Here is a 72,089-nt window from a genome sequence, read left to right as displayed (position 1 = left end):
TTTTATAAGGTTTGAGTCCTATTTCAAAAAATAAATAGTTTTAGTTTTTAAAAAAAATGAATAAATTATTGTAAATACCTTGAGTCGCAGTTGGAAAAGTTGCCGACGATCGTTTAAATTTTGATTCGGTCGAGATAATTTGCAACTAAATAAAAATATTTATTTTAATTATTGTAATTATTTTTTTAAAATTAGTATTCCTTACTCTAAAGTTGTAACTATTTTAACTTCTTGTCGATCCAAATCATTAATAAAAAATAGAACGATCATGCCTAATTCTAAACGGATGTTATATCGTGTTAGGCGAAAGTCAGTTGTAATAGATAAATGTTTTTTTCGGAAAAAGGAAACTTGTTGTAATTGAAAGAGTATCAAAAGATCACGTTGAAGGCTCCTACGATTTTTGTGTTGATGGAACCATGGGATCTTATTTAAATTTTTATATAGGCGCATATGTTTTCCAATTAGGCGTAAAATTTCGTAAGAAAACCAGCCTTCAAGAGAGGATTGAGTGTGGAACAATAAGCCGTCAAACTCAAAAGCCTCGTGGGGACAGACAAAATTAACAGAATGAACGTCAAATAGACAAGAATTGTTATTGATTCTTCTAGAAAAAACCGAAGCGAAAACAGCTGGCGATAATTTGAAAGAATTTTTTATAAAGGGACAGGCAAAAACAATTTTTTTAAAGGGTTCTATTAATGCTTTACACTCAAGAAAGACAGTTCTCATACAGTAATTTTCAACTCTAATTGAAATATCGTTAATTTTAAAAAGGTTATAATTCCTAACTTTAAGTAAAGCTAAATATTTTAGTGAAAAAGGGTTAATAGCGAGAGGATGAGAAATCTTACCAGAAACAGTCAAAACTTCGCGAGAGCCCATGGTTTATAAAAGGAATACGTTGAAAATTACGCTTTTATAAGAAAGATTTCAGAATATTTAATTTTTCCCCCTGCCGAACACAAAATTCTACTTGTAAAAATTGGCACGCACGTTCATTTAGCTAAAAATCTACATTCCATTTGGGGCGGTGTAGCTTCGTGTTTAGATTGTGAAAAAAATTTTTATTCCACCACACATAGAAACAAACACCACTGTTTTGACACTAGAAATATTAAATGTAAAAGGTGTTTAGGTCGAGAATTTCACGAAATTTTAGAAATTCCTTTAATTCGTTGTAAACTTTGCAATAGATATTTAAAACAAGGGGAATGTTACAGTTTTCACCTAAAAAATGAAACTTGCAAGCTTTTCCACAGATGCGAAAAATGCTGTGTTCAATTTGAAACTTCAAAAACTCACAAATGTGAAACAGCTTGCGAGTCTTGTAAAATTGATCATCCTCCAAACCAACATTATGTTAAACAGTCGACATTTAAAAAGAATCCAAGATCCTATGTATATTTCGATATTGAAACTATAATCGAGAATAATGTGCATAAACCAATTCTCTTAGTGGCCCAAAGTGAAATTTTAAATCAGCCTGTGGAAACCACGGTTTTTGAAGGACAATATTGTGTAAATAACTTTCTCAATTTTTTGTTTCAACATGAAACTATTTTACTTACTGATGGGAAACGAAAGAGAAAAACTATTAGGCCAAAATTTACCAACCTCATCGTAATGGCCCATAATCTAAGATCTTTCGACGGAATGTTTATTATTTCTAAATTAATTAATCATGTCATTCCCGAGGTTATTTACGATGGAGCCAAGATACTCACTATTTATATTAAAGGGGTAGACATTCGTTTTGTAGATTCTTTGAACTATGTTAGTGCTCCTTTAAGACATTTTCCTAAAATGTTTTCTTTGCCTCAATCTAAAGGATATTTTCCCTATATTTTTTGGACGAAAGACACTTTGAACTATTCAGGTAAAATTCCGGACGAAAAATACTTTGAACCCAATAAAATGAAAGAATTTGAATACCGAGAATTTAAAAATTGGTATTCACACAAACAGCTCGAACCGGTCTATTGTATTAAATCAGAATCCAGAGCGTATTGTCTTTTAGATTGTAATTTATTACGCTTAGCTATGCAGAAATTTCGCATCTTATATAAAGAACTAATTGAAATTGATATCAGTAATTATGGGGGTATTTCTCTTTCTGGGGCACTTAATAATGTATTTATCGACAAGTTTTTAGAACCATATACACTATGTACTATACCTGCTATCGGTTTGGCAAGTAGACAGAATCAAAGCGAGATTGCATTAAAATATTTATCTTGGTACGAGAAGGAAAATAATTTAATTTTGCAAACTGTCAGAAGTTCAGGGGGAGAACAGGCTGTAGGTCCGTATTTTGTAGATGGCTACTGTGAAAATCCACCCATAGTAATTGATGTAATGGGTGATTTCTGGCACGGTTGTCCAAAACATTTTTCTGGCTCGAGCTTTAATTCAATTGTCGGAAAATCATTCAAAGAAATTAGAGAAAGAGAATTAGATCGAAAAGAATTTATTGAACAAAATTTACCAATCCACACATATATTCAAATTTTTGAATGTGAAATATTAGAACTGTTGAGAAAAAATGCCGAGGCGAAAGTATTTTTTAATACAATTAAAATCATTCCTAAAATTAACCCTAGAGATTCGCTAGTGGGTGGTCGTGTAGAAACAATTAAGCTGTACCATGAAATTGAACCCTTACTTGGAGAACAAATCCGATATTTTGACTTTTGTAGTCTGTACGCCTATTGTTTACAAAAAATGGAATACGGTTGTAAAAATGTTAAAGTTATCACACACAATTTTGATTATGCCCCAGACGCGTATTTTGTAATAATTAGTTGTCAAATCCTCCCCCCCAGAGACCTCTACTTACCCGTTCTTCCATACCGATTTAATAAAAAACTTTATTATCCTTTATGCAGAAGTTGTGTAATAAATAATGATTACAAATGTACCCACAGTATTGACGAACGCGCTATAACGGTAGTTTTACCCTCGGTGGAAATCTACTACTCAATAAAAGAATGTAACTACAAACTGTTAGAAATTTTCGAAGTATACCACTATAGTATTACAACCAATTTTTTCAAAACATATATTGACATTTTTTTTAGAGCAAAAGTTAAAAATTCAGGATTTCCACCCAATATTAAAACATATCAAGAGCAAAAAGAGTATTTAGACGCGATATACGAAGCTGATGGAGTAAGGTTAGAGCCTGAGGAAATTGTTGATAACCCATCCTTAAGAACTTCCGCGAAATTGGCGCAAAATTCGTTATATGGCAGAATGGCGTTAAGAATGGATAAATCATCAACTAAAATTATACATAGATACTCCCAATTAACTGAGATTATAGCAGACACATCGAATATATTAACAGACTTTCATTTAATCAACAACGATGTTGCCATGGTAAGCTATAAAAAAAAAGTGAGCTAGCCCCAACATTTCGCAAAGGTAATGTTATTGTGGCTTCCTTTGTCACCAGTTACGGTCGTATTCATCTGCATAAGTTAATTAATAAGCTGGGAAAGCGTGTAATTTATTATGACACTGACGGAATAAAATTTACACATAAACCACACGAGTGGTTACCCCCCTCGGTGGTAATTTAAGTGAACTTACGTGCGAGACTCCGAATTCATATATCACAAAATTCGTATCAACTGGACCAAAAAGCTACAGCTATAAACTTGAAAATAATCGGACAATTATAAAACTTAAAGGAATAACTCTTACCAGGGAGAATTCAGACATCATACATTTCGACGCCTTCAAACAAATGATTTTTGTGCCAAATACCGAGTTTAAGGTTAAAATTCCCTTTAACGTAATAAAAGATAAGTACAAAATGCTTTTACGTGTTGGCAACTTAAGTAAAACTTTCAAAAAGACTTTTTGTAAACGTGTGCTACAAGATAATATTTCCAGTGTCCCCTATGGTTATTTAGAATGTGAAAATGATGAATTGTAAAATAAAGTTGTCTTTTAATTATAAATCTAAAAAACATGTAACAAAAAAACTTGCAAAACAGGTGTCATTTAACAACATAGTTATCGTAAATGAAATCTCTTCCGAAAATCGAGTAAATACTTTATTTTTAAATAACCTAAGATTTAAACTTTTAACTTCCAAAATTGAATTTTTACTAAAAAACGGGAATTAATTATTTTTTGGTGAAGGAGATATTATGATTTATTTTTTATTCAAAATGTTATTTTTGTATGTTATTTTGAAACTTTATATAACTGGTGAAGGGATGGTTTTGATAAGAAACATTAAACTTTAATAAAATAATTTTTTAAATTTAAAAATGTGTTTGTTTATTTTTTCATATATTCTATAAAACAGGCAATGTACTAACAAAATACGTAGTATGTTGTCTTTGTTTAAACAGTAATGTCTTATATAAAATTTCTTTCACCGTTTCGAATGATGGTGTCAGGCCCTACTATGTCGGGCAAGTCAGCATGGACGAACTCACTAATTAGATGGAGGAATGAATTAATTGATAAACCTCCTATTAAAATTATTTATTGTTATTCGGTTTGGCAATCAGGTTACCATGATTTATCTCAGTTTTTAACCGATATAGAGTTTATTCAAGGACTTCCTCCAATGGACAGCGAGTTCTGGGAATCAAATAGAAATTCTTTACTTATTATTGACGACTTAGCAGAAGAGCTTTACAAAAATGATCAAATTGCTAAATTAGTTACCGTAGACAGTCATCATTATGAAATTTCAGTCGTATTAATCTCACAAACCCTATTTCCTCGAGGCAAACAATCTCGTTTAATCTCTCTTAATATGTCATATCTAAATCTGTTTAAATCTCCTCGAGATCTAAGTCAAATCCAATATCTGGCCAATCAAATATCTCCAAATAATACAAAAATAATTAAAATGGCCTACGATATGGCTACTAGAGAACCTTACAATTCACTATTTATAGATACATCTGTAACCACTCCAGATATCTTACGATTAAGATCGTACACATTTAATCAAATCGGACCACAAATGGTAGTTTTTTCCAATAATAAATAATTTACTATATTATTTTCAAGTTCATTAAAGAAAATGACACCAAAAAAGACAGTACGTAAAAAAACTACTCCTATTGCAAATCCCTCTGACAGGTTTAAAACACACTATCCATATTTAAATTTATTGTATAAATCTAAAGGAGGGATACGTAAAAATTTATTAGCTAACAGTTCTCCAAAGCAATTAAAAGCCTTACAAACCGTTTGCAAAAACTTGAAAGGGGGTGGAATTATATTATCTAAAGCCAAAAAAAAACAACTTTCTAAATATAAAAAAACAATACGGTTCTTAGCCAGTCCGAAAATTTCGCAAAAAAAGAAGCGTGCTCTAATAATTCAGAAAGGTACGGGATTCTTCATACCGGCTTTATTAGGCTCTATTGTTCCTTTAATTGCCAATTTATTCAATAAAAGATAAAATGAAAAAAATGATTTTAGTTCCCGCCTCGAGTGTCGGACAAATATCTCAAGAAAATAAACAGCTTGTTTCTCCCCAGGAAACGTATTATAACTTATTAGATAATGAGTTGCAAAATATATTAACTTCTAATTTAAACAGCCGCTCTAAATTGCGAGAATTTCTAAAAATACTGAGCGAGGCTCGGGAAATGAGAAAAGCGATACCGGTACCTAAAGTTGAAATTACAAACTTTCAAGCCCCCGGACCTGTTGCTCCATTAAATTCCCCGTTCACCTCGCAAATTTATTCACCTTTCAAAACGCCCGAGGGAGTTAACGCTGGCGACGCTGCGGAGGTGCGTTTAAATACTATGACACGCAAAATGAAAGAATATCTCAGCGAGAGAGAAAACGAGCAGAGTAGAAAATTCCCGAGTCTCTTAAAAAATGTAGAATCTTGGAAGAGGAAAGCATCTACGCCGATTGTTAAGCAACAAAAGACAATTACCGATAATAGAATGCATAAACGATTAAATCGAGAAAATGAAATATTTGAAGAATACTTAGAAAATACCGATATTGGAAGTCAATTAAGCCAGGAAGATGATTGGGATCGAGAGCTGTCTTTGGAGGAGGGTGCTGTCGGTGGTGTTTCAATATCGCCGCAAAGAAAATTAAAATTACCATCCCCCAAAAAATCGCCAAGGCCTAAAAGACAGACCCGCCCTCCTTCTCGTTGGCAAGAATAATAAAAATGTGTAAAAATAATTATGTGTGAAATAAATAAACATTTTTTTTTATTTTAAACAAATTGATTTATTTCGTTTCCACTCTTTCATCAAATGAATACATATATTCAACAACGCTAAACTATCATTTCTTTTTAAATCGAAATTATACAATTCGTTAATTATTTTACTGTAAGAAATCCCCACACATCTCGAGGTTATAAAATAAATTACATGAGGTCCGCAGTTTTGGCTTTTATTTGATTGAAATTTATGAGTATTGTTGCTAGCAAAAATCCATAGTCACGATGTGATCTTCCTAGAGAACAAAAAAAGTCCAGAGTGTCGCCCGATTTGTAAACAGCCGTCCAATGAGACCCTGGAAGCGTATCAGGATCGGTGTTGATTACGAAACAATATGATTTTTTTTAATTGGAACTTTTGGTAATCTATTAGCGGGAAACACTCCGATAAATTTATCTCTCGAGCGGGGGTCACACTTAAGTATAAATTGGATTTGATTAGTGTTCATCTTTCACGTCACTGTCAAAATGCATAATTTCTCATATTGATCTTTTGTTAAGTTGATTCCTCTGATAGATGGTTTCAAACTACCGTCTTCTTTTTTAAAATGTCGCACGTCGAAAGTTTCGTTACATTTTACAAGGTACGTGTCTCTTCCTAAATCGTAGGCTTTGTCGCAAATTCCAATATCTAAGCTGTATTCGGGACTTCTTTTTTTAAATTTCATCGCGGATGAAACTATTGTTGCGCTCACGCCAAATATTACAATCGCGAGACCCAGGAGAATGTGTACTTTACCCATGGATAACAAAATGTTGAATAAAGACTGTAGCGCTCTACACTTGAATTTTAACTATTTCTTGAGCGTAAAAAGCTCCTTTAATTATATTGCCGGTTAAATCTTTCACAATATACATACAGGGATCTCTCGTAATTACTCTATGAATTTCAAATATTTCGGCTGTGAACGTTCCCTTGTATGCTTTATCAAATGTTGTTTTTGCAACGGCTAATCGAACTTTATTCCCAATTTTTAAACTTGCCTTTCCAATCATACTAAGATTGCCATAGTTTTTTTCCCAAATTGCCGATTCATTGTTTTTATTGACATCTTTAGGGGCGATTCCCGTTGTTGAATGTTTTCGAGCGTTATAAGATTTTGCAATTAATGGTAGTTTATTAAGATAGTGTAAATCACCGGTCTTGGTAATTATTTTAAAAATTTTAGATTTTACCGTGCGAACAAATCTCTCAACCATAGAAGCCTTTTTCTCGGAGTACGTGAGGTAATGGTGGATGTTATAACGCTTTAAGAGAGCGCGAAATGGGGCGTTTCGAAATTCTGTCCCTGCGTCGGTACATAAATTAAGGGGTACCCGTTTTTTGAAAATCTCTCTAAAGGCCTTCACAATCTCGCTCGAGGTTTTATTTTTAATTGGTAGAATAAAAGCGAATTTTCTTAATATATCCTGAACTAATAACGTATAGCGGTAATTTTTATTAAAAGTTTGTAAAATAGGGAGGTCTAATAAATCGGCCATAAATGTCTCGTCAATAGTTGTTACATATAATTTGTTACGTTTAAAATTTAACCTCCTAGCTTTGTGTTGTGTGTAGGTTGGTTGTTTACTGAGAAAATTTTTAATTTCTTTTTCCGAAATTTTGGGAAATTTTTTTCTTAAAGTAACACTGTCAGAATAACTGTATGGGTTTTCAACATCGTAATAAACTTTATTTAATTGTTTGTCTGTTTTTGACAACACCATCTTTAAATGTGTGAATAGAAATAATAAAAACAGATTATAGTAAAAGTTTTTATTTTAATAAATTAAATCACATTTTAAGTTTGAAACATTTTGTACAATATCAAAATATAATTGACTTTCTACTATTAAGGGATCAAGACCAAATTCCTTTTGGAATCTTACAACAATATGATCGTAGTTTAATTGGGGGATAGCTATTAATATCATATTTTCCACTCGGTCTTCAAAATTTGTGCTAAATCCTAGTTTACAAGAGACATCGTGAGCAATCGAAGATTTACAATGCGGATTCTCACAATTTTCGGTAATTTCAAACATTTTATCCGTGAGCTCATGTACAATTATGTCACGCATAATATTTTTTGCCGAGAAAATTAAATTAATTTCCTGATCGATTGTATGTTTACAATGTTTTAATCTTTTCCACCCTGCTTGGTTGAGATTAAAACCATAATTTGTTGAATAAAAAAGATGATACAAATGGTTTTTTCCTCTGGCACAAGCTCGTACATCCACGAGTTTTTCCTTTTGTCCCTTGAAACAGTCGATTTTTATCTTTGAACCTTCAAGAGGAAGCCAGGTGTGAAAACTAGCAACTTGGTCTTCAAAAAAATCAGTTATTTCCTTTTCGAATGTGAATAGAGATTGCCAGGCTTCCAAATTCAGTTCAAATTCGGCGCAAGTGTCTAGTCGGTAAATTTTGATGGATGGATTTACATAACCTAGCACCGTTACTTCTTGTTTAGGTGAGAGACTGTGAGTTCGAGACATCTTTACCACTACGATTTCGCGAAACAACTAACCAATCTTTGCCCTCGTTGATTGATTTTATTCCGTAATATACGTAACTTGACGCTCTTGGTTAATGACAAATCGGTTTTCGTATTCTCCAATAATAATTATGTTTTGAATATTAGTTAAGGGGGAAGAAAACTTCATTACCATCCGTAAACTACCATTTCGTTGAATTGAGAGGTTGTTAGAGTTTGCCGAGGAATCGTAAGTTAAATCAAACGCGAATAATGTATTACCGTTTTTATAATTTTCGTAATCAATACAATTACCAGAGTTATTTCCGATTAAATCCATTGCCGAGAATAGTGAATAATACGACCTAGTATAGAGGTTTTTATTAAAATCTGGAGTTAGAGCAGTTTCTGGTATATTCTGGTCGTCTAATGAAAGTTGTAAGAACGAGAGATAATTATGGTTAAATTGAAAGGGATTTTCTCTACTAGATCCATTGTAAGCTGAATTGTTTACCATTCCGATTATTACACGATTTGGAATTTTACCTAAAAAAATATTTGACTTCACGAAATCGCTCGCGCCTGCTGAAATTGTCAGAGTTTTAACAACAGTTTGTGTTAGATCGTACAAAGCCCTCTGTTTGTGCAATATAGCATTATGTGCCAGCTGGAGATCTGGATTTACGAGAATATGTTTAGCAGTAAGAACCGCTTCTTCGATAATCAATCTATATTTGATATTAACATCTTCTTGTGAAATAATTATAAATTCCTCGGAATTTTTCAAGAGTCGAATTCTTAAATTCACTTTGTTTAAAAGAAATTTGTCTATTTTACAAGAGTCTACATGAAGTCTTCCCATATATTCACAAAGTTTCGATCCAGCAATATCTTTACTTCTTTTTAAAATTCCATTGTTTTTTTTATCTTTATGAACATCGTTAAACGCTAGCGTTGGGTCGCAAAACCCGTCTTCGTAATAGCCCTCGGCGGTTTTGTAAGATGGTTTGGCGCCTTTATCAAAATTTAAAACTGTTGCTAAATATGCTAAATATGGGTAGCAGTTGTTGCTAGATTGTACTAAAGTCTCATTCATAAACACGTCTATTTGGCTAAAAATAGAATGCAATGGAAGATTACATATTGATACTTTTTTTTCGGCTGTTGGAATATCTATTAAAACACCGTTTTGTTCTTTTTTAACCCGAATTCGAATTTTAAGCATCAAGTTTGACATGTCAATATAATAATCTCCCCCGGGGATAGAAAAATCAATCTGTGTAGCATTAGATAAGGGAGCTATAGGGAAATAGTCTACAAATTTATTCCCCTCAATATTACCATTAATCAGGGGTTCGTTAAAAAGTTCTAACTCTGAACACATAGATTCAAATTGATGCATAATGCTTTAGTCAAGAAAATCGGTTTTTGTTCTCTTGCGTTTTCTTTGCTTATTGCGTAATTTTGATTTGCGCTTCTTTACTCTTCGAGCTCCAGAGCCTTTCTGTGTATTTAATATGGTATCACCGAGACTATTTAAAAGATTTGTTCCAGCAATTTTACTATTTTTTTTTAACGACTCCTTAAAATTTTGACCCGCAACAACATCGTCCATTATCCTTTTCCCCATAACCAACCCTTGAATACCGAGTGATTTAGCTACGGGTCGAAAAAGAGGTGTTACGAATCTTGCTAAACTTTTAAAAATTGACCCAAATCCACGTCCCGTCTGATATTGGCTTCCTCGAAAGACGTTATATCCGCGTCCTGTTTGAACATAATGATGATAATATCTTTCCATGATGAGCTTGTTTTAAGTGTACTTTAGACTAAGCATCCAGTCTTTTAAATATTAATTTAATAATAGTCTTGCCTGTTTTATATGGTAGGAGTTCACCGTAATCCGACCTTAAAGAAATTTCTATAGTCTGTATTTGATCGTAGAGAACTGGAAAATGGTCTAAAAAATGAAATCTTTCAACCTGTGCTCGATTTTTATTTTCGTTTAATTTGATAATTCTCAGCAGGGGGGTATTAGTGTGTCCTGTTATTATAGGTTGTATAATATTTGTATAGACATAAATTCCGGATATTCCGTGGTTGAGATCTGCGGGGTACATACCTATTTCGTTAAAAAGAGGCCTTTCAATTTGATTGTTTGAAAAACCTAACATTCGCCCGAGTTTGGGGTTATCTATTGGAAAGGTTAAAAAACTGTTTCCACCCAAACCTTTAACTGAAACTGTCGAATCTGAATTAAAATTAAACTCGAATTTAGCCCAACTCTGATGTGGCAATGATTGTTTCATTGCTAATAAAATATCATCAATAGTGTGGTACACACCAGTTGGAATTCGACAATGGAATTTGTCTACAATATTTAGTTTATTATTTTTACCATGTTCGTAATTGTGGAAATCAATATCACGTTTTTGTCGTCGACTATTCTTAACTCTGTTTAAATCGTTTCGAAAAATTATAAAATTAGCCGTATTATCTAATTCTAATCTAATTTGAAGAGGGTCTAATGGTTTGCTTTTATAAACTGAGGATATATAATCTACTTTGTACTCAATTTGTAAGACGTCTGCTAGAGGACCGAATATTTTAATTTCCAACCCACTCATTAACTCAATTTGAAAATAATAATTTCCATTTTCTTTGAAAATAAAAAATCCAGCCTTAAGTGAGATATGCGAATCAAAATATTTTTGAAGTTCATTCAAAATTTTGAAATGAACAGATAACGGTTTAAAATTCCCGCTTAAATCTTTATCAGACTCGTAATAGTTTCGTTCAAACGTATAACTGTCATTTTCCCAGTTAGGGTGTTCGATTGGAATATTTTTATTGTACCTAAAATCTATAACAGATTCCTCATCTGACATAAATTTTTCCTCATAAACTTTTAAAGGATTTTGACTGCTAATTACACCATTTTGAAATTCTGGCGCGTTTATATTAAAAATATTTGCTAATCTCCCAGTGAAGGCAATTTGTAGATCTTTAGGGAATGAAATTCTTAAGTAATGACCTCGATTTATTTCTTCTATTGCGTAACTAATTTCGTACCGATTCAAAGGGGGGAAGTTAGTCGCCTGTTGAATCTCGTTTTTTAATTGCCTATGCAAAGATAATGGGATAATATTTCCAAAATCATCTCTCTGACCTTCAAATAAAAAAGGTTGGATGATTGATACGGAATAGAAAGCCCAATCTTCCTGCTCAAATTGCGGTATTTTTGTAGTCTCAATACGTATGTCTATAAAATTAGTACGCGAATTAAAAGTAATATTATTTAAATTATTTAACGGTCCAAATTTTTGAATACCCGTAAAATAAGTGTCTGGTGGAATTTTAAAAAGATCTGCTAATGGATTTTGAAATTTAATTTCCATTCCTACCGGTATTTCTAAATTAAAATATAAATTATCTTCATCATCGGAAGATATTGCGGTTTTTAATCCATCAAACTGTCTTGGTTTACATCGTTCTAATAAATCACGTATAATTAAGTGTAATGTGAACGGTTGAATTTCATTATTATATTGTCTTTCTCCCTCATATCTGCCCGCTTCAAAAACAATCGCGTAATTATTCCATTGTATTTGTTTAATAACAGGCTGAGATGGTGGATTAATGGGTATTGGGAGAGAACTTGGTAGATTATTTTCTTCGGAAGGATTTAAAACTTTTGGTTGGTTGACGTCTTCATTAATATTTAGAATTAAAGGTTCTGTTGGTAAAATGTTGTTTAGATTTTCTTCTGGTTTCAAATTTGGCTTTTCTTCTAAATTTGTTTTTGGTTCAAGTTTTGGTTTTCCCTCTTGTTTCACTTCTGGTTTTAGTTTCGGTTTCTTGTTAATTTTCTGTTTTTTTCTCCTGGGTTGTGATTGTATTTCTTCCACGGGAATCTGTCGTGGTAAATATTTTTGTTGATATTTATTCACAACTAACGCTTTTTTAATTCGTACTTCGATAAAATTTGTTGCGTAAGTTAAAGAAATAGTTTTGGCGTGATTCGAGAGAGGATAATTAGAAAGATAATCACTGTCGACAAAATCATTTTCTCGAAATTCCAGAACAGACGCTAGGGGCGATGCTTGAGGTATTCTTACTTGCACATCTTTTTGTAACTGTATTTTTAATTTTGAACTGTCTTCGTTTTCATCAACTTTTACCGTATTCATATGTATTTTTCCTTTAAGTGTTTGATTGGCCTCAATAGTTTTAGCAAACTCGTTGAGTATATTATTTTGAAGAGATGTTGGAATATTATTCTTATTTCGATCTAGATCACCCTCGTAACGTTTGGGTGGAATTTCAATTTTAATATAATCCCATTGATTTTCTTCGGGTGAAATAACATCTGACACGTGCCCTACTTGGAAATGCGAATACTCATTTGTTATATTCGAATAAGTTTCAGGAAGAATTATTTCTGCTAATGCGCAAGACCATTTTTCATTGTTAAAATTTAAAGGTTTTGATAACTGTACTTTAAAGTTAGAAGGCGTATTTTCCGGGTAAATATCGGGTGATGCGTTCGAAGGTAGAAATACTACAAAACTTGACATCTTTATAATGACAGTTTCAGTTGGGCGACATCTCGTTTTATACTAATAAAAGATTTAGCGTGATAGATCGAAAGGATTGGGATTTGAACTTGAGACTGTTTGAATAGCGTCCTGCAACGCTACCGATCTACCACGCTAAACCTTAACATGAAAGAGTTAAAATATCTATTTTACGTAGGAAAAATAATCACAATATATTAGAAAATCAGCTTTATTCACATATTTTCAATCATTTGACAAGTTTGTTCAAGATTTTCCAAAACCTCGATGGGTGTTTCAACTTGATTAAGAGTTAAAATTTGATTATTTTTACAATATTCTTGAAAAAAAATAATAGCTTCCATCTGCTCATCAGATGGCATGACAAAGTCCGGTGGAAATACAACATTTGATTTCATTGTTGAATTTAAAGTTTCTTCACTCTTAATACCAGTTGTCTTTTTTTTACGATGAATTTTCTTTGGAGTTCCAGTACCATTAACAAACTCGTTTAACCATTCTTGATGTTTTACGTTAAACTCGTTCAAATAATCAATAATTTGATCGTCTAATATTTCTTCTTTGGTTGTATATTCTGGTTTCTTTGAATGAAGACAATCGCAAACATCAATACGAATTTGATTTTTATAACTACTCGATAAGTGATCCATTAAGTGTTGCTTAAAAATTGTCTTGTCAAGACATTGTTCTTGACAAATCCAGCATTTAACACTAAAGTTTAAATTATCAAAGAAATTAAAAGCGTGTTTGCGACATGGCTCATTATAATAACAAGGATTCTCGTTAGGCGATTTGCATTTAATTTCTGGTTTCCCCATAAATAACTTCATTTTTTTAACCTTTAAAGAGCTCGATTTTTGAGACGTCTTACGCTTACACATATCCTTTGACTTTTAAATGTAAAAACAATTATTATTTATAGAAATAGTTATTATTGCAAGTTTAGACACGTTTATTAGCTGATTAAAGTATTTTGGGTGGGGCCAAAAGTTGCCAAGGGTATAAAACGAAGGTCGCGAATTCGTTTCCCCATCTCGCAAATAACTAATTAGCATTTTAAACGGCGAAAAAACGAAAAAACGAAAAAAACGATATCAAAAGTAATTTAACATAAGTATTTGGTGGGGTCACATATTACCAACCATATCTCGGTTCGACCTTGTCCGATCGTGACCAAACTTGTTGGGGTGATAGACCGAGGCTTAGTGGTTGTGTACAGGTGTCAGGCGTCGAGGTCAAAGATCATCTTCAAGGTGAAATTTGAGATTGAAAATTAAAATTGTTTTTTTAATTTTTCCAAGGACAAAAATTTTTGTTTTTGGAAAATATTTTGGGGGGGGGTGTTTTGGCGGCCATCTTGGCGGCCATCTTGGAAATAAAAGCGCTAAGTTTTAGTTACTCTCTACTAATGTAATTACGAAAATATCAATGTAATTACGAAAATATCAATGTAATTACGAAAATATCAATGTAATTACGAAAATATCAATGTAATTACGAAAATATCAATGTAATTACGAAAATATCAATGTAATTACGAAAATATCAATGTAATTACGAAAATATCAATGTAATTACGAAAATATCAATGTAATTACGAAAATATCAATGTAATTACGAAAATATCAATGTAATTACGAAAATATCAATGTAATTACGAAAATATCAATGTAATTACGAAAATATCAATGTAATTACGAAAATATCAATGTAATTACGAAAATATCAATGTAATTACGAAAATATCAATGTAATTACGAAAATATCAATGTAATTACGAAAATATCAATGTAATTACGAAAATATCAATGTAATTACGAAAATATCAATGTAATTACGAAAATATCAATGTAATTACGAAAATATCAATGTAATTATGAAAATATCAATGTAATTATGAAAATATCAATGTAATTATGAAAATATCAATGTAATTATGAAAATATCAATGTAATTATGAAAATATCAATGTAATTATGAAAATATCAATGTAATTATGAAAATATCAATGTAATTATGAAAATATCAATGTAATTATGAAAATATCAATGTAATTATGAAAATATCAATGTAATTATGAAAATATCAATGTAATTATGAAAATATCAATGAAATTATGAAAATATCAATGTAATTATGAAAATATCAATGTAATTATGAAAATATCAATGTAATTATGAAAATATCAATGTAATTATGAAAATATCAATGTAATTATGAAAATATCAATGTAATTATGAAAATATCAATGTAATTATGAAAATATCAATGTAATTATGAAAATATCAATGTAATTATGAAAATATAACAAATACTTTATCGCTTAAAGCATTTTTGATTGTGAAAATATCACAAAATATTTTATCAGTTAATATATTTTATTTTAAAATATTAAACAAGTGAATAGAGTGAGTAATATCACAATATATCACAGCGCATGTTTGTATAAAATTTTAACTAGGAAATGCTTACTGCAAATACTCTGATTTTCAAGAAAGTTCATTGTCATTAGGAATCTTCTCTAAAATTGTCCGTTCCCATTTCCGTCAAAGTTTTTTATTTTGAGGAAATTGTGAAATCTAACTTTAGTTAAAGCAGCGTCAGTTTGCTTTTTAGTCGACAAGCAATTTTTGATCAAACAATAATGAACCATGTTGGAATTAAATATAAGCAGACAATTCTTTATGTCAATTTCATTACATGCGTAACGTTATCATAGAAAGTAAACAAATAAGCCTTAGCTTGATGAATTAAAACGTTTGAAGATCACACGCGCCACCGTTTAAATGCAGCTGTTGACTAGCAACAGGGAGTAGAAAGGTACGCGATGCGTTGTCTCATGAGATTCCCTAGTGGGAGATGTGGGGGTGGACCTTCCCCGATAGTTAGAACTGACAGTGGCGGAGCTTGGGTTAGTAGCGCCCCCACGCCGCGTAAGATTTTCCGCCCCTTTCTATATATATATATATATATATATATATATATATATATATATTTTGGATGCAACGGTTCCATGTTTTCGGACTATCTCGTTTCCGGTTTTTAAAATTGCGCTTCGTTGGTTCCGGTTCTGGTTCCTAGCATTTTTCATTGTTCAACAAAAATGATGTAGGGTACGTGACGGTACTTAGACAAAACTACATCGAATATCCAGTGGCGGCGCCTGGGGTAGGCTACAGCCTACTTTTATTTCGCTTGTAGGGGCCCCAACAAAATGATTTGCGAAACTAGAAATATCAAAATCCGAATTAAAAGCCTGCTGTTTTTAAGTTGCGAACACTGAACAGTGATTTCTAATATTTTTTCACACGCAGCCTTGATTCGTTGTAGTTGCTAAACTAGCTACTTCAAAAAGTGTTGCATCGTTAGACAGAAGATAAATGGCGCGGTTTTCCGACCGACTCTCCGAGTTCCAATTTCCAAAATAAAGATAAAATAAAGCGTGGCAACGGACGCTTCAATAAAAAATACTTGGTTTCTACTCCCCTCTCCAAATTCATCTGGGAAGGAGCTATTTCCGGTCGGTCGGTTAAACGGTTAGAATGGCTAGCCAAAAAGGCATATATAAGCCAATCGGAGCCGCGTTTTTGCCCTCATGAGAATTTTGCGTCAGATAAGAAACGCGTCGGCTCACGTGTATAAGGAATATACTAATGATAATTTTCGATAATATATTTTAAGGTAAAATATATAATGTTAGTAAAACTAAGTATAAGAAGATAATATTGTTATTATTATCATCCTCTTATGGTATAAATAATTAAAACTATATGTAATATTTTTATAATACCGGGCAATTTTAAAGCTTCTCATGTAGGCAGAGTTAATTCATTTTGTTTAAAATTATCTTTTGGAAAAAGATGAAAACTCATTAATTTAGAACTAAACATATTACTTTTGCAGTACGGTATGCAAAAAGTGTTTCCTTTTAACCAGGTAACGTTTTTGGCATGTTAAGGCTTAGCAAAAAACCGATGTTACGTTCCACAAAGTTTCCAGCATGGAGGAAGCACGTGACTGATACTGCGTTCAGTCAATAGGAGCGGACATCTCCATAGAAGAGGAGGGGTTCAAAAATCAAGTGGCTCTGCCCACGGCCAACTTCGATCGATCACGCGCTGTTCGCGCTATAGCGGCCATATCATTCGCGTATTTTAAGTGAGCAAGGATTTTCCCGCTAGGGAAATTTTTTGCTGCACTCATACACATTTTTTACATTGGCGTCTATATAAAAACTGGTGTCGAAACCACCAAAACAAGATTTAAAAACACGTTTTTAATTATATTTTATTAAAACAAAGTAAATGTTAATTTTTAAATGTCGTTGAAATAGTTTTTATATTCCTGTAATTTTTTTTATTATATTTATAATTTTAAAAAGTAAAACAAATAGTCATGTGTAGTCACGAGATGATGCTCTCAAAGTTTATTGCACAGTAACATCATGGTAACATAAACCATCTTAAGCCACATGTTTCTCGAAATAAATAATGGATACTGAATTATAAATATAAAATAAATAATTAATTCAATTTGAAAGAGGTTTGTATTTAACTTCCTTAACTTTTTCAAATCGTGCTGAAACTGTACGTGTGATGTTATCTAATATGGGTGGAATTAATTTTTTTCAGATTATTTTGGCAATGGTTTTGGCATGGTTTTCGTGAAGGGAAGTTAATATAGGGCATATCTCTAGTTTGGGTAATACATGCGACTCGATTTCAGAGTACATACCTTGAGAATGTTTTATGAATGGAAACGCATGTTCTACAAAAGTAACAATTGTCGATATGACCAACACAAATTGATGACTGGGATAACGAAGGTTTCCTCTGTCTACATCCTTGATTAAGTTAAGAAGAGGAGAGCTACCACATGGTTGTGAAATGTTACCTATGCAAGAGCTACATAAATCCTTCTTCTCCAGTTCTTTCAAAATGTATCCAGCTATGTAAGCTAAACTAGCTAATTTCAAGGTAGAGCGTTGGTTTTCGGGGTACACTAAAAGGGTGTCTAAAATTTTTAGGCAATCTTCAGAAATCTGCCTATTAGAATTTTCAAGTGGTCTTTGGTCAATCCTCGAATCCACGGAGTTATCTCTGTAGGCTTCAATTGCACAAAAACTATCAGCTGCTACATTTGAAGAAATCACTGATGACATAATGGTTCCCTTTTTAAGAATGTTTTCTATGGAGAAAACGACTGCCCTAGCATCTAGCATGTCGTTGGCTCCTGACATTTGTCTCAAAATACTAAAAAACATCTCTTCAGGGTCACTTGTTAGTTTCCGAGTCAACACAAATTCAAATCCATGTTTCAATAAATATTTTGTGCAGGCTACTGTAGACTCGGTTGTCAATTTAATTGCTTGGTAAGTTTTATTAGTTAATATTTGTTGCTGGTGAACACATATAACTTGATTTAAATATTCCAAAAAGGTTGTCTGAAGCCATGAAAGTCTTTCATCATTGAGGGAGAAAAAATGATTTTTGTTGGGGTTCCTAGATTCAATGCCGTGATGCCTATTACAAACGTTGTGGATATCAAACCATTTTTGAATTATTTCCATGTACTCGATGGTAGGTCCTGCGGTTTTGAAATGTGCTGCTTTAGGGTGACTAAAACTGTATTTTTCTAAGTATTTTAGAGCTGCAATGACTTCTGGTGAAAAAATGACAATAGCTCTTTTGACATTCATTTTCTCGAAATTTGTTGGCTCTACACATTTCCTGGTCAAATTCCTCACGGCTTTGATGTTCTCGTGGTTCTGCATTTCATAAAGTTGGTTGACATATTTCCCTGAAATTTCTTTTGATCCTTCTTCTGATTTTGTGTCCATTAATTTGTTTCTGCAGTTCTTAATAATGTGGCTGGGATCAAAGCTAAGGAATAATGTGCGTTGATTGTCCAATGGGTGATGAATTTCTGGTTTTAGATCTCTTGATCCTCCGAGCTTTCTCATCATAGCTACATTTGACTTGTGATTGTCTGTGACAATTCTAATAATATAAAAGCCACAATTTTCTACTTCTCTAATCACAGAAAGAGTTAACAAATACAGGTCATGCCCGGTTAGTTGCTTCGAAAAGAAAAATGCTGCTGGAATAGAGAAAGATGTTGCTAAACCATTTATTAAAAAAAGCAAGAGCTGATTTGCGACAACAGGTTCTTTTTGCTGCTCAGTTTGAAATTCATCAGAGTTTTCAAAAGCAAATTTGTCTTCTATGTGTTTTTTAGTGTCTTTTAATCCGAATATTTGATCCAATTTTTTATCATAGATAATTTGAGACTTTATTGCCATTTCATCTATAATTAGCGATACAAAGAGCTCGTGTAGGTCTAACTTGCTTGCTTCAGATACTAGCCTCTCTTTTATCGCTTTAGTAAAACCAGTTTGACCATCAATTTTACCAACATATCTTTGTAAAGTTGACTTAGAAGGTAGTTTCATAAATCCCAGTTTTCTAGGTGTTTTATAACCTTTCGGAGACCCAATATTCCAGACAGCACATAGTCTCACAGTAGTTGTATTCCATGAAGGACGCTTAGCTTTGTAATTTTTAATTAGATCTAATAAAACTATCGCTTCGTCTTCCCCAGACTGCTCAGCATCTTCTATTATGTCTGATAGTTTCTGGTATGGCTTATTTTGAAATATTATAATTTTCTCTCTTAAGGTGTCAATCTGATCTTGTTGGTCTTGCAACCTTTTATTTTGACGCCATATTTTTGTTTGCAGATTATGGATTGTAATTTTGAGTTTCTGTAGTTGTGAAACTTCCTCAGCATCTAAATTTGGGTCTTTTAAATTTTGTGGAATGTCAGAAGAACTTGGCTCTGAGGAGGCTAAAGAAGGTTTTACTACATAGTCTTGTTTCTGAAGTTGTAAAACTTCCTCAGCATCTAAATTTGGGTCTTTTAAATTTTGGGGAATGTCAGAAGAACTTGGCTCTGAGGAGGCTAAAGAAGGTTTTACTTGTTTCTTTGGTATTGGATTTGAACCACGATGTAACGGTTTTCTCTTTTTTGGAATCTTAGGCTGGAGATAAGAAGGATATCCCGGGAAAATACTTGGAATACTCCCTTTTTTCAGTCTACGTACTTTGAGACCTAAAATAAATATGATATTTATCTAGCTAATGTAAATGTTTATATTAAAATTTTAAAATTATAATGTCTAAATGTTATAATAAAATGGTTCAGGTATAAAGGTTCACGGAGAGAGGTAGGATAAAGCAATATTCACAAACCTTCACAGTAGTCAGAAGGCAAGAAATGCAAGCTGCATACAACATCTGATGCACTTTTATCATTTACTGAGAAGTCTTTTCTTCTAATGTTGTTAAGCCACAATTTGCGAAGATTTTCATCCGTGGGAATATAATGAAATGCTAAATGTTTGCTGTTTCGCGTGTTGGATGTGCATTTTGGCACACAACAAGATGGCATTTTCTCTAATTAGTATGCAAAAAAACCATTAAAACACATTTTTAAAGTTTTTCAATTATTCAGCAATTAATCTTACCTAACTGTGGACCAAAAAACTTTAAGATTTTACATAATTTATATTAATGTTTGGTAAATAAAAAACGCGTCTCCCATATACATGCTTTAAAAATAGCGCCAAGAACACCGCCCAAAAAAAATCCACTTGGCTTATTAACGCGTTTTTCTCACGGTATTTAAAATATTCGGTATATTTTGGCGTTAATATTTCGGTAGAATATGTTAAATATGTTACTTTAGTAATAATAAAATTTTTGTGATTGAAATTTGGGTAAAAACGACGAAAACACAGTTTTGATTCGAAAGGTTCGAATTTCCCCCCTTTATCCAATATAAAAAAAGATATAATTTGTGTATGATTTGAACGCCCTAGCGGGAGTTTTTCTGCTCACTCGATTACATTGGAACTTACGCGAATGATATGGCCGCTATAGCGCGAACAGCGCGCAATCGAAGTTGGCCGTGCTCTGCCGAACGGCGGAGACACGAACTGAGTCTAAGCGGACGAATTTTCGTGAAAATTGTTTTTTCTCCCTAATGCTTTTCCTACGGGAATTTGTTTTCCTAACTGTGTTGCAATTCGGAGACTTTTTAATCATTTTAGTGTTTGTACTCAACTTTGAATTTTTCATATGATTTTTAGTAAGTTTCCAGGTTTTATTTAAGACTACTTTCATAATTTTCCCTTAATTATTTCGCTTGTAATCTACTTTTAAAATCGACGAAAATTTTAAGGCGAGGAAATGAATTCCCCGCCTTTGGGACCTGTATTTGTGCTAGGCCTCGGTATTGCGCAATGATTTTTAAATTCCAAACATTAAAACCGAGGCCTAGCACAAATACAGGTCCCAAAGGCGGGGAATTCATTTCCTCGCCTTAAAATTTTCGTCGATTTTAAAAGTAGATTACAAGCGAAATAATTAAGGGAAAATTATGAAAGTAGTCTTAAATAAAACCTGGAAACTTACTAAAAATCATATGAAAAATTCAAAGTTGAGTACAAACACTAAAATGATTAAAAAGTCTCCGAATTGCAACACAGTTAGGAAAACAAATTCCCGTAGGAAAAGCATAAGGGAGAAAAAACAATTTTCACGAAAATTCGTCCGTTTAGACTCAGTTGGTGTCTCCGCCGTTCGGCAGAGCCACTTGATTTTTGAACCCCTCCTCTTCTATGGAGATGTCCGCTCCTATTGACTGAACGCAGTATCAGTCACGTGCTTCCTCCATGGTTTCCAGCTTTCTAATATTTCAACAAGCACTATATTAGTAATAACTTATGAGTCCTGGCTGTCGGAAATATTACTTCTTGGCAATTTCTGGGAAGATGTTTTATTTAAGCGCCTACTGGCAAGTGTTTTTGCAACAATTGTAATTGAAAATAGAGAATGTTGCCCATATGTGCATCAGAGGTGAGCAAAAATGTTGAGAAAATTTCCAACGTGAACAGCCAGCCTTTTTTTTCTCTGCTTGTTCAAGTGAGCGAGCGCTGACAGTAGGCGATCTTTTTCTCTCTCTCTTAAACTGAGCATGATCTAGTTGAACGCGGAATAGTTTTCTCAGTCGTTGATTGCTCAGCGCTCAGTGAGAACGATCCTCCGGATCGAGTAGCGAGGCTTTTCACCTTTGAGCGCTTCGTTTCGCCGAGAAAGAATAGCATCGAGCGCCGGGATAGTTTCGTTCGACAGAAAGCGATCACGACCCGCTGAGCGAGATAGCGCCTAGAGAGGGAATATTTTTTCACTTTTGAACTCTGTCTGCGCACTGAGCTTGATTACGGTGAGCGACGGCTTAGTTCTCTCTTCAATGTAACGCTTACTGCGCGCCGAGAAAAAAACGCAAATATATATTTTTTCGTCTTCTATTGCTTTGCGTGATTGAGTTTTTAGGTTTAATAAAATTTAAGGTTAAATAGTATTTAACCTTTAATTTTATTAAACCTAAAAAACTCACTGGGGATCGTTCTCACTGCGCGCTGAGCAATCAACGACTGAGAAAACTATTCCGCGTTCAGCTAGAGCATGCTCAGTTTGGTGCTCTCTCTGAACCAGATCAGCTTACGTTCGTATTTACAATGCTCGTTCTTTCCGTACGGATTTTCAAAAATGAGCGCTCACAATTTTGCCCACCTCTGATGTGCATCGTTATGCTCATCGACGAAAAAAAAATAACTTCCGAGTACATTTAAACAGTCATGTACATTTCTTTTGTAAATTATTTAAAAGTAAACCGGTTTTGTCACAGTTTTGGTTAGTTAGTGTATGTAAAGGGGGGGGGCCCAAATTAAAGAATTAAGTAGCCTACCCATAGTAATATCCTGGCGCCGCAACATCACATTACATGTTACTTTTAAATTTAAACAACCCGTCTCCTTATTAAGCTCTCCAACATAGAAATGTAACACAGTAAAAACTTGTCCATCGTGTATCCTGCTTTATGAGCTAATTCTAAGCAGTAAAACTTAAAGTAAAGTAGAGTAAATCTCGTAACGCGACTTGTTAATCTAAAAAGTCTCGGCGTGTACCCTGCGTTATGAACTAATTCTTCGAAGAGTAAGTTCAAATGAAGTAGCGTAAAACTCGTAACGCATTTAAATGAACTACTCGTGTTTAACGACTGAACTACGTCAAATTTTTTAACCAGTCTTTACCTACTTTTGGCGCTAACTATAAAACTTACTCACTTTATAGTCCTCGAAAAAATGCGCCCCCAAACATCTTGCGCCCCCACGCAGTTGCGTACCCTGCGTACCCTATATCGCCGCCCCTGAGAACTGAAGTACAGTTCCCAGGCCATACCTGGTCGAAATCGTGGGTAGGATTTTAAAGCAACTGTCGGCTCTATTATTGCCACCTGCATTATGATTTATGAAAAGGCCCCTGTTATTAGAGATTGCCATGAATCTATCCGATTCTTCGGAAAAAAGCGACTGTAGTGGAGACCGTGGTGCCCAAGAAGTTAAATACAAAATAGCCAAATGATAAAGTCGTCAGAGAGCCATTGTAGAGTATTTTATTTAAACAACTAATACACTATTTAGAGGACTTTAACCTAAATTAAATATCCCATGTAAAAGTATTGTTTATAATTGCTGTGATGTATGTTATTGACCAATTTACCAACTATCCAATCAACGCGCGGGGTAGCTATAGTCAGTGTTTCTTTCATTCATCACCCCCCCCCCAGAAAAAGTCTATTCCCCCCCCCAAACCTTCCCCTTTTTCCGACGCCACTGCCAGGCGTGCATGGAGTGCTACGCTCGCCACTGGATACCGGCACCCCCGGATGTCTGGGAAACCCCCCCGAAGAAAATTTTCTGAAAGAAACACTGGCTATAGTTATCGCATTTTGTGTCAAAATGTATCTTAACTATCTTGTTTTGATGTCGACGATAGCGACATCTGTTGAAAAAAGAGCTACTTGACGTCGAGCCGACACTTGCTTTAAGTGGCGACAAGTGTAACCTGTGTAATATATAAACCGTGGAATTAACTAAAAAATAAAAGATAATAGGAGAAAAATGAAAGATAGTAGAAGAAAAATAAAAGAAAATAGCCAGGAAAACAAAAAGCCAAATAATGTAATATACATGTAAATGATGTAATGTAATGAAATATATGATAGGGCGAAGTACTACCAAAAGCGACATAAGACCCAAAAGTGTGTCAGTACGGCATAATGTTTAATGGGAGCTTGTCGCGAAGTAAATAGAGGGTAAATATTTTACAGGACGCAAAGGTAGAGTTGACATACTTTTGGATCTGATGTCGCTTTTGGTACTACATAGTCCGGAAACCAAGGAAAATTAAGGGAGTTATTTAAGTGTACATTTTCCCGCTGCCAAGTGTCCAACACCTTTTGGTCACGTCAAAGTCCCAATCCTCTTTTGCAAGACCAAAAGCATTTTCGATGGGCACCCAAAATGTTCTTCTCGCAAGCTGTTATACGCTTGGTCAGTTTCCGTTTGTAGGAATTCCAGGTGAACATCCTCATTCACTTGGCTATATAACTTAGAAAGCGGGGATAAGGCATCGGAGCCCAATAATTCCACTTGAGGTTTACTAGTAAGTAGGGCACAAGTTCGAGTTTGAAAGAGTAAACCGCTGCCCCAAGACCCACTATTTCATGCATCTTTCATCTGTTTTTCCTTAACTTTATAATAGCTGAGCCTTGTTTTCTGACGTACTTTGGACCTCCATGATATCTGTGCTCCTTCCTGTACCTCTTTCTCCACACATATGTTACACATTCCTTATAAGAGGTCACCTTAATTGCTTCTCTGTGAGCGCGGACATAATTTCCGGTCCACTCTTTCTATTGCTCGAGACCAGTCCGTTGTATAGTCATTGTCTCGAATGTATGTATATACTTTCTTAGCTAGCCTTCCAGCATTCATAAATTTGAGCCGTCCCAGAAATTTCAATTTGCTGCGAGCTGTGGGGTGTCGGAGTGGTTAGCACTTTCGCCTCGCCGCAAAAGGAGCCGGGTTCTATCCCAACTTGTGGCAATGGGTGAAAACTCGGAACAACTCCTTCCACGTTGAGTTTTGCAAGTTCTCTCCCCACTGCTTTAAGGGGTTTTCCCCCAAGTTCTTCGGTTTCCCCTTCCATAAAAACTTGTGGAGGTTGACGGTAATAGTTAGTGTAGGGAGCTTTTGGCTCGAGTGGCGTGAAGGGCTTGCCACCACCCTCCTACGCATTGTAACCCAACCACCTGAATTAATGGCCTTAAAAGTCGCTTGATGACTTAGGCCTAAGGTGGTGCCTTGGGTATTAGCCTAGCTGATTATTATTATTATTCTCTGGATACCATTGTACTCCCAGGGCCATTCAGAGAAAACATTATGTCATCGCGGGCCCTTTCAACTGAAATTTTTAAAAGGTTGGGTGCTGGTGAAGGGTACAACGATGGGCCTCTATTGTACCGGGCCCCTAAAAGGCATGCTTCCGGGGACTTTTTTCGTCGGGCCCCGGGGTCCCCCCCCCTTTGCATGGCCATGCATAAGACAGCCGTTACCACTGGAGATAGCTATACTTTTTCCGAGAGAAACCCAGGAGAAGTATACCCCGTTTGTTCAAACACGAGCACCTAGCAGTGGCGTAACCAAGGGGGCACAGGGGGCACATGCCACCCCGAATGGTATAGTCGTACGTACAAATATATATATTTTTTTGAATGGCGTGCCCCCCCCCCCCTCCCCGAAACAAAATCCTGGCTACGCCAATGGCCCCTAGATTTCACGGGCCCTGCTAATTCGTATCGGCTTCCCCTTCTCTTTTTGGGCCTGTGGACTCCATCCCATTTCAGCAACTATAGCGGCATTAGCCGCAAACGGGGGATATTTGCATAAAAAAGGCAAGACACACAGTGGTCCTTATACCCACGGCAAACTTCGACCGCGCGTATCGCGCTTTAGCGGCCGCAACAATCGTTTAGAATTCTATGTTAGTATGAAGGAATACTTCATGCAATAAACATAGAAGCAAAAACTAACAGTCGTGAGGTCAATTCTGTAAAAAGCGCCATCTGAAATAACAATTCGAAATTATCAAAACGTATTTCACGACATATACTGATGGCTAAAAACAACATACAAAAAAGAAGCAGCGCGGGATTTGACTTTGGCTTGCCGAAATTATAATTAGGCACAAACGTATCTTTTCATAGGTAGGAGTAGTTTTAAATATTTTATATTATTATTTATAGGCCTATAATTGTTTTTAACTATAGGTTTCCCTTCTCTAAACCCGAAACACTCTCAAAATGGATTATTGCCGTCAACCGTGATAACTGGCTTCCGTCTGAGAACGATTTTGTTTGTTGTGTTAGACGCGAATATCGAAATATTCAATGTAAAACGGAGACTTGTACCCAACGAAATTCCGACTGAGAATTTATTTCATGTTGAAGTAGAATCTTCAAAGTATATCTCTCAAAACTTCTAACACATATTTCGTATAGATTTAAGTATAAATATTAATCTATTACTACCATGCGGAAATTACTGTTACAAGCAGTGCATTTTACATATCTAATATTTCAATGGGGAAAATATAGGGATATTCCACCTTAAAGTTGAAATATCATTTTACTATAACCTAGTAACCTACTTTATAAGGCTCGGTCAAATATTATTTACATTTTAAATTTATTTTTTATATTTATTTTAATTTAATAATAATTTTTTATTTTAAAATAATATAATTTACGATTTGTCTACCTTTCATTTTCAACGAAATAATATATTTATTTGTATGATTAAAATTAAAAAGCACCTTCATCAGATTATAGTCCAAGAGCCCATGACAAAATAAGCATGTGATAAGGTGCACGATGGGTCAAGGTATTTTTTAATTAGGTTAGTGATTTGTAACAAAGAACTGTTTGTCTTACTGGTCAAAGTGGGGGCTTTCCAGAACCACGTGACGTCACTTCCGGTGACCTTGAAAATTGATATAACCTGATATTGGTATCATTCGATTGGTCTCAACGTGCTCTTACCAAATATCGCTAAATTAACCTACAAATCTGAACCAAACGGCGTATAAGACTAAAAAGGTAATTTTGTCTTATACATGTAAATTTGGGAGGGGCCCGAAATTAGTTTTTTAATCTTATAAGCCTCTTCGGTCAGATTTGAAGGTTAATTTAGCGATATTTGGTAAGAGCACGTTGAGACCAATTGAATGATACCAATATCGGGTCATATAAATTTTCAAGGTCACCGGAAGTGACGTCACGTGGTTCGTATTTCCGGAAAGTCCCCACTTTGACCCGTACGACAAACAGTTCTTTGTTACAAATCACTAACCTAATTAAAAAGTACCTTGACCCATCGTGTACCTTATCACATGCTTATTTTGTCATGGGCTCTTGAACTATTTTTCCAATCACGTGGGATTATATAATTTCTTATTTAATCGTGTTACCGATAGAAGGCGCTTTCCGCAGTTTTTACCTCATGACTGCTAGGTCTTGCTGGCCACGCACTCCCTGTTAAATCGGGGATCAATTTTATTTTATATATCTATGGTAGGAAAGTACCATAACAATTTCAAATCATTACCTAGGTACAGCCAACTCCAATCACGATAAACATCGAAGTTGGATGCACATTTATAGCGGCCGATACAGCCAACTTCGATCACGGGCGAAATCGAAGTCGGCTGTACCCAGGTAGCGCCCATATTCTTGTTTAGTTAATAATAATAATACACCACTGTATATACTTAACTGTGCAGTAGCACACCAGTAAAAATAACCTCATTCTCAATAATTACGGTGGGCATATATATAAATCTCACCTACTGACATCATACCATAGTATTTTCTAAACCAACATCAACATCTTTAACAAATCTACTACATTTAATTTAAATATTTTTATATTCACTGAAGTAAGTCCAATTAACTTAATCCTATTTCATGAGTACTACTGTACTAAATAAATGGCCAAAATCCTATACACTCTTTTTTCCCGATATTTCGCAGGGCGCGTCCATCTTTAGTTTCCCTCTTTAACCCCCATTCTCCAATCTCCATACCCTCTGCCCAAAGACCCAAGCCTGGACTCTCCTCTGCGGGTGGAGGACTGGAGGTAATAGCGAACGCGCAGGGGCATACAAGAAGGGGGAAGGCGCGAAAAAGAGTGTTTTGTACAAATACAATTGATATAAATTAAATATTAATCAGCTGGGATAATAACCAAGGCACCATCTTAGGCCTAATATGATTCTTATCGGAAAATTTCAAATACCTTTAATTTTGTTTTCTTTGTTCTGTAAGGGTGAGTAACAATTGGATAATATCACTTCGTAGCTTTAGCCGTGGCTGCCATGTTGTTAGTCAATTATTTATCAATAAGAAAAACCGGGATGACCAGTTCCTTGTTAAAAGACAACACCCCCTAAATTACTTTACTAGTACTCAAACCAAGTACATTAAGATAAACCTAAGAGTTATTGAGTTTCTTTCAAATTTGAGTATTTTTAATTATTGTTGTACCTCTACAAATTTAATCATTTTATTATAAATCGGTAAAACAATGTTAATTAGTCCATGTTCCTTGGCTCTGAAGGCTTTATTTCACCCGTCACGTACTCTACTTCACCGTACAATTTATTTTTGTAACCTTTCAGAATTCTAACGGTTTTGACATTTCTTTCTTAAAATTTCCAGCGGCAGCGTGCGTCAACGGTCGAAGAAGTAACGTTTCAAGAATTCTTGGGATTTTGCGACAATAGGTACTTTAGTTTTTTTGTTTTTCTTTATTTTTATGGATTGTTATTTGTCAGGTATTACAGTAATGCCCAAAGTTTTAACCGCAGTTTATTATTTAGAAAGATATGATAAATGAAAAATATTTACTTGCAAGCAATTTTTAACTCGCAAAATACGACATATTTCGAGATTCTTCTACCTATTGGATGAAGTAGGACTGATGACGAAATAGATTTAACGGCAAGATATTACTAAATATAAAAAATATTGAGCGTTATTTAACGATCGACGATTTTACGCTATTTTGATTCGCAGAATAACCTAAGGGCATAACCACGTTATCGTCTCTAGCAACGTTGGGATATAACCTCCTTAATTTTTCAGTATCTTAAATTCGTAATGCGACAGAATACACGACCATGGATTAAACAACCTCCATGACACGACGAAGATTCAAGAATATGAATGATAAATCCATCGGATAAATCTCTTTTACCTGCAAAAAAGGCAGGGATTTTTAATACTATGTAAATATTTTCCGTTATCGTTCTGAAGCAGTTAGGTTAAAGCATTAGTAACATTATAACAGTAGTATGGAAGATGGGTAAATGTTTTAATTTTTCCTTAACTGATACGTCAAACGGTCAAAGAAAATCAAACCCTTTAAATTTCACGAAAATTTTAGCATGATGTTGTATTTTTAATTGAAGGGTTATTCAGAATTGTCATTGAAATCTTAATTTGAAGTTGGCCGTCCGCTACACTTACTATTGCCGTTAACCTCTGCAAGATTTTATGGAAATGGAAAACCCCTTTAACCAGGGAACTAGCAAACTCTACGTAGACGGAGTTCTTACGAGTTCTTACCCAGTGCCGCAAGCTGGAAACGAGCCCGGCTCCTTTTGCTGCGAGGCGGAAGTGATAACCACTCCGCAAACCTAATCAAGATCTCATTAGTCCTTGGAGCTCAGCTTAAGTCGGTTTGAATTCCAATATAATTGAGAGAATCTCATCATGAAAAATGGTTTCACGAGTGAGCGTGACTGGTGATTAGTCCAAATGGTTTATTATCGGGGTTTAAAATGTGGTGAACTGTGGAAGGCAAAGTTCTATGTAGAATTAGAATCCTACCTTTCACAGCTCACAGCAAAATGAGTTATTTTAAGTTAATTTAATTTTTTTCAGTTAATTACTATTTTCTTGATTTAAACGTTTATTTTATTTTTCCCGCGCACAGTCACAAGTGTAAGGAGAAAGGACACCTCGGCAGATTTTCAACAGAATTAAAAATGAATCAAAAAAAGAAACTCAATTGCACTTACTGCACTTTCGCTACTATGCACCGGCTCAGTTTAAAACATCATTTGGCGTGTCACAAAAACGAAATTTTACATAATTGCGATAAATGCGATTTCGGTTGTCGTTGCCTGGCCACGTTGAAAGTCCACGCTATAAAAAAGCACGGCGCGAAAATGCCATTTAAATGCCAAACCTGCGAATTCACCTGTCTCTACAAGTACAGCATGCAGAAACACATGGTTACGCACACGGGCGTGATGCCGTACGGTTGTAAAAAATGCAGTACTCGATACTTCTCCAAAGAGCGGCTTCGAGCCCACACCCGTATTGTCCACTCCAAAGTGAAACCTCACAAATGTCCAGATTGCGAGTACAGCACCACGGAACCGTACTTGTTAATGGTACACAAGAGGCTACACAGCGGCGAGAAACCATACGTCTGCAAAGAATGCGGAGCCAAATTTCGTCAAGGCGGCCACTACCGCCAGCACATGCGAACTCACAAGGGAAGCCGCGACTTCGAATGCCCCGAGTGCGGGGTGGCCTTCGTGACAAAAAGCACCCTGTACCACCACAAGAAAACTCATTTAGCCGTCAAGCCATTCCAATGCCCCGACTGCGGAAAGGGGTTTTTGCAACATAACAAACTCACGAAACATCGCTTGCAACACACGGGACAGGAGACGTTCCGGTGCGAGCGATGCGATTTCAAAACAATCTACAAATCCAGCTTGGAATACCACAAAAGAACGCACGACGGCGAAAAACCGTTTAAATGCCCAAAGTGCGAGTACTATTGTAGAGGCGAGGGAAATTTGAAGAAGCACTTGCTAACGCATGAGACCCATAAGCGTTACAAATGCGGTTCGTGTGACTTCGTCACGAAACACAAAGCCAGTTTAAAAGGTCACGAGCAAAGCCATAAGAAGAAAGGGAAACGTCAGCAATGTCCCAGATGCGACGTCTCCTTTGCAGCCCCAAGATCGTTAAGAAGACATCTTCTGTCAAAACACCCGGACATTAAACCGGGGTTTAAATGCAACGCCTGCGAGAAGATTTTCGCTTATCAGCGAAATCTAGATAAGCATATGGAGAACCATCAATGTTTGGCCACAAGAATGAGTCATTCAAATTCCGCAAAAAGCAAATCCAGTGGTCGTACATCGTTACGAGGTCGAAATAAGGGATCTAACAGAATGGCTTCCGAATCTAGCGACAGCCATGAAGATTCCCATGATTCATCTGAAAGCAAACGAAATGGTAATCAGTCTAGTGATAGCGATGTAGATCCTGATGAGCCCACTGAGAAGTCTCAGTTGAGTAAGAGAAAGACGCAGAGAACGCTGCTGCAGAAACGTCTGAAAACTGCTGGTGTCGTGACCGAAAACGTTTCTAACGTTGAATTAAAAAATCCTAGTTTAACCGGAACGATTGAAACTCTTAGAAGATTTCAACTGAATCCGTGCCGAGTTGTTCTTTACAAGGTTGATCATTTGCGCTATAATTCCAATTTAACAACGCCTGAGATAAAACGCGAATCGCGTGACGATATTAATGTTGAAGACCAAATACCACCTATTAGTCGGGCAAGCGATACAAATGCGGGTGTTCCGGATATTACAACGAAGGAACTTGAACTTCTCAAAGCGTTTCTCGATAGAGAATGTCACTTTGTTTCAATCTAGTCGGAGAATCCTTAAAGGTTTTCTAATTACTTACTATAATTTCAAGTACACAAGAAAATGAATTTTTAAATCTTTATAAGTGTAATTGTCAAAATGTAAAACAATAAATTTTTATTTATTGGAAATGTCTTAAAATAACAACTTTTATAGTTTAAACGGCGACGTTACTAAAGTTGTTCTAATCAACGACATCAATGAGAAATGTAGATAGCATAGTAAAAATTCAACTTTCGAATTGTACTTTGTACATAACTAGATGATTTCATGTTTTTGTAAAGATGTCATAAGATTTCACACTCCATTGTTGAAAGACGGATATTTTTATTTCCATGGTAACTCGCTTCGACTCGGAGCAGCTCTTAAGTTAATCCGAAAATGTCAACGGATCAACAGTTTCAACACTGGTCTTGAGCGGTTTTTGACGTTGCCCCGTGGCAAGATTTGACCTTGGAACCAGGATGCCACTTGAAACTGTTTTTCCAACAAACCAGGGCGCTTCCAGCCACTTCACTGTCTTATCGAATCTGATAACCATTTTTTGAAATATTAATCGGTTTTGGCCAAGGTTGCTATAAGCACTAAAGCTTTTTGAAAATGGGGACCATGCTTTAGTAAATACGATTTCGACTCCCGAGCACACCTTTCAAGCCGCTTGTCTGTCTTAAACATAATGCGCTTGCCCAAACTTTGATGTGCTACGAAATGTTCTGGAATTTAACCTTGCTCCTGGAAAATAACCACAAGGAAATAACAAATTCAAGGTGAAGGGTTTCCTTTTAGAATTCAATAAATATCTAAAATCTTAGACCTTTTGGATCGCAATATTTTCTAAAACTCCCAAAACCAAAGCAGTTTATCCGGTGCATTTTGGGTTTAGGTTAGACAAGAGCATTTTAACCCGGCCACCTGAATTAAAAGTCGCTAGATGACTTTGGCCTAATGTGGTTCCTTGGTCATTAGCCTAGCTGATTATAAAATATATCTTGGGACAACTTCGTATTAGCCGTTTAAATGTGGGGTGTTAAAGAAGTAGAAGGATTACGTTTTGCGTTGCCATTTACGCTACCTATTGAAAACTATGACGGTATGAGTCCGATGATGAAACAAGTGGAATGTTAAATTGTTTAGCTGTAGATGAGCCCGAGACTATCCAAAGATTTATTATAGAAGAGACGAGGCACACGAAAAATACTCGAGGCTGAGATCAGAGCCGAAAAGGGTTTCCTTAAATTTTACCCTTTTCATTGAGCCAGATTTTATTTGTGAGAGTGAGCCCAACAGCCATGGATAGCTAGAACCATGTCCACTGATGAGAGGTCTCAAATTTGAAAGAAACTCAATAACTCTTAGGTTTATCTTAATGTACTGGGTTTGAGTACTAGACTAGTAAAGTAATTTAGGGGGTGTTGGCTTTGTTTTTCTTATTGATAAATAATTGACTAACAACATGGCAAAAAGAATGTATAGGATTTTGGCTATTTATTTGATTTTGGCTTTACTTTAGTATAGGTCCCTACTACAGTAGTGCTCATGAAATAGGATTCAGTTAATTGGACTTACTTCAGTGAATATAAAAAAATATATTTGTTACAGATGTTGATGTTTCTTTAGACAATATGGTATGATGTCAGTAGGTGAGATTTCTATATACGCCGTAATTATTGAGAAATTATATAGGATATTTTTACTGGTGCGCTAATGCACAGTTAAGTATATACAGTGGTGTAGTCTTAAATAAAAAAGAACCGGGGCGCTACTTGGGTACAGCCAACTTCGATTTCGCGCGTGATTGAAGTTTGCTGTTTATCGTTTTTGGAGTTGGCTGTACCTAGGTAATGATTTGAAATTGTTATGGTACTTTCCTACAATAGACATATAAAATAAAATAGATCCCCGATTTTACACGGAGCGCGTATGCCAGCAAGACCTAGCAGTCGTGAGGTAATAACTGCGGAAAGCGCCTTCTATCGGTAACACGATTAAGTACAAAATTATATTATCCCACGTGATTTCACGAAGGTCGCGTGTGTCGAGAAAATGATTCTTTGGTAATCTGATGAAGGTGCTTTTTAATTTTAATCATGCAAATAAATATATTAATACGTAGATTCTACGTCGTAGAAAATGAAAGGAAGACAAATCGTAAATTATATTATTTTAAAATAAAAAATTATAATTAAATTTAAATAAATATTAAAAAATAAATTTAATATGAAAATTATATTTGACCGAGCCTTAAAAAGTAGGTTACTAGGTTATCGTAAAATGATATTTCAAACACCCTCCGTCGGCTTGTCGCGAAATTGGGCTGTTCTCATATCATTTCTACTCTGGGCCCCCTCCTACGTCCGAAGCAGTTAGGTTTCGGTACTCGCGGTGGCGCTGAGGCAGCAGTCCACGCCGTTATTCATTTCGTAAACCATACCCATGACAACGCTAAGGTCTTAGTCAAGGTGGATTTTCGTAACGCGTTCAATATGGTTCGCCGGGATCACCTACTAGAAACCGTTTACAACGAACTCCCAGACCTTTATTTGTATCTGCGTCAATGCTATCAGGCTCCCTCCCATCTTGCCTTTGGGGAGGCGCTGATTTCCTCCGAAAGTGGCGTTCAACAGGGTGACCCCTTGGTCCAGCGCTTTTTTGCCTAATCGTCGACCGCGTCGCCTCTCGTATGACATCAGAGTTCAACGTCTGGTACTTGGATGACTCCTCTCTAGGCGGCAACCCCGATGCCGTCCTCGCTGATCTTCGTGTTCTTCAAGAATTGAGCACAGAAATCGGCCTCGAGCTGAATCCGTCGAAATGCGAACTGTTCATACTTAATCCAGGCGATTTAGACGAATCCCACTACAAATCCATGTTTGCACCAGTTGTCCCGGGTATTGCAGTTATCAGGCGCGACAAATATGTACTCCTAGGCGCTCCTCTCTCGGATGAAGCTATCTCCGACTGCCTGGCTTCCAAAACGAGAGCTTTGACTACTATGGTCACTAACCTCAAACACGTTTCCGCCCTACACGGATTTTTCTTGTTAAAGAATTCCTTGGCGATCCCTAAACTTCTATATCTTCTCCGGAGCTCCCTGGTTTGGAGGGACGAGTTGGCCTTAACCATTTTGACAATACTCAACTCCTTGCGCTCCAGGAAGTAAACCAACACTCTTCTAGAATTGGGTGGTGCCCCATGGGTGCAATCCTCGCTCCCCGTTTCAAAGGGCGGACTCGGAATCCGACACACTTCGGACCTAGCCCTTCCAGCCTTCCTCTCCTCTTTTTCGAGTGTCTCCTCCCTGTGGATATCTCCGTTTCCGAAGATTCGGTATTTCGCGACGCCCTTCTCCAATGGGAGATTCACGCTAATTCTCGTTTACCATCTCTCGACCTTTGGCGTCCCCAGCGTACTTGGGAAACCCCTTTCGTGGATAAATCGGTCGCTTTCTTATCTGAACTCGCTACCAACGACAGGGAACCGGCCCGGCTTCTCTCCGTGAGCACGAAGGAATCCGGGTGTTGGTACGCTGTTGGATGACGACGGTTTTCGGATAGCTGTTGGTCTCAGGTTGCGTGCCCCGATCTGTGTTCCACATTCCTGTTCGTGTGGCAGCCACGTCGATTAGTTTGGCTCTCACGGGTTAAGTTGTAAAAAGAGCTCCGGCCGTCTTTCTCGCCATGCCGCTGTAAACGACATTCTGAAACGCGCTCTTGTTTCAGCCGGGGTTCCGTGCCAACTGGAGCCAGTGGGCCTGTCGCGCGATGATGGTAAACGTCCCGACGGTTTAACTCAGGTTCCGTGGTCCAGAGGCAAATCGTTAATTCGGGATTTTACCTGTACCAACCCTCTCGCCCCGTCTTACTTGGCTTCTTCTTCTTCGGCCCCCCTCTGGGCTGCAACCCAGGCTGAAATAAAGAAGAAAAACAAGTATTCCGGCCTCGAGCATCGCTACATTTTAAAGCCCGTTGCCGTGGAAACTCTCGGTGCGTTTGGCCGCGACGGCTTAGCACTGGTACATTCCATCGGTCGCCGGCTTCGCTTAGCAAGTGGCGAGATCCGTTCCGCCGAGTACCTCAAGCAACGGATTGCTATCGCCATCCAACGCGGAAACGCGGCTTCGGTGCTGAACACGTTCCCGCCCGGGGCCTCCCTCGAGGACTTTCTATCATCTCTTTAAATTTCTTGTAATCACTTCACTATTTGTCCAATAAAATATCCATGTTCATTCAAAAATCTTTAAGGTGGAATATCCCTATATTTTCCCCATTGAAATATAAGATATGTAAAATGCACTGCTTGTAACAGTAGTTCCGGAGGGTAGTAATAGATTAATTGTTCGTGTATTAACGTATGCAGACCTAAAAACTCCCGAGATACAGAACTAACTATTTATTACTTAAATACAATTATCAAAAATATTATTACAAGCGCGATAATATTTTATACATTCAGTTTAGTTGTTTACCGATTCTAACACTCTTTTCCTCAAGCAAAACTTATGGGGCAAAGGGCGAAAAGACATAAAAAGCGCGAAGAATTTAGTGGGTGTAAGACTTACAAAGGGTGGCTTATGTATTTGCCATATTAGTAAGTCATAATTGAATATAATTAAATGAGCTTTAAATATTTAATGTTCAAATTGGCCGGAATTACTCTTATGAGTTAAATTCGTCTGAAAATCCCGCCCGAATTGAAATACTGATTTTCAACAAACAATGAAATGTAATAAACCATGCATAAATGTGAATATGAATATGACAAAGTTTCGAAATTGATTTCTTGATGTCTCTGTCAGTTGTTTTTAAAGTTACTAATAATAATAATAATAATAATCAGCTAGGCTAATACCCAAGGCGCCACCTTAGGCCTAAGTCATCAAGCGACTTTTAAGGCCATTAATTCAGGTGGTTGGGTTACAATGCGTAGGAGGGTGGTGGCAAGCCCTGCAAGCCACTACAGAATGCACTGATCTTCTCCTGGATGGACAGTCTGAATGCGCCCCATTTTCCATTTAGTTGGATGGAGGTCTGGTTCCTTTATGATGACAAGGTCCCCGACCTTTAGGTTAGGTTTAATACTTGCCCACTTCGGACGCTGTTGCAGGCGTGAGAGATATTCATTACTCCATCGTCTCCAGAAATGCTGAAGGATTTGTTGCCCAACTTGCCACCTGGAAAGTCGGTTGGTTGGTGTCGTGGTGAAATCTGCTTTTGGGATGGATGTAAGTGAGTCCCCTATTAGAAAGTGTCCGTGAGTAAGGACAGCTTAACTGGTTGGGTCAGAACTTCAGGGTGTTAGTGGTCGAGAGTTTAAACTCGCTTCGACTTGGCATAGAAGAGTGTTCATTTCTTCAAACGTCAGATTTGTTGATCCAACGACTCTTTTTAGGGGAAATTTTACTGATTTTACTCCAGCTTCCCACAGGCCCCCGAAATGAGGTGCAGCGGGTGGGTTAAAGTGCCACGTTATGCCTTCGTCTGCGCACCAACGAGTCACCTTTTAATTGTAAAAAGTCCTTCATTTCGCGGTCAGCGCCAATGAAATTTGTACCGCAGTCGCTGTACATGACAGTCGGCTTTCCTCTTCGGGACACAAATCTTTTAAGTGAAGCTAGAAATGCATTAGTAGTCATGTCGCTGACTAACTCTAGGTGAATAGCCTTGGTGGAGAAACAGACGGAAACAGCGATGTACGCTTTCAACATCTTGTGTCGCCTTCCTTTTATGAGTCCTTTTATGACTCGTAAATGGAACGGTCTCGCGTAATCAACTCCACTTTGTAAGAACGCTCTTGATGGGTTAACTCTTGGTGGAGGTAAATCTCCCATTAGTTGTTTTACGGTTGAAGCTTGTTGGGGCACGCAATGAACGCATTTCCGTATGTGAAAGAGAATAGCGTCGCGGAGACCAACAATCCAATATTTCCTTTGTAGTATTGCCATAAGTAACTGAGATCCACCATGAAAGTTCCTCTCATGTTCATGTTTGATAAGAAGATCTGTAAGATCATTAAGATGACTTTTCTTGTGTAAAATAATGGGATTTATTTAATTACCGGGAAGCTTCGCGTGTCGTAAGCGACCGCCGATGCGCAGAATCCCTTCTTGATCCAGAAAAGGATTTAACGAAAGAATTTGACTCTTGCTTCTGAGTGGTTTGTTCTTTTCGAATCTCCGAATTTTTTCCACTGATTTTTAACCCACTGATTCAAGGCATCAGACAACTCTTCTTTTGTCAAAGATCCTGTTCGTTTCATATCTGGAATACCTTGCTCCTTCTTACGTTGCGCCGCGTTTCGTAAGTTATGTTTGTAACGAAGAATGTACACAGTGACGTGTATTAGTGGTTTTAGCTTGGACTTGGACTGAAGTAACGAGTTGTCAAGGTAGCAATGAAAAACCGTGTGTTTAACCTTTTCTCTTCCATTAAACACTTCTCGGGTTCACTTTCAATCGAGAGCTGGGCGATCGGTGAGTCCATTGTCAGCCAATTTGGTCCAATCCACCAAAGATGGTTGTCCCGAAGTATCGATACAGATATACCTCTTGAGGCACAGTCGGACGGATTTTACAGTCCTTGTATGTGATGCCACTCGATTGTAGGAAGAATAGAGTTAATCTCTGATACCCTGTTGGAGACAAAGGTTTTCCATCTTTGAGGTGGTGATGCTAACCACGCTAAGACAATAGTTGAATCCGTCCAGCCATGAACGTCTTGTATTTCGACCTTTAAGGACTCTTGAATAAACTTGATTAATCTTATCAATAAAAGCGCTCCAGACAGTTCGAGTCTGGGAACTGACTCCGATTTTAACGGAGCAACTCTGCTTTTGGCTGCGATGAGTTGGACTATCGCTTTGCCGTTGATATCTATGCTTTTGGGATAAACCGCTGCGACGTAAGCCCATTCCGACTCATCGCAAAAGTCGAGAAGAGTGAGCTCATGAATTTCTGGTTGAGATATGTGACGCTAGACGATAATGTTTTGTATGTCTGGTAATTCTTCTCTGTACGATATCCATTTGTTCAACAACCAGTGGCTTTCTGGTTTACTGTCTAAGGGTTCATCCCATTCTAGTTTGCACGACCAGAGCTCCTGAAGAATTATTTTGGCTACTATAACGATTGGAGTTAGCAGACCTAGGGGGTCAAAGACCTTGGCGGTGTCAGTTAGAATTGTTCTTTTTGTAATCGGACGTCTGGATTTGGGTGGTGTCACCTTGAAAATGAACTGGTCTGAAGCTGCTTGCCAGTATAGCACCAGTGTTTTAATTGCTTCATCGTTGTCATTCTCGAGGTATTAACTCTAGAAGAACAGGGTTGTTAGACGCCCACTTTCTGAACTCAAATCCTCCTTTTTCCATTAACTTCTGTAGCTGTGTTTGAATGAGTAATGCTTCAGCCAAAGACTCCGCTCCAGTCATCAGATTATCGACGTAGAAATCGTTGGAAAGAATTGGCGCCGCCAAAGGAAATGTTTCCTTTTCATCGTGTGCTAATTGTTTGAGTACCTTTACTGCTAAGTACGGCGCAGACGCGGTTCCGTATGTGACAGTGAGAATGGGTGAAGTTTTGTTTTCTCTCCAAATGATTCTTTGAAAATCCGTATCTTCTGGGTGTATTTAAATTTGACGAAACATTTTCGCAAGGTCAGCTAGCACGACTATGTTGTGGAAGCGAAATTGAATAGAGCGTTCTATAAAATCGGTGTGGTGTGCCTTCCCCCATTTGAGTTCGGAGGAGGTAAAGGTTTGGCCAGTTTTTTGTGCGAGAGCAAAATATTTATCTGGAAAACCCGTAAGAAATTGAGAGCAGTCGATTTTTAGGAGTAGCGTAGTTGCTAGCCTAGGCTTCACTAATTTCCGGCTTTCCGCGTCGTTTTTCTTATTTTAATTGATTTTTGTAATAAATGTATGATGGCAAATAAGCAAAATACTAGTACCAAATCCACTGGTTAAAAAAGAAACTTAGATCATGAAAATATTCTTAACCCCAAACATACTTTGACACCTAGGGTCCCTCCTACAATTCCGAAAAGTTGCGTCTCTAAAATATTCATATAAAGACAGGACATAAGCCGAATTCTCTTAAACCAAAGAATAACAAAAGTTGTTAGTCCTGCTGAACTAGCTATATAGTCTGTATGAAGAGTTTGGCCGGTTTTGGGCCGATTTTATAGAACGCTCTATTAGGAGATGAACGAGGTGATCTTGGAGCTTGGGTCCAACGAGGAGAATGTCGTTAAGAGAGACGCGGGTTGACGTTTTAGCAGACACGTCGAAAACAGTTCTCAAGCTTGGGGTTGAACTCAGTGTTGGGCACCGCTCATCTCATTGTGAGTGGATTTGTTATTATAAGCGAATATGAGCGTTTTAAAAGAGCGCAAAACAAAAATGAGAGGAGCAAAAGTTTTACCGCTCAAAAAAAGAGCGGAAAGAGAGGAACGAAAATTTGGTCGCTCAAAAAAGAGCGGAAAGAGAGGAGCGCGGATTTTACCACTCAAAAAAGAGCGGAAAAAGAGGAGCGAAAATTTTACCGCTTAAACTTCTGTCTTCTGGGTGTCCGATTTCAAAATAATTAACAATGCCGACGAGGGTTTTCGAAACGTGAAACTAGTACACGACAATCCCTATATATACCTAGGAACTGTGTGTAGAAAGTAGATGAAGATGTAGTTAAAGCTACTTAAGTTAATTGTATGCTAGAAAAGAGCGAAGAAGCGCAAATATTGTCGCTCAAAAATGAGCTGAAGGAGAGGAGCGAAAATTTCACCGCTCAAAAAGAGCGGAAATAGAGGAGCGAATATTTTACCGCTCAAAAAAAGAGGGGGAAGAGAGGAGCGAATATTATACCACTAAAAAATATCTGAAAGTGAGGAGCGAAATTTTTCCGTTCAATGAGAGAGGAGCGCGGATTTTACCACTAAAAAAAGAGCGGAAAAAGAGGAGCGAAAATTTTGCTGCTCAAAAACAAAGCGGAGAGAGGAGCGCCGATTTTACAGCTCAAAAAAGAGCGGAAAGAGAGGAACGAAAATCATACGGCTCACAAAAGAGCGGAAAGAGAGAAGCGTGGATTTTACCACTCAAAAAGAGCGGAAAAGAGGAACGAAAATTATACCGCTCACAAAAGAGCGGAAAGAGAGAAGCGTGGATTTTACCACTCAAAAAAGAGAGGAGCGAAAATTTTACCACTCAAAAAAGAGCGGAAAGAGAGGAGCGGATATTAAACCGCTCAAAAAATATCTGAAAGAGAGGAGCGAAAATTATTCCGCCCAAAAAAGAGAGGAGCAAAATTATACCGCTCAAAAAAGAGCGAAAAGAGAGAAGCGCGGATTTTACCACTCAAAAAAGAGAGGAGCGAAAATTTTACCGCTCAAAAAAGAGCGAAAAGAGAGGAGCGAAAATTATACCGCTCAAAAAAGGGCTCAAAGAGAGGAGCGAAAATTTTACCGCTAAAAAAAGGGCTCAAAGAGAGGAGCGAAAATTTTACCGCTCAAAAAAGAGCGGAGCAAAATTATACCGCTCAAAAAAGAGCGGGAAGAGAGGAGCGCCGATTTTACAGCTCAAGAAAGAGCGGAAAGAGAGGAACGAAAATTATCCCTCTCAAAAAAGAGCGGAAAGAGAGGAGCGCAGATTTTATCACTCAAAAAAGAGAGGAGCGAAAATTTTACCGTTCCAAAAGAGAGGAGCTAATATTTTACCGCTCAAAAAAGCGCGGAAAGAGAGGAGCGAAAACTATACTTCTCAAAAAAGAGCGGAAAGAGAGGAGCACGGATTTTACCACTCTAAAAAGAGCGGAAAAAGAGGAGCGAAAAGTTTGCTGCAAAAAACCAAGCGGAAAGAGAGAAGCGCGGATTTTACCACTCAAAAAAGAGAGGAGCGAAAATAATTCCGCTCAAAAAAAGAGCGGAAAGAGAGGAGCGAAAATTTTAACGCTCAAAAAAGAGCGGAGCGAGAGGAGCGAAAATTTTACCACTCAAAAAAGAGAGGAGAAAAATTATACCGCTCAAAAAGGGCTCAAAGAGAGGAGCGAAAATTTTACCGCTCAAAAAAGAGCGGAAAGAGAGGAGCGAAAATTATACCGCTCAAAAAAGAGCGGAAAAAGAGGAGCGAAAAGTTTGCTGCAAAAAACCAAGCGGAAAGAGAGAAGCGCGGATTTTACCACTCAAAAAAGAGAGGAGCGAAAATAATTCCGCTCAAAAAAAGAGCGGAAAGAGAGGAGCGAAAATTTTAACGCTCAAAAAAGAGCGGAGCGAGAGGAGCGAAAATTTTACCACTCAAAAAAGAGAGGAGCAAAATTATACCGCTCAAAAAGGGCTCAAAGAGAGGAGCGAAAATTTTACCGCTCAAAAAAGAGCGGAAAGAGAGGAGCGAAAATTATACCGCTCAAAAAAGAGCGAAAATTATACCGCTCAAAAAAGGGCTCAAAGAGAGGAGCGCCGATTTTACAGCTAAAAAAAGAGCGGAAAGAGAGGAACGAAAATTATACCGCTTACAAAAGAGAGGAGCGAAAATTATACCGCTCAAAAATATCTGAAAAAGAGGAGCGAAAATTTTACCGCTCAAAAAAAAAGCAGCGAACATTTTACGGCTAAAAAAGAGCGGAAAGAGAGGAGCTAAAATTATACCGCTCAAAGAAGAGCGAAAAGAGAGGAGCGAAAATTATACCGCTCAAAAAGAGAGCAGCGAACATTTTACGGCTAAAAAAAGAGCGGAAAGAGAGGAGCGAAAATTATACCGCTCAAAAAAGAGCGCAAAGAGAGAAGCGAAAATTTTACCGCTAAAAAAGGGCTCAAAGAGAGGAGCGAAAATTTTACCGCTCAAAAAAGAGCGGAGCGAGAGGAGCGAAAGTTTTTACCGCTCAAAAAAGAGAGGAGCAAAATTAAACCGCTCAAAAGGAGTGAAAAGAGAGAAGCGCCGATTTTACACCTCAAAAAAGAGCGGAAAGAGAGGAACGAAAATTATACCGCTCACAAAAGAGATGAGCGAAAGTTATACCACTCAAAAATATCTGAAAAAGAGGAGCGAAAATTTCACCGCTCAAAAAATAGCGAAAAGAGAGGAGCGAAAATTTTACCGCTCAAAAAAAGGGCTCAAAGAGAGGAGCGAAAATTTTACCGCTCAAAAAAGAGCGGAGCGAGAGGAGCGAAAGTTTTTACCGCTCAAAAAAGAGAGGAGCAAAATTAAACCGCTCAAAAGGAGTGAAAAGAGAGAAGCGCCGATTTTACACCTCAAAAAAGAGCGGAAAGAGAGGAACGAAAATTATACCGCTCACAAAAGAGATGAGCGAAAGTTATACCACTCAAAAATATCTGAAAAAGAGGAGCGAAAATTTCACCGCTCAAAAAATAGCGAAAAGAGAGGAGCGAAAATTTTACCGCTCAAAAAAAGGGGAAAGAGAGGAGCGAAAATTTTACCGCTCAAAAAGAGAGTAGCGAACATTTTACGGCTAAAAAAAGAGCGAAAAGAGAGAAGCGAAAATTTTACCACTCAAAAAAGAGAGGAGCAAAATTATACCGCTCAAAAAGAGAGCAGCGAACATTTTACGGCTAAAAAAAGAGCGGAAAGAGAGGAGCGAAAATTATATCGCTCAAAGAAGAGCGAAAAGAGAGGAGCGAAAATTATACCGCTCAAAAAAGGGCTCAAAGAGAGGAGCGAAAATTTTACCGCCCAAAAAGAGCGGAGCGAGAGGAGCGAAAGTTTTTACCGCTCAAAAAAGAGAGGAGCAAAATTATACCGCTCAAAAAAGAGCGAGAAGAGAGGAGCGCCGATTTTACAGCTCAAAAAAAGCGAGAAGAGAGGAGCGCCGATTTTACAGCTCAAAAAAGAGTGGAAAGAGAGGAGCGCGGATTTTACCACTCAAAAAAGAGAGGAGCGAAAATTTTACAGTTCAAAAAGAGAGGAGCTAATATTTTACCGCTCAAAAAAGCGCGGAAAGAGAGGACCGAAAATTATACCGCTCAAAAATATCTGAAAAAGAGGAGCGAAAATTTTACCACTCAAAAAAGAGAGGAGCAAAATTATACCGCTCAAAAAGGGCTCAAAGAGAGGAGCGAAAATTTTACCGCTCAAAAAAGAGCGGAAAGAGAGGAGCGAAAATTATACCGCTCAAAAAAGAGCGAAAAGAGAGGAGCGAAAATTATACCGCTCAAAAAAGGGCTCAAAGAGAGGAGCGAAAATTTTACCGCTCAAAAAAGAGCGGAGCAAAATTATACCGGTCAAAAAAGAGCGGGAAGAGAGGAGCGCCGATTTTACAGCTAAAAAAAGAGCGGAAAGAGAGGAACGAAAATTATACCGCTTACAAAAGAGAGGAGCGAAAATTATACCGCTCAAAAATATCTGAAAAAGAGGAGCGAAAATTTTACCGCTCAAAAAAAAGCAGCGAACATTTTACGGCTAAAAAAGAGCGGAAAGAGAGGAGCTAAAATTATACCGCTCAAAGAAGAGCGAAAAGAGAGGAGCGAAAATTATACCGCTCAAAAAGAGAGCAGCGAACATTTTACGGCTAAAAAAAGAGCGGAAAGAGAGGAGCGGAAATTATACCGCTCAAAAAAGAGCGCAAAGAGAGAAGCGAAAATTTTACCGCTAAAAAAGGGCTCAAAGAGAGGAGCGAAAATTTTACCGCTCAAAAAAGAGCGGAGCGAGAGGAGCGAAAGTTTTTACCGCTCAAAAAGGAGAGGAGCAAAATTAAACCGCTCAAAAGGAGTGAAAAGAGAGAAGCGCCGATTTTACACCTCAAAAAAGAGCGGAAAGAGAGGAACGAAAATTATACCGCTCACAAAAGAGATGAGCGAAAGTTATACCACTCAAAAATATCTGAAAAAGAGGAGCGAAAATTTCACCGCTCAAAAAATAGCGAAAAGAGAGGAGCGAAAATTTTACCGCTCAAAAAAAGGGGAAAGAGAGGAGCGAAAATTTTACCGCTCAAAAAGAGAGTAGCGAACATTTTACGGCTAAAAAAAGAGCGAAAAGAGAGAAGCGAAAATTTTACCGCTCAAAAAAGAGAGGAGCAAAATTATACCGCTCAATAAGAGAGCAGCGAACATTTTACGGCTAAAAAAAGAGCGGAAAGAGAGGAGCGAAAATTATATCGCTCAAAGAAGAGCGAAAAGAGAGGAGCGAAAATTATACCGCTCAAAAAAGGGCTCAAAGAGAGGAGCGAAAATTTTACCGCCCAAAAAGAGCGGAGCGAGAGGAGCGAAAGTTTTTACCGCTCAAAAAAGAGAGGAGCAAAATTATACCGCTCAAAAAAGAGCGAGAAGAGAGGAGCGCCGATTTTACAGCTCAAAAAAGCGAGAAGAGAGGAGCACCGATTTTACAGCTCAAAAAAGAGTGGAAAGAGAGGAGCGCGGATTTTACCACTCAAAAAAGAGAGGAGCGAAAATTTTACAGTTCAAAAAGAGAGGAGCTAATATTTTACCGCTCAAAAAAGCGCGGAAAGAGAGGACCGAAAATTATACCGCTCAAAAATATCTGAAAAAGAGGAGCGAAAATTTTACCGCTAAAAAAAGAGCGGAAAAAGAGGAACGAAAATTATCTCTCTCAAAAAAGAGTGGAAAGAGAGGAGCGCGGATTTTACCACTCAAAAAAGAGAGGAGCGAAAATTTTACTGCTCAAAAAAGAGAGGAGCAAAATTATACCGCTCAAAAAAGAGCGAAAAGAGAGAAGCGCGGATTTTACCACTCAAAAAAGAGAGGAGCGAAAATTTTACCGCTCAAAAAAAGGGGAAAGAGATTAGCGAAAATTTTACCACTCAAAAAGAGAGCAGCGAACATATTACGGCTAAAAAAACAGTGGAGCGAGAGGAGCGAAATTTTACCGCTCAAAAAAGAGAGGAACAAAATTATACCGCTTAAAAAAGAGCGGGAAGAGAGGAGCGCCGATTTTACAGCTCAAAAAAGATTGGGAAGAGAGGAGCGCCGATTTTAAAGCTCAAAAAAGAGCGGAAAGAGAGGAACGAAAATTATACCGCTCACAAAAGAGCGGAAAGAGAGAAGCGCGGATTTTACCACTCAAAAAAGAGAGGAGCGAAATTATACCGCTCAAAAAAGAGCGAAAAGAGAGAAGCGCGGATTTTACCACTCAAAAAAGAGCGGAAAGAGAGGAACGAAAATTATACCGCTCACAAAAGAGATGAGCGAAAATTATACCACTCAAAAATATCTGAAAAAGAGGAGCGAAAATTTCACCGCTCAAAAAAAAGCGAAAAGAGAGGAGCGAAAATTTTACCGCTAAAAAAAGAGCGAAAAGAGAGAAGCGAAAATTTTACCGCTCAAAAAAGAGAGGAGCAAAATTATACCGCTCAAAAAGAGAGCAGCGAACATTTTACGGCTAAAAAAAGAGAGGAGCAAAATTATACCGCTCAAAAAGAGAGCAGCGAACATTTTACGGCTAAAAAAAGAGCGGAAAGAGAGGAGCCAAAATTATATCGCTCAAAGAAGAGCGAAAAGAGAGGAGCGAAAATTATACCGCCCAAAAAAGAGCGTAGCGAGAGGAGCGAAAGTTTTTACCGCTCAAAAAAGAGAGGAGCAAAATTATACCGCTCAAAAAAGGCGAGAAGAGAGGAGCGCCGATTTAACAGCTCAAAAAAGAGTGGAAAGAGAGGAGCGAAAATTATACCGCTCAAAAAAGGGCTCAAAGAGAGGAGCGAAAATTTTACCGCCCAAAAAAGAGCGTAGCGAGAGGAGCGAAAGTTTTTACCGCTCAAAAAAGAGAGGAGCAAAATTATACCGCTCAAAAAAAGGCGAGAAGAGAGGAGCGCCGATTTAACAGCTCAAAAAAGAGTGGAAAGAGAGGAGCGCGGATTTTACCACTCAAAAAAAGAGAGGAGCGAAACTTTTACAGTTCAAAAAGAGAGGAGCTAATATTTTACCGCTCAAAAAAGCGCGGAAAGAGAGGACCGAAAATTATACCGCTCAAAAATATCTGAAAAAGAGGAGCGAAATTTTTACCGCTAAAAAAAGAGCGGAAAAAGAGGAACGAAAATTATCTCTCTCAAAAAAGAGTGGAAAGAGAGGAGCGCGGATTTTACCACTCAAAAAAGAGAGGAGCGAAAATTTTACCGCTCAAAAAAGAGAGGAACAAAATTATACCGCTCAAAAAAGAGCGGGAAGAGAGGAGCGCCGATTTTACAGCTCAAAAAAGATTGGGAAGAAAGGAGCGCCGATTTTACAGCTCAAAAAAGAGCGGAAAGAGAGGAACGAAAATTATACCGCTCACAAAAGAGCGGAAAGAGAGAAGCGCGGATTTTACCACTCAAAAAAGAGAGGAGCAAAATTATACCGCTCAAAAAAAAGGGGAAAGAGGAGCGAAAATTTTACCGCTCAAAAAAGAGAGGAGCAAAATTATACCGCTCAAAAAAGAGCGAAAAGAGAGAAGCGCGGATTTTACCACTCAAAAAAGAGAGGAGCGAAAATTTTACCGCTCAAAAAAAGGGGAAAGAGAGCAGCGAAAATTTTACCGCTCAAAAAGAGAGCAGCAAACATATTACGGCTAAAAAAAGAGTGGAGCGAGAGGAGCGAAATTTTTACCGCTCAAAAAAGAGAGGAACAAAATTATACCGCTCAAAAAAGAGCGGGAAGAGAGGAGCGCCGATTTTACAGCTCAAAAAAGATTGGGAAGAAAGGAGCGCCGATTTTACAGCTCAAAAAAGAGCGGAAAGAGAGGAACGAAAATTATACCGCTCACAAAAGAGCGGAAAGAGAGAAGCGCGGATTTTACCACTCAAAAAAGAGAGGAGCGAAAATTTTACCGCTTTTAAAAAAGGGGAAAGAGGAGCGAAAATTTTACCGCTCAAAAAGAGAGGAGCGAAAATTATACCGCTCAAAAAGAGAGGAGCGAAAATTTTACGGCTCAAAAAAAGTGAAAAGAGAGGAGCGAAAATCATACCGCTCAAAAAAAAAGGGCTCAAAGAGAGGAGCGAAAATTTTACCGCTTAAACTTCTGTATTCTGGGTGTCCGATTTCAAAATAATTAACAATGCCGACGAGGGTTTTCGATACGTGAAAATAGTACACGACAATCCCTATATATACCTAGGGACTGTGTGTAGAAAGTAGATGAAGATGTAGTTAAAGCTACTTAAGTTAATTGTATGCTAGAAAAAAGCGGAGGAGCGCAAATATTGTCGCTCAAAAAAGAGCTGAAGGAGAGGAGCGAAAATTTTACCGCTCAAAAAGAGCGGAAAGAGAGGAGCGCGGATCTTACCACTCAAAAAGAGCGGAAAAGGAGAAGCGAAATTTTGCTGTTTAAAAACAAAGCGGAAAGAGGAGAGCCGAATTTACTGCTCAAAAAAGAGCGGAAAGAGATGAGCGAAAATTTAACCACTAAAAAAAGAGATGAGCAAAATTTATACCGCTCGAAAAAGAGCGAAATGAGAGTAGCGAAAATAATACCACTCAAAAAAGGGCTCAAAGAGAGGAGCGAAAATTTGACCACTAAAAAAAGAGCGGTAAGAGAGGAGCGGAAATTATACCGCTAAAAAATATCTGAAAGTTAGGAGCGAAAATTATACCACTCAAAAAAAGCGAAAAGAGAGTAGCGAAAATTATTCCGCTCAAAAAAGAGCGGAAAGAGAGGAGCGGAAATTATACCGCTAAAAAAATATCTGAAAGTGAGGAGCGAAAATTTAACCGCTCAAAAAGAGAGCAGCAAAATTTATACCGCTCAAAAAAAGAGCGGAAAGAGAGGAGCGAAAATTATACCGCTCAAAAAAGAGCGGAAAGAGGAGCGAAAATTATACCGCTCAGAAAATATCTGAAAGAGAGGAGCGAAAATTATACCACTCAAAAAAAGCGAAAAGAGAGGAGTGAAAATTTTACTGCTTAAAAACCAAGCGGAAAGAGAGGAGAGCCGAATTCACCGCTCAAAAAAGAGCTGAAAGAGAGAAGCGAAAATTATACCGCTCAAAAAAGAGAGGAAAGAGAGGAACGAAAAATTTTCCTCTCAAAAAGACGTTAGCGTGAGCGGCTCTTTGACGAAAATGCCCAACACTAGTTGAACTTGTTTCATTGATTACCGAATGATGGGTTAGGTAGTATGTGCCTTTACGTCTTTTTACCTCGCCAGGCGAAATGGGTTCCATGTGACCCAGCTGAAGGTATTTGGTCATAAAATTGTGATATTTATCACGTCTGGCCTCATCCTTGTCGAGTTGGCGTTCTAAGCATTGTAATCGTCGAATGGCTGCTGTTCTTGACTCTCCTAGTACGTCTGGATTGACCGTGATTGGTAGTCGTACAATGTATCGTCCTTTCTTATCTCTTGAATGGGTTTGATTGAAGATTTTTTCGCATTCGAGTTCTGTTGGTGTCGGGACGCCAGGTGTTGTCATTTCTTCAATCTCCTCAAATCGCTGAACTTGTTCTTGAATTGAGGTGTGATAAACTTGAACGACTGACTGATTGGTTGTCGTATGTTCGTTGTCGACCGGAAATGACCGATCCAAATACCGTGTTAGTCGCACCTGGCGTATTCGGTGGTCCCTTTATTATTCCTCCGGAAATATTTCTGTGTAGATGTCAGCACCGATAAAATGTCTATTTCACCGGGTGTATGAAAGTTCGGATCAGCCAATTGTATTCCCTTGATATTATGTGGCCACTTGCTAGGGTCACATGGTTGCTGCGGAAGATATCCGGTAACCTTCTTCAGAATTGGTGCTTCTACAGACAATTCAATGGAACTGTCCACGTTTAAGCGCATACGTACACTAACGCTGTTTTGGCAGGTATCTTTTCCCTTGTGCCCAATCCCTCCGATTGTCAGGGCTAAACGTGATCATTTTAGTTTTAATCGTTGGGCGGAGGCTTCACTCATGAAACTTGGCTACGACGCCGAATCCAAGAGAGCTCTTGCGTTTTTATATCCACCCGTTGCATCCTTGACTTGAAAGATAACAGTAGAAGTACGCTGGACTTTCCGCTTGAATTTTGTACAACGTGAGACATGGCTCCAGAGTCCTGCTGGACCTTGTGAACTGTTTTTTCCTTCGATTCATCTTGGTGAAGAAGGGTGTTGTGATGGGAGGTGCATTTTCGGCAATGCCCTCCATTGCATTCAGTGCTTTGATGATCTGCTCGTAGGAAGTTGAAACATAGAAAATGCTTTTTGACTATGCTCTTGCTCGTGTTTCGAGGAAATTCTTTAAATCTTCGAATATAGGTAACGTACTACCTTTTAGACAAAGCTCCCATTGGCGGCGAGACTCTGGATCTAACTTTCATTTGACTATGTGAACCAGTATTGCGTCCCAATGTTGGACTGGTTGTTTTAGAACTTGTAATGACCTAACGCATTCCACTGTTGTGTCGATGAGGCGACGTAGGAGTATTGGAGATTCATTGGTCATGATAGGCTGATTGAATAACCTTTTTACATGTGCATCAATAATTTCTCGTTCGTTGTTAAATCTATTTAACAGTATGCCCCATGAAACCATGTAATTTGGGTCGTTAAACGGAATGGACTGTATTAATGAGGCCGCTTCATTGCGCAATGCTTGTTTAAGGTAATGAAACTTTTTGAAAATCGGAAAGTTTGTGATTGCCATAAACAAATCGTAAAATGGTACCCACTCGGTGTATTTGCCGCTGAAAGTTGGTATTTCGAGTTTGGGTAGCTTGATGTCTACGGCTGCACTTCTACTCAACGCCCTTTGAACTTGTAAATCCGTAAAAAATATAATTAAATCTTTTAACCGGCCACGTAATAAGTCATATTCCGTGTTGTGGACATCAAAATCTTGTGGCGGGCATACAACTCCGATACTGTTGTGAACCGCATCAAGCTCCGTGCTGTACGCATTCCACCTTGGTATGCATAACACCAGAGCAGAATCCAATAAGGGCGTGGCCGTCGTGTGACCAGCTCTCGCACCTTCTAGTCTGGTTAATTGACTATTTGACCTTTAATTGTTCTGCGCTTGTTTAATAAGACATCCATAGTTCGGTGTTAAGATAGTTGAAGTCCTGTCGAAAAAATGTCACTGTCCGCACACCCAATAACGTCACGAATAGTATCCGGTTCCGAGGCTTAACGCGAACGAAAGCCGTTATGCATTGAACGAACAATTATCCCTTAAACTGCTTTAGGATCCGGCTCGACGGAACAAAAAATGTTCGTGTATTAACGTATGCAGACTGAGAAACTCCCGAGATGCAGAACTATTTATAACTTAAATACAATTATTAAAAATATTATTACAAGCGCGAGAATATTTGATGCATTCAGTTTAGTTGTTTACCAATTCTAACACTCTTTTCCTCTAGCAAAACTTTTGGTTTCGTTTTCCATATAGAGGCGATTAGTTTATGGGGCAAAGCGTGAAAAGAGATAAAAAGCGCGAAGAATTTAGCGGGTGTAAGACTTACAAAGGGTGGCTTATGTATTTGCCATATTAGTATGTCATAATTGAATATAATTAAATGAGCTTTAAATATTTAACGTTAAAATTGGCCGGAATTACTCTTATGAGTTAAATTCGTCTGAACATAAATATTTATACTTAAATCGAAGTATGTGATAGACGTTTTGAGAGATATCCTTTGATGATTCTACTTCAACATGAGATAAATTCTCAGGCGGAATTTCGTTGGGTACAAGTCACCGTTTTCCATTGAATATTTCGATATTCGCGTCTAACACAACAAACAAAATCGTTCTCAGATGGAAGCCAGTTATCACGGTTGACGGCACTAATCCATTTTGAGTGTTTCGGGTTTAGAGAAGGGAAACATATAATTTAAAACAATTATAGCCCTACAAATAATAATATAAAATATTTAAAACTTATCCTCCCGATGAAAAGATGCGTTTGTGCCTAATTATAATTTCGGCAAGACGTAGTCAAATTCGATGCTGCGAGGCTAGGCTAATAGTAATACTCAGCATTCCTAAGTCACCGAATTCTACCTATAATTTTTTAAATAAAAATTTCTATTTTCTAACAATCATTAAACGTAAATCGTGGACTAGACTAACGTCGTAAGTAATCAAAAACCATAATCGTGTTTTCTAAATATGACATCATTCGCTAATATTATGAAAATATTTAAATTGGAAAAAAAAACTCAATTGATTAGAGTTAATCTAGAAACAGTCTAGAAACAACTGTTTTTGTTACGGTAACCGGACGCTCTTAAACAACCGCCGTCAATTCGCCGTAAAAGGTTTCACGAAAGAATGTTAGATGATACTAAATCTCGTATAACTTTCATAGATGGCGCCAGTTTCACTATTCAAAAACAATTAGAACTAAACTAGCTTCATATAAAAACCAAATAATTAAATCAAAGCCTGAATAACGCAAAAAACTATGAAATTAACAAAATAATGATAAACAACCTTTACAAATATTTAAATATCACGAAACCTGACAGAAATTGATCAAATTAAAAACTGAATAATACCAAAAACGCGAAATGAACAATATAATAAAAAGTTAATATTAACGAATTAACATTAATAACACCCACGTTATCGAGAAAGATCGTCTTTGAAAATCGGGGAGAAAAACGACAAATCTTTGTTCTTCGTACAAATTGGTTACGTAATTTCGCGTCATATCTCGCTAACAGCCGAAAAGAGCATAGCCTCAATGAGCATAGCCGCAAAGTGCAATGCCGCAAAGTGCAATGCCGCAAAGTGCAGAGCCGCAAAGTGCCCCGGATGCTAAGACAAATGCAATCAAAACATCTGTGCTCGCAATGAGTAAATGAGCTAATTAAAATTATTACAGCGCAGTTGACTATATAGTCGTTCAGAAATTTGTGCTCAATTTACCATCAATGATAGCATATGTAACATAATTCCTCATAAGTATGCCTCTGTATAACATTTCCATTGAAAATTTCAATGAAACTTTGTTTCACACGGAACATACATTAAGCGGACCCAAAATGCAAAAACTCATATAATCCTTGCGCTATTGAAAAGGTTACTATGGAAATGAAATCGTGTGATCGCGAGGCACGAGCTAAACATGACAAGGGCAAAGCCAGAAACGCGCGAGGAATTATCACTAATTTCCGTTTCCCATCAGTAAAGTTGATGACGCGTATTTCGTCACGGAGTTGAAAGTGACGTAATTTACGTCATATCCCGTGAACAAGGTTTCATTAGCGAAAATGCTTTTATGGCATACTTATAAGTGATTATGTTACATATGATGAAAGTTTAGTTTTTCCTAATTTTTATAGCTGTTTGATTAATGTATTACTTTAACAAGATTTGAATTATGTCTGTAATTGTTATGATAGGATTGGAAATTTCTTGATTCCTTTAAACGTAAGATGTTTGTAACGAGGAAGAGCCAGAGATGGGGAAATGCCATAAAATTTAACGAGCTTGTAGAATATGAAGGTTTCGGGTTCGAAGTGAAAAGGGTCTAAAAAATAAACCATTAGTGCCCGAATAGAGAAGATATCCCTATCTACTTTATGCGTTTATGGCTTTCAGCTGGGTTCCCAATCTCGCCCGCTCTTTTCGCAGCTTTGTCGTTCATATTGTTACTAGAAAATAACACGGGCTTTCTCGGAAAATTAGTCACTCCTAGGAGTGGCCGCGGAAAGTAAAAAACTAAAAAAGGAGAAGTGTTGTCAGATGCGATTTGGACGAGTATGAAAGCGGTAGCGTTTTAGACAGTTTTCAGTTGTGAATAAAAAATATCGTTTGCTCTCCCAAAAAAGACTATTTATTTGACTTACAAATCGGTAACATATGCTACTCTACGCTATTAATCCTTTCGATTAAAAGAAAAACTAGACTGGTAACTCTTATATTTCTAGATAAATATCGTCTTGAAAATCGGGGAGAAAAACGACAAATCTATGTTTTTCGTACAAATTGGTTACGTAATTTCGCGTCATATCTCGCTAACGGCCAAGTAGATCTCTTCCATATTAATATATGCTACTCTACGCTATTAACCCTTTCGATTAAAAGAAAAACTAGACTGAATTTCGTGAGTTCTACTGTATTCAAAAAAATCTTTCGTGAAACCTTTTTCGGCGAATTGACGGCGGTCTAGAGAGACGGGGTTGATATGAAGGCTGGCAGTAAAGTAGGAAACGTGACGAATAATTAGTAAATGGATAAAAAGTACTAAAATTCAATTTTGTTAATAAACAAACATTTGATACGAACCATAGCCGTCTGTAATACAGGCCATATTATAGAGAAATTCGACAGGGCTTCATTACGGTTTTTTGAAATCCAACAGATGGCGATAATATGGGGAAAATAAGAAGCGGGAATTTTCAAAGGTAAAATTTTGTTTCACCCTAAGCCTTAAAATATCAATGTTTTTATGAAAATATCAATGTTTTTATGAAAATATAACAAAGTACTTTATCAGTTAAAGCATTTTTGATTGTGAAAATATCACAAAATATTTTATCAGTTAATATATTTTATTGTAAAATATTAAACAAGTGAATAGAGTGAGTAATATCACAACATATCACAGCGCATGTTTGTACAAAATTTTAACTAGGAAATGCTTACTACAAATACGCTGATTTTCGTGTAAGTTTATTGTCGTTAGGAATCTTCTCTAAAATTGTCCGTTCCCATTTCCGTCGAAATTTTTCAGTTTTAGGAAATTGTGAAAACTAACTTTAGTTAAAGCAGCGTCAGTTTGCTTTTTATTTGACAAGCAATTTTTTATTCAAACAATAATGAACCATGTTGTAACTAAATATAGGCAGACAATTCTTTCATGTCAATTTCATTACACGCGTAACATTATCATAGAAATTAAACAAATAAGCCTTAGCTTGATGTGTTAAAACGTTTGAAAAAACGCACACGCCACCGTTTAAATGCAGCAGTTGACTAGCAATAGGGAGTAGAAACGTACGCGAAATGGGTTGTCTCGTGCGATTCCCTAGTGGGAGAGGGGGGGGGGTGGACCTTCCCCGATAGTTAGAACCATAGATACAGGAAACGTATATAAAAGTCTAGATCAAATATTTCAAAGGGAGTGAATACGGAGGTGACAGCTAGCAGAAACGCGTAATTTCTGCAGGCTATCCTTATAAGGCGCTATCTATCGGTAACAAAGCTCGTGCTATCGTCGCGAGAGTCATTGTCTCCTGCTTAAAAATTATACTTAAAGTCACCAACAGATGGTGTCTAAAGACTACGGCCTGCGGAAAGGTCAAGCACTTAGTACTTAAATGCTAAGAGAGATCGCACTCTTGGTCACGTGCCTTCCTCGCTGTCTGCTAAGTGTCAATTTCGTATTTTATGTTGGGTCTTACACGCCCCAAAATTTATCTAGACCTTTATATACATTTCTTATACCTATGGTTAGAACTGGAGTTAGTAGAAGGAAAGTGAGGGCGAGGCTCCGATCCTAGGATCGAGGATCGAGGATCCAGGATTTTAGGGCTGAAATGGGGGTAAAATCGTCGAAAAGTCAATGTATTTATGATATTTCTCGCGACGATTTGTTTTCCCGTATATCAACATATTGTGTCCAGGCCAACTTGTTCATTTATCTAAAATCCTGGATCCTCGATCCTCGATCCTAGGATCGGAGCCTCGCCCTCACTTTCCTTCTACTGGAGTTCTTAAATTACGGTAATTTAGGAAATCAGTAAATTACGCGGTAATTTACCGCGTAATTTACCGTGTTGCGGTAAATTATCGCGTAATTAAAGTAGTACCGTTTGTTGCTCAAAATATTTCTGAATAACTAGGTCTACTTTCTTTATTTTACCCATATTTACCAAATAAAACTTTATTAACTTATTTAAATGATATGAAATTATAGAAAGAATACTATATTATTTCGCTAGACTACTTCGAAGTAACGCTAAACCAACCATAGACATAATAAAGGAGTTTGATTTGCCAAAAATATACGGGAGCGATAGCTAGCAGACAACCGGTATTTGTTCCGTATTCCTGTGGTACCACGTTTAAGCGACGCCTGTCGATTAGGCGAGAAAATAAAAAATCATCACGTGACACGTCACACATGTTCGTGTTTGTAATCTTTTAGGTACTCTGACGTGATTCGCGAATATTTTGGCTGTGAGAATTTAAAATAAGGTAAATTTTTATTATAATTTTTAAATAAGTCAATTAATTCTTTCAAAACCCAAATAAAAAGCAGCAGATGATCTTATAATTAAAAACAAAAAATTCTAATTGCGAAATGATATTTTGTCAAAGGCTTAAGTGAGTCCTGTACTACTATCCGGTTTGTTGTGGTTATGGCTTGTTATGGGAATATTCTGAGATTCTAAATTGTAAACAAAAGTAAATGGAATTTTGATGAAATGGATGATTCTACCTTGGATTAATAATGATTCTACTAAAGGTATGTAGCTATTGTCCTTGAAATAAAATCAGCTTTGACAATTTAAGTCTGATGGCTTGACCCTTCATTTCTAGATTTTTGTCCTTCGCTAATTTGTGGCGTCTGAGCTTGCAATATAAATTAATAACTTTCTTAATGATGATGTTCGATTCCAACTTCAGCATCAAACATGTTCGTGGTGATCTGGTAATATGTCCATGCTAACAATATTTCGTAATACAACAAGTTCTAGTTCTTAGACTACATTTCTTTTATAGAGAGAGGAATATCTCTTCATAACAACTAAACAAAATTGGCTAAAAACCAAGGAGATATTACTCAAATTATAATAACATAATTAAACCTACATGAAATGATCCTTGTTCAAAATTTAAAGGTGAGAAGTTAGCATCACCGGTTTTTTCTATTTCACTTTCAACTGGATGTAATTTCTTTTAATTAAATAAAAAAATTATTTTGTCTAATTTTACTTGTTTTAATTCTATGGAAACCAAACCAGAGTTGGAATGGCTTTTGGTGTGACCCACCTTTTGCCATTTACAATTTGTATATCCTGTTCTAAAAAGTGATCATTACAAATTAAATCATGATTTGAATGTGTCGCGATTTACAGCAATTGTCCTTTGAGAAAGTATTGTAGGTTTAGATAAGGGAAACCTATAGTTTAAATAAGAATGAATATTCATCGAAATAATATGATAGTTTAATCCTACTTATAAAGCGCCACTAAACTTAAGTGGCGCTTTAGACTAGGCGCCCACTGGCTCTCTGTTTCGTATCCGTCCTGGCTTCCACAAGGCATTGTCTCCGTTACGAAGCAAAGGCTTGTGGAAGCCAGGACAGAGACGTTACGAGGAGCAGTGAGCGCTTGGCCTAGGCCATGTAGTGCCTAACGCATAGGAATATTTATCCGGTTTAAAATCAGACGCAAAAACGTTAGGGGTGAATTTGATAAACGGGTAGTACTTTTATGTTAGCTAACATGTTTCATAATTCGTTTGTTATAGAAAAAGTGTTTTCTACTAAAAATCTTGTTTTTATTTGGTAAAAAAAGGTTAATTTTAGTGTTTTTACGCATTGCAATAACAAGTAAAACCATACCGGAAAAGGTTTCATTCCATAACTAGGATTAAATTATCATATTATTTCGATGAATATTCATTCTTATTTAAAATCTTTTTATAACGAAACCTACAATACTTTCTCAATGGACAATTGCTGTAAATCGCGACACATTCAAATCATGATTTAATTTGTAATGATCACTTTTTAGAACAGGATATACAAATTGTAAATGGCAAAAGGTGGGTCACACCAAGTTCTCACTACTTAGGGCCCCGCACTCTCTAATTCCGGGCCTGAGAGGGGAAGTTCGACTTCACTTCACGCAAATTCTCACCCACTGCCTTTCTGAATCTACCTATCGGTCGATTTAACGTCTTGAGTTAGCTTTGTTGATATTCGGTCTATGCCTGCTCTTCTTATAAATGTTCTGTTAAATTTCGTGTTGCTACTCACAGTACATAGGAATCGTTTTGTATATCTAAACTGTACCTATTATCTAGATACAAATATTTTAACCTTTAGATAAAATCATTTTTTACTGGGTACCATATTTTAAGTTAATAGGTGTTCGAGGAAATATCCGATACGCGAATATAACTCTCGAATACGTATCAGAAGATAAACAGTATAGCACGTTTAGATAATTATCGCTGAACTAGATAAAAGTATCTTTCCACTGACAATCAACAGATACTCTAGATATTTTAACCTTAGGTACAAATATCTTTCACCTAGATACCAAATCGCTGAACACTGGTTATTTCCTTGTGGTTATTTTCCGGGAGCAAGGTTAAATTCCACAACATTTCGTAGCACATCAAAGTTTGGGCAAGCGCATTATGTTTAAGACACACAAGCGACTTGAAAGGTGTGCTCGAGAGTCGAAACCGTATTTACTAAAGTATGGTCCCCATTTTCAAAAAAGCTTTAGTGCTTATAGCAACCTTGGCCAAAACCGATTAATATTTCAAAAAATGGTTATCAGATTCGATAAGACAGTGAAGTGGCCGGAAGCGCCCTGATTTGTTGGAAAAACTGTTTCAAGTGGCATCCTGGTTCCAAGGTTAATCTTGCCACGGGGCAACGTCAAAAACGGCTCAGGACCAGTGTTGAAACTGTTGATCCGTTGATATTTTCGGATTAACTGAAGAGCTGCTCAGAGTCGAAGCGAGTTACCATGGAAATAAAAATATCCGTCTTTCAACACTGGAGTGTGAAATCTTATGACATCTTTACAAAAACATGAAATCATCTAGTTATGTACAAAGTACAATTCGAAAGTTGAATTTTTACTATGCTATCTACATTTCTCATTGATGTCGTTGATTAGAACAACTTTAGTAACGTCGCCGTTTAAACTTTTAAGACATTTCCAATGAATAAAAATTTATTGTTTTACATTTTGACAATTACACTTATAACAAACACAAATATATTGCCAAATTGAAATACAAAAATAATTAAGATTAACGATTTAAAAATTAATTTTCTTGTGTACTTGAAATTATAGTAAGTAATTAGAAAACCGTTAAGGATTCTCCGACTATATTGATACAAAGTGACATTCTCTATCGAGAAACGCTTTGAGAAGTTCAAGTTCCTTCGTTGTAATATCCGGAACACCCGCATTTGTATCGCTTGCCCGACTAATAGGTGGTATTTGGTCGTCAACATTAATATCGTCACGCGATTCGCGTTTTATCTCAGGCGTTGTTAAATTGGAATTATAGCGCAAATGATCAACCTTGTAAAGAACAACTCTACACGGATTCAGTTGCAATCTTCTAAGAGTTTCAATCGTTCCGGTTGAACTAGGATTTTTTAATTCAACGTTAGAAACGTTTTCGGTCACGACACCAGCAGTTTTCAGACGTTTCTGGAGCAGCGTTTTCGGCGTCTTTCCCTTACTCAACTGAGACTTCTCAGTGGGCTCATCAGGATCGGCATCGCTATCACTAGACTGATTACGATTTCGTTTACTTTCAGATGAATCATGGGAATCTTCAAGGCTGTCGCTAGATTTGGAAGCCATTCTGTTAGATCCCTTATTTCGACCTCTTAACGATGTACGACCCCTGGATTTGCTTCTTGCGGAATTCGAATGACTCTTTCTTGTGGCCAAACATTGATGTTTCTCCATATGCTTATCTAGATTTCGCTGAAGAGCGAAAATCTTCTGGCAGGCGTTGCATTTAAACCCCGGTTTAATGTCCGGGTGTTTTGACAGAAGATGTCTTGTTAACGAGCTTTGGACTGCAAAGGAGACGTCGCATCTGGGACATTGCTGACGTTTCCTTTTCTTCTTATGGCTTTGCTCGTGACCTTTTAAACTGGCTTTGTGTTTCGTGGCGAAGTCACACGAACCGCATTTGTAACGCTTATCGGTCTCATGCGTTAGCAAGTGCTTCTTCAAATTTCCCTCGCCTCTACAATAGTACTCGCACTTTGGGCATTTAAACGGTTTTTCGCCGTCGTGCGTTCTTTTGTGGTAGACCAAGCTGAATTTGTAGATGGTTTTGAAATCGCATTGCTGGCACCGGAACGTCTCCTGTCCCGTGTGTTGCAGGCGATGTTTCGTGAATTTGTTATTTTGCAAAAACCCCTTTCCGCAGTCGGGGCATTGGAATGGCTTGACGGCTAAATGAGTTTTCTTGTGGTGGTACAGGGTGCTTTTAGTCACGAAGGCCACCCCGCACTCGGGGCATTCGAAGTCGCGGCTTCCCTTGTGAGTTCGCATGTGCTGGTGGTAGTGGCCGCTTTGACGAAATTTGGCTCCGCATTCTTTGCAGACGTATGGTTTCTCGCCGCTGTGTAGTCTCTTGTGATCCATGAAATGGTACGGATCCGTGGTGCTGTACTCGCAATCTGGACATTTGTGAGGTTTCACTTTGGAGTGGACTCTACGGACGTGGTCTCGAAGCCGCTGTTTGGAGAAGTATCGAGTACTGCATTTTTTACAACCGTACGGCATCACGCCCGTGTGCGTAACCATGTGTTTCTGCAGGCTGTACTTGTAGAGACAGGTGAATTCGCAGGTTTGGCATTTATATGGCATTTTCGCGCCGTGCTTTTTTATAGCGTGGACTTTCAACGTGGCCAGGGAACGACAACCGAAATCGCATTTATCGCAATTATGTAAAATTTCGTTTTTGTGACACGCCAAATGAAGTTTTAAACTGACCCGGTGCATAGTAGCGAAAGTGCAGTAAGTGCAATTGAGTTTCTTTTTTTGATTCATTTTTAATTCTGTTGAAAATCTGCCGAGGTGTCCTTTCTCCTTACACTTGTGACTGTGCGCGGGAAAAATAAAATAGAAGTTTAAATCAAGAAAATAGTAATTAACTGAAAAAGTTTAAAATAACTTAAATTCATTTTGCTGTGAGCTGTGAATTGTAGGGTTCTAATTCTACATAGAACTTTGCCTTCCACAGTTTATGGCACGCCATCCCGGTCAAAATTAAAAAAAAACGGAGTTTTTCGTTGAAAAAAAAATTGGATATTTTTCCAAAAAAAAAATAATTTTGAAAGAACAAAAATAATAATTTTTAAAGAAAAAAAATAATAATTTTGAAAGAAAAAAAATAATTTTGAAAGAAAAAAAATATTTTTTTTTGCATATACCACACATAGATGGCTCTACTTTACGCTTGCAGGGACTACTAATACTGTCATGGGATTATTTTGATTGTGAATTCAATGCATATTTTTGTACACCGCTCCCTTTCGACGAAAACTAAAGAAGCTCGATATTAATATACAGGGTGTTAACTAAAAATCGATACAGAGGCAGTTACTCAAAATGTGTTTTATTTAAGAATTTGAAATTTGCAGGTTACATAGAGGGTGCAGGGTGACAAATGACAATGAAAATTTCGATGACCTTGAACCAGGTCTTCAAGGTCATTCAAATTTTACGTCGAGAACCGTCAGGATTAGAAGAATGGTTCCAATTAGAAAGGTGTTCTACGTTTAATTTTAAGTCTAACCAGCTTTGACCCGATCTAATTTGACCAATGGGAAGCCGAGAAATGTTAGACCAAAAACCATAAGGTCGTGTGTGATATTCCAATCATGACACGACATTTAAGGGCTTATAAATCGAAGACTACCAGATCTAACGGATCAAAATAGTCGTGACACCCTAAACTGAGGGGGAGAGTTCATAATTTGTAACTTTGAATTCACAATCAAAATAATCCCATGACAGTATTAGTAGTCCCTGCAAGTAGAGCCATCTATGTGTGGTATATGCAAAAAAAAATAATTTTTTCTTTCAAAATTAATTTTTTTCCTTTCAATATTTTCAAATTATTTTTTTTCTTTCAAAATTATTTTTTTTTCTTTCAAAATTATTATTTTTTCTTTCCAAATTATTTTTATTTTCTTTCAAAATTATTATTTTTTCTTTCAAAATTATTATTTTTTCTTTCAAAATTATTATTTTTTCTTTCAAAATTATTATTTTTTCTTTCAAAATTATTATTTTTTCTTTCAAAATTATTTTTTTCTTTCAAAATTATTTTTTTTCTTTCAAAATTATTTTTTTTTCTTTCAAAATTATTTTTTTCTTTCAAAATTATTTTTTTTTCTTTCAAATTATTTTTTTTTCAACAAAATTTATATTTTAAAATATTTTTTTTTTGAAAAATATCAATTTTTTTTTCAACGAAAAACTCCGTTTTTTTTCTTTTTAATTTTGACCGGGATGGCGTGCCATACACAGTTCGCCACATTTTAAACTAATCACAAGTCACGCTCACACGTGAAACCATTTTTCATGACGAGATTCTGTCAATTTTATTGGAATTCAAACCGAATTAAGCTGAGCTCCAAGCAGTGATGGGCACTCTTCTCTCACCGTGAGATCAGTGAGAGCAATTGAGATGAGGTGAGATGCTCTAAGCTTCCAATGGAGAGGAGCGTGAGATGAGTTTAGAAGCTATGAATTTAAGTGAGAGGAGAGTGAGTTTAAATAAGATTTTTCAAATAATGTATTTGGAGTGTGAGCGAGATTAATTTAATTAGTGAAATGCGATGAGAGGAGATCAGCTAAAAAGTTAGTTTGCGGTAGTGAGAGGAGGTGAGTTTGAGTTTAGACGTAAGAAAACCAAAACAAAGGAAATATAAAAACATGACCTTCTTGGAAATAATTATGTAACTTTGGCTAAAACAGTAAATCTAATGTAGCGACCGGCCAGTGATGGTCGTTGTTCTACCCCTGTGAGAACAGCGTGAGAATCTGAGAGGTGAGATACGCGACAGGAGAGGAGTTTCACAAAGTACGCGTTTCAGAGAGAGGAGATTGAAAGGATATATCTTATGACTTCCATAAACGAAAAAGAACGTGACATGAGATCAGATTTTTCAACAAAACTAGCGGGAGTGTGCGCGAGGTTAGATTAATTAGCGAAAATCGATGAGAGGAGAGGAGATCAAAAGTTAGTTTACGGTGGTTAGAGGAGATGAGTTTGAGTTTAACATTTTAGAAACGGGAATGAGGTGGAGTGAGAGTTATCACAAAATTTTCAAGAATGCCCATCACTGGCTCCAAGGACTAGTGAGATCTTGATTGGGGTTGCGGAGTGGTTATCACTTCCGCCTCGCAGCAAAAGGAGCCGGGTTCGTTTTCAGCTTGCGGCACTGGGTGAAAACTCATAACAACTCCGTCTACGTAGAGTTAGCAAGTTCCCTGGTTAAAGGGTTTTTCCATTTCCATAAAAACTTGTAGAGGTTAACGGTAATAGTAAGTGTAGGGAGCTCTTGGCTCGCGTGGCATGAAGGGCTTGCCACCACCCTCCTACGCAATTTAACCCGGCCACATGAATTTAAGGCAATAAACGTCGCTGGATGACTTAGGCCATGGCTAATAGAAATTTAATAATTTTATTATATTTTGTGATATACGCTCAAGGGTTTTACATCACATTATTAAATGCATTACTACTCGAGCTAGTGGAAACAAAGCTTAAGTCGTGACCGCTACCACAGTCACCCCATTAAAATTAATTTTTGATTTGGTATCCTTAAGACTGGTTTTCATTTCCATAAGGACAAAAACGGGGAACCTAGATATATTTATTTCTACTTCGGGAGAATGACTATGTTAAAACAATTTATTATGTATTATCCTCCGCATGCTTTAACATGAAGCTCATTCCCCCTACGAAAAATCAAATCAGTTAGGTATCTCATTGTCTCCCTAAAACGTTTTCAAACGTACGCCGATAACGTCCTCCCTCCTCGTGTGACACTGGTTAGCCGCGGATTTGGCGGACGGCCAACTTCAAATTAAGATTTCAATGACAATTCTGAATAACCCTTCATCTTTAAACTTCAATTAGAAATACAACACCATGCTAAAATTTTCGTAAAAGGACATCGCACTTCTATGGGATTTGGCTTTCGACAGATGTTTTTCAAATTGAAACATGTTGTTACACTTGATCAAAGGAGCGATATTGTCCATTACCATTTTTATCTAGCTCCTATAGTTTGTCCAGTATCACTGGTCAAAAGTGGACAAAACTTAGTATAGTCTATTTGTTAAAAAGATTCACGGCCCATCGGTTAGCGTTCTACGTTCGCGCGTCGCTAGTCCGGGCTCACTATCAATAGAGTTTTCTTGCCAAGATTTTTACACCTCTACTTCATTATTTCTTTTCTCGCAAATAATAATTCGATGAATTTTCGTACGTGGAATTATTTTTTATTAAACATTTTATGAGCATTAATAAAATAAAACATACCATAAAAGAAACACTTAAGAGATCAGAATATATATAATTAACCGTTTCGTTAAATCCCACATTCAACACTCGCCTATAGAGTGCTAGCAGCTTGAAACCCTACGACGTCACCAATGTTAAACGTCTATTGAGAAAACACGCGAGTTTTCATGACAACCACTACGGAAGCTACGGCTGTGACGTCACTAACTTTTAAAAACCCATCAAAAGAAACAGTCACACCATAATCAATCAAACACTTATTTATCGATTATAGTCACACAGTCGGTTAAAGTCACGGTCACACGACAGTTAAAACTCAATATTTAACTATTTATTTACTTTGTTTGTTCATCGTGCGATCAGAACGAAACCAAATCCGACGCTCAGTCTGTTTTGGGAAGCATCCCGAATCTTGGCAAGAAAACTATTTTGATAGTGAGTCCGGACTAGCGACGCGCGAACGTAGAACGCTAACCGATGGGCCGTGAACTCTTTTAACAAATAGACTATACTAAGAAGAAGTGCGATGTCCTTTAAAGGGTTTTATTTTCTTTGACCGTTTGACGTATCAGTTAAGGAAAAATTAAAACATTTACCCATTTCCCATACTACTGTTATGATGTTACTAATGCTTTAACCTAACTGCTTCAGAACGATAACGGAAAATATTTCCACAGTATGAAAAATCCCTGCCTTTGTGGCAGGTAAAAGAGATTTATCCTATGGATTTATCATTTATATTCTTCGTCATGTCATGTATTCGGCCGCATTACGAATTAAAGATACTGACAAATTAAGGGGAGGTTATATCCTAAGGTTGCTGGAGACGATAACTTGGTTAAGCTCTAGGATTACTCTGCGAATCAAAATAGCGTAAAATCGTCGATCGTTAAATAACACTCAGTATTTTTTTAAATTTAGTAATATCTTGCCGTTAAAACTATTTCGTCATCTGTCCTACCTCATCCAACACGTAGAAGAATCTCGAAATAAGTAGTATTTTGCGAGTTAAAAATTGCTTGCAAGTAAATATTTTTCATTTATCATATCTTTCTAAATAATAAACTGTGGTTAAAACTTTTGGCATTACTGTAATACCTGACAAATAACAATCCATAAAAAGAAAGAAAAAACAAAAAAACTAAAGTACCTATTGTCAAAAAATCCCAAGAATTCTGAAACGTTACTTCTTCGACCGTTGACGCCCGCTGCCGCTGGAAATTTTAAGAAAGAAATGTCAAAACCGTTAGAATTCTGAAAGGTTACAAAAATAAATTGTACGGTGAAGTCGAGTACGTGACAAGTGAAATAAAGCCTTCAGAGCCATGGAAGCTGCCCCACCAACGTTTTACTAGTTTACGTTTGGTACTTAGGTAAAGTTGTCAGTAACCCCCCAGCCCTCGACTTACGTTTTTATTTCTACTAACTGGGCACATGTTTTGCCTATCTATCTTTTTACCTCTCAAAACCATCAAGATGGCGCCAATATCACTCTCACGATCATTTTTTTTAAAACCCCGCAACGTTTAAATATCATTTTCAAATCAAAGTTGAATAACTTAAATCGATCATTTTTTTCCTCTCAATTTTTTTAATATAGCGCCACTATCACTATTCCGATCAAATTTTCGATCAATACCTCAATACCTCAATACCCTATCAATCTTTTTTTTAAAAACCCACAAAGTTTAAAAATCAAATTAAAATCAAATCTTAGTACTTCCTACCTGATGGATTTTTTTACATTTCAAAAATCTTTAGAAAGCACCACTATCAAATCCCTATCAATTTTTATCTAAAGCCCTTAATGTTACATATCAAGTAGTAAGTTAAAACTTATGAAAATAATTTTTACCTTATAAACAAAAATTCTAAATTTGAAACGAGTGAAAAGACTTCATAATGGTAGGCTTTCCAATCGCAGTGCGAGCCACGCATCCTAATCCCGCGAATATATGGTTTGGTTTTAGTTTTATTTACCGCGCCCTAAAGAAATTTCTAGAATTGGTTTACACTTTACCCAAAAGATGCAGAGTTCCGACGCTCTCGGCTGGCAATGGTGTATTTTTCTCCACCACGGCCCACTGCGCATGCGCTCGCGTTCTCTCGCCCACGGCCGTCTCGAGATCTGCTTCGCGCTCATAGCGGCCCAGGCAAAGATTTCCTCCCTCTCCTATGTATTTCCGCGAATACCTTCTTTTAACACTAGGAGCGCTGTCTGAGCCCCCCCCCTTAAATATAAAAAATTAGCGGGATATTTAATAGTTTTCTATGGCGGTAAATTCAACTAGTTAATCCTTTTTGCATTGTTTTTCAAAAACTTCTGGAAAGTTTGGGATATACATCTTACGATTTGATCTTTATCTAATAAGTTTTCATTTAAAACATTTATTTAATTAAAGTAATATGCTTATATTGAGTTTTATTAGTTAATTGCTAAGCCTAACCAAAGTTTCTTTTGTTTTTCACAATTTTCAAACCAGTATTCGCATTTTTTATCAGAATTTTAAATAAATAACCACAATATTATTCATATTATTTAATAAATACCTTTATTATTCTTTAAATTAAGTTCACATTTCTCAAACTTAAGTTTTAAAATATTGCCTATTTTTAATTTGCAAAAATGCCCACCACAAAAATTTGTTGTGTTCCATTTTGTGAATTTAAGAAGAATATCAATGTATAATTTCATCAGTTTCCAGTTGATGAAAGTTTATGCAAATTATGGACTAAGAACATATCTAGAAAAGATTTTGGGGTCAATGAAGCTTACGCATCACGCAAGATTTGTTTGTTGTGGGACATTTTAAGGAAAGTGATTACTATCAAGGTCTAAAGATCCGCAAATTAAAGAAAATATTCACAAAGGAAACATATGAATCTATAATATCTATTAGAATAACTTCATTGTCTACAATATCTTGCGTGTCATACCTCCTTAAATCTGGTTTCCAGTTTGTCTTGACAAGAAATTTAACGAGCGATGCTATTGAAATGTTTTTCAGCATTCTCAGGAAAATGACTGGAGGGAATGACATGCTTGATGCAAGAAACTATATTCAGTTTGGAATCCTACCTTAAGAGAGGCACTATATCATTAACAAAACCTAAAACATCTAACGTTCCCCAAGACAGCTTCACAGATCTATCAGCCATGATTGATACTAGACTCGATGGATTTTCAACTATTTTTAACGGCAATTAAGTTACGTTACCATCTGAAGTTATGAGTACCCAGATACACAGAGATGCACCTTACGGCTAGCAAGTATCGCATACTTGGCTGGTTATGTAGTACAAATCCTAGAGGAAAAACATTTTTGCGAATTGTGCCTTGAAAATGTATCACAGCCTAATTCTGACTCACCATTAGTTGGATTGATAAAATTGTCCGACAGAGGAAACCTTCGGTATCCGCAGCAAAGCTTTATCATGTTAATGGCTATAGTAACAACATTCATAGAGAGAGCTGTACCCTAGCTCCGGGATTCACCTGCCATTTTAAAAAAACATTGAAATCCACTTGTGGCCAAAAATTGCTCTATGCCCTTACATCCAATGTGATTTGAATAATAATCACCGAATGAAATTGCTGATTTAATTTGTTGAAAGGTCGTACTTCCAATTATCACAAATATTACCAAAACTCTGTCCGCAAAATTTGAGAAAGTGAAAGAACTTGTGCATAAGCCTCTTTTTTGAAAAGTACTCAAGTTGTAAATTAATTCCAAAGTTCCGCGCAGTTCCTCCCATTCGATAACATGGCTGCGAATTTTCTCAAGGGGGGGCTAGACTAGCGCCAGAAGACGATGTGAGAAGTTTTTGAACTAATTTCCCATACGCGATTTTCGTACGATCGCCTGGGCCATGGCCTGGGCCGCTATGAGCGCGAAGCAGATCTCGAGACGGCCGTGTCTCACCCCATAGCGGCCCTACGTAGGCTGTAGCGCTATAATCTGACCCCTCTTTAACGTTGAATCTTACGGAGATATGTTGGTTTTTGATTCATTATGAAAAAGATTGAGAATTAATCGGAATTTTCAAGGAAATGAAAGGTAAATCAACTCTTTTTATACGTTTTAATTACTTTTTCAAAATTTTTACTTTTGTTTTTCCCGCCGAAAATAAAATTTTAAAATCCAAGATGTCAGATGCTCTCGCTACTGAGTCAGCTGTTACAGTTGATAACACGTCGATGAAAAGGGACTGCTTGGATAATCACAATTTACGCTTGTAGCTAAGCCAATAGCAAATATTTTAATAACTGGGAAATGGAAAGTAAGTTATTATTTAAATATTTACAATCCATAATATAGAGAAGTTTAAACAAAGTTATTATTTATCTTTTTCGAGGAAAGACTGCCGCAAATGTTGTATTGGACGTTTCACATTTTGGGAAACTTTCTCGTTTGAGGCTTAAAACTAAGATCTTTAAGTTTCTCGTAAGAAGCTGAAATTTAACCGTGTTATATTATCAACTAAAGGTGGAATTATTTTGCCACACATAAATTTTGCAGAAGTTGGAAGCATGAGTGTCATTGAAATCACACTGTAAAAGAGGACATTTAGAAAGCTTTGGCAATAGGTAATATTCAATTTTGTTACAAGTTCCAGGTGTTTCTCGTAAATATGGAATCGCTCCCTCTATGAAGGTCAAAACAATTGAGATAATCATGACACACTTCTGCTTTGGATATTTTAAACCCCCTCTGTCTGAAAGTTAAATTAAATCAAGGAGCGGAGAATAGGAAGTCCCATTTTAAAATTTGATTCGTTTAATCAATAAATCTAATATTGTTGGAATTTGGTTACTTGATTTTTAAGAGGCAAGAAAATGACTAAACATTATTTAAATTTTTGACGGGCTGCTATGAGATTTTTAGGGTGGGCTAATTTTTAATTTCAGGTCAGTATATCCCACCCCCAAGAGTCTAGAGACACTAGTGCATTTATAACCAAATTGTTTACAGGTTCTTTGAAAATGTCAAGCCCACAATTGTCTTTTAAAGATGAATTCTGTACCTTTATCTGTGTCAATAAAGTGTAAACTACATACTACACTTGATGCGGAAGTCATTTATTTTGTAATTATCACGTGATGTGATATGATTTTCGGCCATCTTTCTCGCAGAGTTTCATCATTTTTTTAGATTTGCAATAAGGAACGCAACACAAAAGCATTTTAATCTAGTTAAGTAAGGGTAACTAAATTGTGTAATAAAAATTATTTAATTTCTAATTACCTGTAAACTGTATTATTACGCTTCAATAGTTTGAATAATCTAGTGAATCCATTGACTTATTGAAAAATTAAATTCAAAACCATATAAATATATGTTGGAACTTATTATTAAAAGGGTTTCAAACAATGTAAATCTTAGAACATGTTTATAATCAAAATTAACAAATTCCACCTAAATAAACATTTTATTTTCTTTAGAAGATAATGAAAATTATATAGTTATATCAGAAATTAATGTATTTCTGGTTATATGTATGGAAAAAGAAATGGCTACAAGACAAGGTAAAAGTTGTAAATAAAACTATCTAGGGTTAACTTTCTTGCTAAACAATTTGAAAAAAAAAAACAGAATTGAAACCTAATTTTTAAGTTATAAATGGAAACGTAACTTTCAATAGGTCTTTCAATAAATGTTACGTCCCCATTCCATTCCGCCCGCCGCGTAAAACCGGAAATATGTGATTTAATTTCTGTTACACGGCTACCAGATTTTATCGGGTAGTTGTACAGCCAACCCTCTTTGAAACAGCCAACTTCAATCTAAGATTTCGCTTTAAACTGTAAGCCTCGGCACACGCGTTAGCGGCGTTACCGTTCTCTTTGGTCCTTCGTTAAGATATTTAACGTTGGGTAAGTTAAAATTTTAATTAAATGAAATAAATCTAATGTAAATAACTTGATAATTTCTAGTTTTCAGTTAAATAGAGAAGATATGGAGCCACTAGACGGTAATAAAAATCCAAAACCAGCAAAAGTAGCTCAAATCTCCGAATATATTGACGGAAAATTCAAAACGTGAAAAACTGATCCCATTAGAACTCAACGTACTACTTTCACAATCCGGAATGCAAAAAGTGTTTCCTTAACCCACGTACCTTTTTTAGGCATTTTAGAATAATGAAATCCCGACTTATTATCTATATCTATGATCCCGAATTCCAACTTAGGCCTAACGTTTACAGCGTTAAAAATATTTCTTTATTTCAGGCACCAAGCGACCACAAGTCACAAAAAGGAATCTGTTAGTCCAGGCGCGGAATGTTACTACTCCTTGGCGAGTGCTGAACAGGTTTCATTGAAAGGCCTATTACAATTTAAAAATGAAAACAATTCGCTTTAAGAATATTTAGGTACTTTTTAGCAGCACCTACTCATCAGTTGTTGAGTTTCCCACCATAAAATATGATGTTAAATCGGTTGTAAAAAAACGCGTTTTAGGGTTGGGACGAAGCGCTCCCTGCGGACGACAATGACACTAATCGCTAAACTTTAGTTTCGCGCCATTACATGGATTTGAAATTCTTTGAGCGGGCCGCTATGGGGCGAGAGAACGCGAGCGCATGCGCAGTGGGCCGTGCCTCTACGAACCTTGCTCGGCTGGCCCCCAAGCTCACGTGATGACATCAAATTGTCGAAACCACCAATCAGCAATCACTGTAGCTGGCGCCTTTTTAAGTACACGGCCAACTTTAATCTATAGCGCAAGATCAAATTTGGCCGTGCTTAGGATAACGCGTACGTATCTACGAGTTACAATAAAACTTTGAACCTTTTAACGTGATTCAAAGTGATTTTTTGTAAAAAAAAAAGACTGAGACAGACAGAACACCAACAAGACCACAAGCTTACCCCTTTTTTTGTCAGCCCCCATTATTCCATACTTCTACCAAAGAGTATAAAAACTACGTAACCTAGAGATATAATGACGGTCGAAAGCAGTAAAGGAAGTTGTAGCAACCGGGGGGGAAGTCACTCAGTGAATTTGCACTTCAAATTTCGGTACCGCAGCGCCACTACGGCAGTTTTAAGTGGCAATCATTTTGATTTAGTTCAACATTCTTGAAAATTCCTTAAGGAATTGGTTACCTTTAGGACTTGGCAACGTTAGAGAACAAACGCCTTATTCTTCACTTTTTGAAAATAAACACCGAAACAACGAATCCACAAATTCTAACTAAAAAAATCACGAAACAGTAACCAATTACTGTCACTTTTTTGAATTGACAGTTATTAGACAATTAAATATCCAAAATGCCAAATTTAGCACCTCCACAACACCGTAACTGCCATTTTTCTCCGGTTTTATTATTTATTGTACTAAATACTGCCGTAGTGGCGCTGCGGTACCGAAATTTGAAGTGCAAATTCACTGAGTGCCTTCCCCCCCGGTTGCTACAACTTCCTTTACTGCTTTCGACCGTCATTACATCTCTAGGTTACGTAGTTTTTATACTCTTTGCTTCTACTGGCATCACGTTGGCGCGTTTGCTAGAGAAGGTTAAAATAAAATTTGTATCTCTTCTTGAACGGCAGTGAGGGGGGGGGGGTGGAAATGAACAACGTGTCAGAAACAAGATGTGCACATTTATCCTATCTATCATTTACCTCTCAAAATCATTTAGATGGCGGCACAATCACTATCAGGATCAATTTTTTTAAACCCCGCAAAGTTTCAATATAATTTTAAAATCAAAGATGAATAACTTTAATCAATCAATTTTTTCCTCACAAATTTTTTAATATTACGCGACTATCACTATTCCGATCAATTTTTCTATCAATAAAAATCCGTGGAATCAATACCAATCAATTTGTATAGAATTTTTTGGTTAAAAATCGTATCAAAATTGATAGAATTATAAAGTATATATCTGAAATCGATCAAAAAACGTATCAGATTCAAAAAAGATATGATAGTGCCCATTTATGGCAGCCACGCCTAAAGCTACGTAGTGATATTATCCAATTGTTACTCACCCT

The 72,089-nt window shown here is 36.9% G+C and overlaps 3 protein-coding genes across 5 annotated transcripts; 1 reads left to right on the top strand and 2 right to left on the bottom strand.

Moving 5' to 3' along the window:
* The first annotated feature begins 28,835 nt into the window (after nucleotides 1-28,835).
* On the top strand, nucleotides 28,836-32,017 carry LOC149936948 (uncharacterized). 2 transcript variants are annotated; one of them, XM_090181645.1, is made up of 2 exons: nucleotides 28,836-29,011; nucleotides 30,226-32,017. In XM_090181645.1, exon 2 carries the CDS (start codon nucleotides 30,278-30,280, stop codon nucleotides 31,970-31,972), a length of 1,695 nt encoding a protein of 564 aa, XP_090037771.1. In that variant the 5' UTR covers nucleotides 28,836-29,011; nucleotides 30,226-30,277; the 3' UTR covers nucleotides 31,973-32,017. The 2 variants fall into 2 exon arrangements, with proteins under 2 accessions (XP_090037771.1, XP_090037772.1); XM_090181646.1 differs by lacking the exon at nucleotides 28,836-29,011 and adding an exon at nucleotides 29,967-30,021.
* Nucleotides 32,018-36,755: 4,738 nt separating this feature from the next.
* On the bottom strand, nucleotides 36,756-49,040 carry LOC149936947 (uncharacterized). Of its 2 annotated transcripts, none has more exons than XM_090152925.1 (2): nucleotides 49,023-49,040; nucleotides 36,756-39,627 (listed from the first exon to the last, which is right to left on the bottom strand). In XM_090152925.1, exon 2 carries the CDS (start codon nucleotides 37,905-37,907, stop codon nucleotides 37,419-37,421), a length of 489 nt encoding a protein of 162 aa, XP_090009051.1. In that variant the 5' UTR covers nucleotides 37,908-39,627; nucleotides 49,023-49,040; the 3' UTR covers nucleotides 36,756-37,418. The 2 variants fall into 2 exon arrangements, with proteins under 2 accessions (XP_090009051.1, XP_090009052.1); XM_090152926.1 differs by lacking the exon at nucleotides 49,023-49,040 and having other exon boundaries at nucleotides 36,756-37,963; nucleotides 38,021-39,719.
* A 9,723-nt stretch (nucleotides 49,041-58,763) lies between these two features.
* On the bottom strand, nucleotides 58,764-65,446 carry LOC149936946 (uncharacterized). The gene is made up of 2 exons (XM_090181590.1): nucleotides 65,235-65,446; nucleotides 58,764-60,646 (listed from the first exon to the last, which is right to left on the bottom strand). Exon 2 carries the CDS (start codon nucleotides 60,592-60,594, stop codon nucleotides 58,900-58,902), a length of 1,695 nt encoding a protein of 564 aa, XP_090037716.1. The 5' UTR covers nucleotides 60,595-60,646; nucleotides 65,235-65,446; the 3' UTR covers nucleotides 58,764-58,899.
* Nucleotides 65,447-72,089: the final 6,643 nt, after the last annotated feature.

The sequence above is a fragment of the Leiobunum rupestre genome, chromosome 7, assembly GCF_980474605.1.
Source record: "Leiobunum rupestre chromosome 7, qqLeiRupe1.1.hap1, whole genome shotgun sequence".
Classification (NCBI taxonomy): Eukaryota; Metazoa; Arthropoda; class Arachnida; order Opiliones; family Sclerosomatidae; genus Leiobunum; species Leiobunum rupestre.
Note: the sequence above shows the minus strand (reverse complement) of the source record. Positions and strands in the feature narration are given on the sequence as shown.

What these genes read in the sequence shown, in the direction of transcription:
- LOC149936948 (XM_090181645.1), top strand. Translation starts at nt 30,278, where the DNA reads ATGAATCAAAAAAAGAAACTCAATTGCACTTACTGCACTTTCGCTACT.
- LOC149936946 (XM_090181590.1), bottom strand. Translation starts at nt 60,594, where the DNA reads ATGAATCAAAAAAAGAAACTCAATTGCACTTACTGCACTTTCGCTACT.
- LOC149936947 (XM_090152925.1), bottom strand. Translation starts at nt 37,907, where the DNA reads ATGGCAATACTACAAAGGAAATATTGGATTGTTGGTCTCCGCGACGCT.